Source organism: Miniopterus natalensis, chromosome 13, assembly GCF_054644295.1.
Source record: "Miniopterus natalensis isolate mMinNat1 chromosome 13, mMinNat1.hap1, whole genome shotgun sequence".
In the NCBI taxonomy this organism is placed as follows: Eukaryota; Metazoa; Chordata; class Mammalia; order Chiroptera; family Miniopteridae; genus Miniopterus; species Miniopterus natalensis.
Genome location: NC_142093.1, coordinates 31,173,596 through 31,245,684, shown reverse-complemented (window position 1 = coordinate 31,245,684; position 72,089 = coordinate 31,173,596).

Here is a 72,089-nt window from a genome sequence, read left to right as displayed (position 1 = left end):
ATTCTGTTATGAATTTGTTTTCAGGATATCAGTGGGGTATGGAGAGAAGAATTTATCGGCCAGTCTTATAGATGAGAAGTGGGGCAGAGAGAAAGTGGCTCTCCCAAGTTCACCACACTAGTCAACCCAGCCTTTTAATTAGAATGACACCGAGGCCACCTAACTATTCTCCTCCAGATCACAATTCTTATGCTGGGAACACTGTAAATTGTCCCCATATTTGATATATGTGATACATGAAGTTGGGAAGAAAAGCATTTTGTTTTAGAACCAGTGCCAATCTCATATTATTATGTGCTTGACTGTGCTTGGGGATACATATTTACATTTTTGTGAAAGATGTCCTAACATAGCAGTCTCATATTTGTTTTAGTTTTGTGTGATGACATCATGTGATATAGGAGGAGTCTCTGAATCCTCAACTGGGTGTAAGAAACATGAAAATGTAAGAGCTATTTCTGGAAAACATTGGCTTAAACTGAATTTGACAGTTTTTCACTTGGCATAGGGACTTTCAGAGCAAAGATTCCAGATTGCAGTGCAAATTATATTTATTTACTTCTATTAAGACTAATTGGGGGGAGAAGGTGCTCATTGGTAGGGGAGGGAAGCATTGTAGAGCGGTGAGAATTGTGTTCTGAATGTGACTCGGCTCCTCACTTTCCCAGTTCCCTCCGCTGCGTGGAGGCAGATCTAAAACTCAGATTGTCTCTTTCTGGTTTAAAGTAACTTTTACACACACAAGCACAGACACACACACAGACAGCTTTGCTTCTATTTTTGTAGGTGTAACTGAAGACTATACAAGGAGGCTTAAAAATTCCCCAACCTTCTCTCCGCTCTCCAGCTGCCCACCCCAAACCTGGAAACACCACTGAGGCAAACGGCATAGGCAAAGACTCTGTAAAAGAGGAGTTCTCCTTTTGCATGCAATAGGCTTTTCTTTTGTGACAACACTTTTTCTGATTTACTACTACAGATGTCATATTATTAAGTCCAAGGGAAGAAAAAAATACAAAAGCTGGAAAAGATCCCAGTCATTATATGCAAAACAGAGGGAAAGGAAGTCACAGGAGGGAAAAGCCACAGTCAGTTGGGGAAGAAAGAGAGCTAGAAGAGAGAGATCCAGAAAGGCGTGTCGCGGGAGTGACAATCCTGCATCTTCCGCCACTTTCGCTGCCTCTGCCGTCGACACGCCGTATTTCTTCATGGGCTCAGCCACTGGCACTTTAGACCCTCCCAGGAGTCCCATGGTCCTTCCAAGGAGTGTACAAGTGGCACAGAGAGTGTGGCAACTTCAAAACATTAAAGGGAAAAAGGAGTCTCCTTCCCCACCATCATCATTTTTAAAAACGGCAATTGATGTCGCCTGAAGCGGAGGCTGGGAAACCCAATTATACCACATTTCATTCAAGTGTCAGCAATTGGAATAATAGTGCCCGGCAGTGAGGGCCCCTACGTGAAACGACGCTGCCGTGTTATTTTGTTTTGGCCCGATGTTTTCATAAATTCAGGCTTGGAGCAGAGCCCAGCGCCATTTGCTTTCAAGGTCTTTACTTCCCGTGTCCTTTTTCTGAGATCTTGCTGCTCAATTCTTTTCTTTCGCTCTGCGGATAGGCCAGCCGGGCTTGCCCTCTCCTCCTCGGCATGGCTGGCCTGTGGCTGTGGTGGTTGCTCAGTTTACTGAAAGACATCTGCATCGTTGGAACATTTTCCACACCCCTTGGGCCAAATGCTTTATGTATTTGGCCCTGAGCCACCTTTAGGACTCTGTGATGAGGAGCCACTAAAAACTATGCAGTGGCTACCAGCTCACACATTACAGGCTGTTTTGTGCATTATTGCTATTGCTAGTACTGGTCACCACTCCCTGAGAGTAATGTGCACTCCAGTGAATCTTAATGAGAATGGCTCTCTCTGCCTTGCAGAATAGTTTTCCACCAAGGGCTTCCCCACCTTCCTTTATGGTCACTAACAGTCAAGCAGACTGTGTGAGTGCCTATTCTGGCATTATGGTCAGGCAAGGGGACACTATTGGATGCAGTGTCCTCCCAACCTGGTGTGTAAAGCAGCACTCAACTGCCGTTCACTTACTTAGCTCTCTTCAGAAGATGCCAGCTGCATCCCTGATGACTCAGATGAGAAAAATGTGGTGTGGTACCTGCATGAAAGGGTATGCTGAAGGAAGAACTGAGTTTGATTGATAGTAACTGACCATTCCACATACACTAGTGGCATACCTCCTATTAGTCCTGTCGGATAAGCTTTGTCCTCTGCTCCCTCCATCTGAAGGACTTTTGAGGATGTTCACTCTGTCGCTCTCTCTCTTGCTCTAGATCTTAATTCTTACCCACCAAACCTGGCAGGATGTTAAACGCCAGTGCAGAACTCATCTAGACTTCATCTTTGAACGATGATGATCTAGATGGGCCTTGGAATATTGGTTTATTTGTCTGGGTTGAGAAACAATGCTGAGTCCCATCTCTTTTCTGGAGCTTACTTTCCATCTCATTATTTCTGGTTTGGCTACTTCTTTTGGACACAGACACTTGGCTACTTAATTCAATTTCACTGTAGCAACCGACTGTTTGTTCAGTCAGCCTACAATCACCTCCAAAGAACAAAGAACAGAACCTCGCAGCAACCAGAACTGGTCTTGAAGTGTGAGCAATAAATTTTGATGAGGTTGGTTGTTTCCATAGCATAACCTTGCCTATCCTGACAGTAAGGTAAGCAAGCAGATAATTTTCAATGGACTAAGTATAGAAGAGGAAGCAATTAATTCTCTATAAGTTGAGAGAGACTGATTAGAGGAGATTTCTCAGGGCAATAGTGGATCTGAGGTAGAAGGTGGAGGGTATGAATAGGGATTTGCCAGGTAAGAGGTAGGCATAAGAATTCCAGGCCAAAGTGATGACATGTAGAGAATTACGTTGCGCTTAGAGAAGTTTAAACTATTTTTATAGACACAGAATGAAATTCAGATGGGGAAGTAGAGGGAGATGAGATCTAAAAGATGGTGAGAGTACATACATCCTAGTTTGCCTGGGACAGTGTACTCCTGTTGTCTTGATGTATTATTAATAGTTGCTTCTTTCACTCTCAAACATAGTCCAGTTTTCATGATAAATTATATGCTCACACTACTAATATGTCATGATTATAAGACTACATTTATTTCATAGGTGATGGGGAGTCATTGGGAAGGAGACAGGATAGACTTAGATTATAGGAATCATCCTTTCACAGCCAAGTTTTGCAGGAACTGCTGAGTGCCTCTCAAAGTTATTTTACCCTCCTTTAGAAATAAGAATCCTGTTGCTCAGGAGGCCCAACATTACCTAGTTGAAACTCAAGTTACCCAGCTCAGTATGGCCATGTGACTAAGTTTTGGCCAAAGAGGTGTAAGTGAGATTATTACATGGAACTTCTGAAAAGTATCTTTAAGGAGTGAGGGTGTACATTTAATTGGATCACAAGTGTAAGCTCATAACATTCATAATGCAAAGCCTTAACCTAGAGAAAATCTAGGTCCTTGATGACTTAATGGAACCACCACAGGAGCCCTGCATTGCTTCCATTCAGACCTTCTTACCTGGGAGATAAATAAATTTCTATTTTGTTCAGGCAATGTTATTTTGAATCTTTCTATAATATGCTGTGTAATGAATTATTAACCTATATAGGTCAATCGTTCACTGAGAGTCAGTTACTGTCAGTTCATCAAGGAGGTATAAGAAACCACCATTTTCGCCCAGATGCAACCTCATCCTCCAATTCAACTTAACCAAGGAGTCCCATATTTAGGGAGTTATTAGACCCTCATGAAAACTGACCACTCTCCATTTGTCTCCTTGAGTCTCTTGTCTATTGACTAGAACCTAGAGGACAGGGCACTCCCTTTAAGTCAGAAAACTCTCCTTAGAAACTTATCTCTTGGGTTTGGTTTTGTGTGTTTTAATAATTCAACTCAAAAAGATATATTGTATTTTAAAGTGCTTTCTCTTGGCTGTGGAGTGAGAATGTTTCCTAATGAGAGGGGGGTGAGTATAGAACACAGAGAAAGGAAAGAAGGACCAGGAAAGGGGCAGGCATTTACTTTTGAAGGGACAATAGCATTCTAAACTAAATGGCTATCACCAATACACTGTTTTCCTATGGATAGTTTCACTACTATCTATGCTACTAGACTTACTGGGTAAAAAGCACACATACACACACACACACACACACACACACACACACACACACGAGTGTTCCCATCATGCAAGACTCCTGATAGGAGGATATAGAATACACGCACACACAATTTAATATATACATATTAAAGCAACTGAAAGAAGAGCTTAATGCAGTCTAGCAGTAAATGTAAAGAAACAAAAGTGGATCTATCCAGATTATATATTAAATAAAAGGCAATGAATAAGCACTGAGTGAAGTTTTATATGTGCACATTACACCAAACCAGTCAAAGATTCTGACCCTTGGCACTGCAGAAGTGATGCAGCCGTCTTCCTTGTTCTGATGCTTTCAATAAAATCATTCCCAAGAGGACTAGGGAAAAATTCTCTCTCTCAATAAAAAGTGAAACCGTCGGTATTATGAAAAAGCATACTAATAATTGGATAGTGTTCTGAAGTCCCTTTCATAAAGCTTTCCTTTTCGCTTCCCTCCTCAGGTTTTAATATTGCCCAGCAAGTCCATGAGATCACAGGAGTTTTGCTGGAGATAGAAAGTTGTAGCATCGATTGGCGCCCTTGTGAGGTGCAGGTCAACAACGGGCATATGAACAGAGATAACTTGATGAATCATGCACTCTGAGTTTCTAAACACAGCCCACACCTAAGGAATATGCTGCTTAACAATCCCTAATGTGAATAAAGAAATAAAGCTGGTACCCGGGACCTCATGACAGAGGGAGAAATGGGTTTCAAGTAACAGGATCCTTTGGTTAACGTCACATTGAGCACTACAAATTGTGGGCCATGTGCCTAAAGATTGAGAGAAAGAGTGTTGTGATGATAAAACAGGAGGTCCTGGAAGTTGAAGTCTTGTCAATGGCAATGAAACTACATGAGAATGTGGGATGGCCTAGAATGTTAGAGGCAAAAGAAGTCTGTAACAGCATCCAGGATGAATGAAAGTTTGCAGTCACAACAATTAGTACCAGTTGACAAGGTCTTTTAGAAACAGTGTGAGCAGAGGGAGTCCACATATGGTGCCTCTTTTACACCTTTCCAAAGTGGGGAGGAGAGTGGGAGGAGGAGGGGGGATGTTGACAGTAAACATTCAAGACAAGGGAGGTAAAGAATTTTTAAAAGGAAATGAGTGAAAGACAACTCTTCAGTTTCAGGATAAGCCAAAGGGAGTGAGTACTATTGGTCTTGCCAGCTCTCCAGCCTCACTGTTCACTGTGGCCCCTTTGGAGGCAGCTGTGCCCTGCTCACCACCACCCCATGAGCCATAGCAGAGGTGTCACTGCTCATAGCTTGATCAAATCATCTTCAACATGTTCTCTGATTGCTTCACTGAGGACTTTCTTAATCTTCCACCTTCTCCTCCTCTGTACCTGGTGGGGTTAAGTCTGCCATCCCTTATGCTGGACCAAGAAATTCGTTCAAGGCAGTACTGAAACGGAACAGTGATGTTCAGCCCAATTTCCAATAGGTAAATCAAGTTGAAACCCATATCCACAGTAAGGCTGAAAGAGGAGAGGGGCAAATATGATGTGTGTATGGGGATGAGGGCGATTCTACAGTAGTGAGATGGTAGAAACTGTAGACTGCCGACCAAGCAGCTACGGAAGAGTATCTGGCTGATTTTAGCATCCACAAGCTCCCTTAGCTTCTCCCTGGGCAGTATGGGCCTTCTCCTACACTCCAAAGAGTGGGGCCCATCTCAATGTGCTCCAGTTTTTCATATTTTGATGATGAAGATGTATTCGCTACATCTTGATCAGTAATACCATTTAGATAGGTCAAAGAATGACAGTTGTCCTAGAGGAGTTTGGCGGGAGAGAGGGGGAGGAAGAGAGGGGAGGATGGGGGGGGAAGTTGTCTGTGGGAAGAGCTGAGACACATGCCATTTCCTCTTCTCTTCTGGACCACTCTCCTTCTCTGGGAATTGTGAACCTGCATCTTCCCACATAGGGAAGTGTTGGCAACTAGTTTAAGTGCTGGGTGCAGTACCCTTTAATTTTCAAGGCCAATGGTAGATAATAGTGTGTTCACATTTAGGACACCACGTCACTTCATTCCTTCTACTCCTGGTGTCCTGTGGCCCATTTATTCTTCCTTTTAGGTATCCAGGGTGTTTGTCAAAGCAGATAAGCTCTGACTTCTGAAATGATAGTGCTTGGAGGTAATAGGTCCTTGAGGGAAGGCTCTAATACATTTTCCATGGGCACTAGAGAGCTGAATCTAATAGCCACTGAGTAGAGGAGAGACGCACCAGCTTCACTTGGTCTCCACCTTTTGAAAGGTGCACTTACTCTTGCCGAGAAAAGACCTGAACAGGCTCCAACTCTTAAACTTCATTCCTCGGTCATTACTCTTCCTTATTGGATCTCGTATAATCCAACCAAGAAAACCAAAGAAGGAAACCATCTTTTTCTTAACCTGATCAGAAGACTGATTCATCCACTTGGGTGAAGACAACTAAAGTGAATGATGGGGGGAGAGCACAAGGCACACGACAATATTGGCCTGTTACCTGAAAAGAGAAGTGGATGTTCCCAGTGAGGAGGAGGTGGAGAGGAGTGTTTTCTCCGAACACAGTATCTTCGCTTCTGGTCATCCCCACCAGAGAGAATTGAATTAGGGAGAGTGCTTTGTCAAGTAAAGACAACCTTAAAGACAAATAGAGCAGGCATGGAAGTTTTTAGGTGATTATTCCCACATGGGCTATGAGTGGGTTGCTTAGAACCTGGAGAAAAAGTCTTTCCTGTGTTTTTTAAGGTGACTGGAGCTACCCCTTCCTCGACTCAGCAGAGGGCTATGTGAACTCAGTCTTCTCCTCTGTAAGGCAAGGCATTGAGGCTAGGGCGGAATTTCTAAAGTTATATACCTCAGAGCAACATCCCTACCAGGTGCTTGGTGAAATGTGGGCTCAAGGATTACAGGACCAGTGGGAAATCAGAGACCTCCCTCTACTGTATAACAAAGCCAAACAATTTAGGTAAGCCACTGAAACTTTTAGCTTTGGCTTCTTTTTCTGAAAACAAAGTTGGGAGATGAAAATTGAACATTCATTTCTCTAAGGTCCCTTCATCTTTAGACTTAAATGATTCTAAGATGTCATTATTGTCTTCATATAAACAAGTTTTGTTTATATCCCCGGGTGAGAATAAAATGCTCTTTTTCCAAGACAGATTGGGACCCTCAGTGTATATCTTTTGCTGTTTAAATTTTTCTCAGCAAGAAAACCTGAGCCCAGGCATATAGGAAATATATAGGCAGGAGCTGGGTCATTTCAGGGATAGTAAAATATCTACTTTGTTTCTAATTACAAAATGGAAAATAGCAAGTCTACTAACTCTGAGAAATATTTATTTAGTTCTTACTGTGCTAAAGGCTCTGAGTCAGTTCTGATAATGCAATTTTACATTTTCAAAGCACTTCAAATGATTTTAAACAATGCCAACATGAGTTGTATCATAGGATCCCCCAGAGAATTTTTGTAAGAGCAGCCAGTATTATGATTCTGATTTTACCCGTGAGGAAACTGAAACCTGGGTGCACAAGGTGACTGTCCCCAGGCCTTAGTCCTGGTGAGTGACTCTGTCAGGGCTGGACTCCAGGCTACCTGGCTCACGTCCTCTGCTTTCACCCTGCTGTCTTTGCTCAAATAACCATTAGATACCTTTCTGGGATTGGAGAGTTTACAGAATGATGGTTTATTTTCAAGCTTATTTGGGGGCAACCGGTATTTTCTATTTCTTTTGTTGTTGTTTTTTATTTTATTTCTTTTAATTGATTTATTTTGTTTTTCTAAATAGATCCACTTGAACAGAGAATTCAACTTATTCAAAATGGCTTAACCCTAGTTCCCTTAATATCTAAGGATCAGAGGCACTCAGAAGGAGGAGATTTGGAAAATGGAAGGCAGAGAATCCATAGGTGAGGGGAAGGCTGGGGCAGGAACTCACCGCTTTAGCACTGACACTGGAACTGAACTTATTAATTTGATAAATATCACAGCCACCCAGAGAATCAGAGAAAGGGTTGGCTCGCCCTGGGGTGACAGAAACCCAGAGACAGGGCCTCCCTAAAGACAAGGGAAGTTGATAACAAAGCCAATGCTAACATCTGAGACTTCTGCCTGGCACCTTTGCTGCTTAACACAGACCCCACCTTCATTTCTGGAAATATTTTGCTTTCTCTTTAAAAACACACCAGGCCCTTAAAAAAGGAAAACAAACCTCTTCCCTGTAGGCAGGTGTGCGTGCAGCAGCACACGCACACGCACACTCACAGTCATTCAACAAGGATGAGGGCATGATCCCAAAGGCTTTCCAACCTCCTGTCCAAGGAGAGCTCCCACTAACCTAATCACTCTGGCAACAGCACCCCTGAGCATTTCCCGCTCTGCACAAAGCAGAAGAGAGCCTGGGAAGCCAGCCCTGTTGGACAGACAGTGTCTCAGGCTAGAAGCAGCTAGTAGATGCTCTCCCACTTACGGGGCCTTAACAAGCAAGTTGGGGAAATCATCTATGCGAAGGTTCAAATGTGACTTGGCCACTGCTTTGAAGTAGCTAAATCAATAGAGTCTGTTCTCCATCAATTTTTTTTTCAAATAATAATAATAAAATTTGAAAATTATGATAATTATGTGTTCTGTACCCAGGATAGGGACAGACTACAGTGAGGCACATTTTCTAATGTAATTAAGGCTTTCAGCTCTTCCCTCCCCACTGCAATTGTTATTTCAAAAGTGAATTAATAAATCATGTCCAGCCTGCTCAGAATAAAAATTTGTCTTGTTGCAACCTGCAGACTCTGATTCAGAGCAGGAAGAGAAAGGCCAGGTGAAACTTCTATTAGATTGGCGTGTGCTGAGTCCCAACCTTGGATAAACTCTTGGGGAGGTTTCAACAGAGACATCTGGAACCATTTCTAAGCTTTATTGCAAACGATATGCAAATATTCTTTCCCCTACGTTCACTTATGGTTCCCTATGCTAAACTCGAAGCAATTAATGCTGACTTCTAGATGCCCAGGGGACTCAGATCTCCTGTGGTTTGTACAGAGCACTTTAGCTATCATGATGAATTAGTGTGAGGCCTGGTAATGCACCTTTGAGTATGTGAGGCCTTTTAAGGCTCTCGGAGGTCAAGCCTGTGGCTGTATAAAGTATTTTCCCTTGGCAGACCAGAGACTCTGAGAGCATTAAGGTTGTATTTCTATTCATCACAGGTTCCAGATTCCAAATGTCCAAAATCCCCATTCTGCTTCTCTAGACAGCGGATGTTTCAGGCCTGTGTTGACTCAAGGTAAATATTTACCATGAAGGCCCGGCAGGAGCACTTAGCCTGCTTGGAGAAAGAGTGACCTGTCATTTCAGAGAAGGAATATCGTTTCTCTTTTTGTCCAAGCACAGAGTGGGTATAAAACCCAGGACAGGGCACCACTGATTGGCAGTCTCCTCCCTGGAGTTGGGTGGGTTCTAGCCAGGGGAATTATGCTGATGTCCCTTAAAAAAAAATGGCTGGGAGACTGGACACATGGCCCAGAGGCCTGGCTGGTCAATGTCACTTACGCAAGTAGGTGATAGAGTGAGGGAATACTGGAGGGGGAGCCACATGGCATAGTCTCTAAGGATAACACCAAACTAGCTTTTTGGCCTTGTGCAAATTTTTATTTCTTTTGGATATCAATTCCCATTGTTAATATGAGAGAATTCTAGGACCATTTTGTCGTTCTCTCCTAAGAATAAAACTTGGTGGCTCTATTTTCCTCAATGGAATATTTTGCTAATTTGTGATTTGCATTTGGTACAGAGAAATGCATCCATGATTGAGATGAAAAGACGCACCATGCTCTGTCCCACTTTATCTCCTCATTTCTTTCAGTATCTCTCTCACTAACATCCTGTACTTTCCATGCTGGGTGACCTTTGGCATTTTCTTAACCAACTGACTCTCCCTATCCATAAAATAAGATGATAGTAGAGCTTACCTTGTAGAGTGGTTGTGAGGATTAAGTGAACTGATGCATATGAAGCTCATGACAAGCATTCAGAAAGTGTTAGATATTGATAGTATCTATAGATTTAGCCTTCCCTGGGACCTGCCCTACACATTCTTGACTCTGCATTTTTTCTCATTATGAGAGTTTCTTGTGGCTGCTGTACCCTAAACTGAGTGGCTCAAACAATGGAAATGTGCTGTCTCACAGTTCTGGAGCCTGGAAGTCTGAGATCAAATTTCCCCTTTTATAAGGACACCAGTCACATTGGATTAAGGGCATGCTCTAATCCAGTATGATCTCATCTAAACTAATTATATTTATATCAACCTATTTCCAAATAAGGTCTCATTCTGAGGTACTGATGGTTAGGACTTTAAGATACATAAGAATTTTGGTAGGACACAATTCAACCTACAGCAGTAACAGTCACATGCCCTGTCTGTAACCAAATACTTTGAACTAGAGGAAGAGGCTGTCTATAGTTGCATCTTCCCAAGCTTTTAGAACATTTCATTGCATAGAGTAGAAACTTAACTATTTTCCATTAGGATAACAATAGTTGGTGAAACCATCTGGGTAGTGTGAGGTATATGAAGCTACTATCTTTGCAACTTTTCTATAAATCTAAAATATTATAAAATAAAAATGTCATTAAGAATAGAGATGCAGAATGTTATCCCATAAAATTGCATTACTGTGTATCTGTGTAAGTATATATCATCTGTCATTTGTATGTATGCGTGTAGTGATATGTAGAATGAAGTTCACATACTAAAAATAATTATTTAAGGGTTGAAAAAAATAACAAATAGTTGAAGAAAACATCCAGAACAAGTCACTACAAATTTCATATAAGCCTAATGAGAATACATTTTGATCCTTCCTAACTATTCTATATACATAATAATCTTTGAAAACTTTCTGACCGATATTATTGTGAGGACGTCCAATCACACCTCATTTATAAACATCTTGTTCCTCCAAAGAACCACTTAGATTCAACCTGTAGATTCAGTACTACTAAGTTCTTGGTTGAACTCTCACTATAGGAAAGAAGCTTCAAGAAGCATTAATTCCACATTCTGGGACTCAGCATCAAGCCTCTCTTGTGTTAAGTATGCCTCTGACTTTGTTCTCATAATTAGGCATTGTATTCTAAAGCTGGTCATCTGAGATCACCAACTGTGGTGTCTCCTCAATCTACAGGTCTTGGGAATGGCATTATACTGGATTCTACCCAACTCTTAGAACAACCCAAGTACATGGAATTCTTATTCTACCAGAGCCTCCTTTCAGAAGACTCCTTCGTACTTTGTAATTCTCTTAAAAAAATTGCTGTTTTTATTTCCAGGCTCATGTACCTGTGCAATTTAACCATGTCATTCTCAAGCTTGTACTAAGAAATGGCCTAAGGAAATTCCAGAACCCCTAACTGCAAAACAAAAATCTGATGAGATGATACACCTTTTAATGAATACCTATCTTTTGTTGATCCAAAATATGTTATGTTCACTTTATAATTATAAAAAAGTGATTGGTCCTTTAAAATTAGTACATGTTGACTGAAAAAATAAGTGTGGGTTGAAAAGCAAAGTGCCTTAGAGCAATGTGATGACTCTTAACATTGACCAGATCTCTGAGCTTGAGGAGAACAGAGAAGCTGAGTCACAGGGATTTTATTGAGGTGAAACAGGAGAAGATGCTGCAATGTGCAACATGCCAATATTACCCTGCTTGGTCATAATATAGGTGTGGGATACAAGGAAGCTGGGAAGCTGCCATCCTCTTGTTTGTGTTTAATTTAAATTGGAATCAAGTGCTAAAGAGACTCGGGGAGAAAAACCCTGCTTCCTCATATACATGTTCACAGGAGGTATTGGTTGGGGAACACTGTTTACTGCAAAAACCTTGACACCAAATCAGCCTGATGTTTAGCTGTAAAGTATTGATCCTTGGAGCATCAAAAGCTGCTATAAAGAAGCCATGTGAGAGCAGGCTGGACGTCCTTAATAGGGGTAACTAACAAGAATCATAAAGCAGGAGTAACATTCACCAGTAGGTTGTCAGCCACCTAAAGCGACCTAATGAAGCATTTTACTTTAAGGCCTGACTTCAAATTAATAGTTTGTTTCCTAAACACTTTGTCTAATATAGATATATATTTAGATATAGAGATAAAGAGATAGAGATAAAAAGATAGATATATAGATATTTATATATTGGACAAAGTAGATAAACTCTATAAGTACATAGATACATAGAAAGATACATCATTATTGATGCTTAGAAAAAAATACTGGCTCTTTTATATTCTTAAAAACAACATGGACTGAAAATTTATGCAAGGGGTATCTTCTCTCTCATAGGGCAACATCATTAAATGGTAGCTATCTCAACCCCAGGGAGAGTTGGGGGCAGAGCTGAAAATCCTGTGGGGTTGGGGCCCTCCAATCAGACATGCTGGGGAATGCATGATAATCCAGTCCCATGGGAGACCACCGTTCTACACAGGGTGGAGTAACCAAGCCACATCACCTACAAGCTGACATAACGGAGACTTTCTTGTCTAGTCAAAAGAGATGGAGGCGTAAGAAAACCTCAGGGCAGGCCAAGGAGACCTTAGGGAAAAGTTAGATGAGAACAGGTGAGAGACAGTGAATAAGCACTGGCTTTAATTTATAACAAAACCGGGATGGAAGGAAAATGGAAAATATCAGTAGGACCCTTCAATTATGTTTATGACTTTCTTCCTTTGTTTTTTGAAGTTGATTGATTGAAAACTCCTCTGAGCCATTTAACAAAGCATTAGTTACATTAAGCTTGGGAAAAATACCAAAGAGAATAGCACTTTGATTCCACTAATAACCTCTTACCTTATTAAAGCAGAAATTTAATAAGGATCTAATTACCTCTTTGCCAGACTTCTGACTTACTCGCGTTTTGCTTTCTGCCCTGTGTAAAGTGTGTCCTGATACTGACGCAAGATGTTTCTATCTGTATGAATCTAGGCAGAGTTTTAGTTGCATGATCAGGAAATCAAAAACATCAGACAAAAATCTCATTTTCCGCCCTGCTGGGAGTGGCTTAGCAGTTGAGCGTCGACCTAGGATCCAGGCGATCGGGGTTCGATTCCCGGTCAGGGCACCTGCCCTGGTTGCCGGCTCCATCCCAGTCGGGGGCGTGCAGGAGGCAGCCAATCAATGACTCTCTCATCATTGATGTTTCCATCTCTCTCTCTCCTACTCATTTCCTCTCTCTGAAATTAATAAAGATATTATTTTTTAAAAAAATCTCATTTTCCTGCAAGGTAAAAAAGGTGTAAATTTATTTCTATCTCATACAGCATTCAAGGCTGGTATGGGGTTGTTGGTATGAGGTCATCTAGAGCCAAAATGGCACTCTGCTCCCCAGGGTCCTTCTCAGTTGTCACTTTATCATCTCTGGGGTGCTCCTCTTATTCCCAGTCCAAGATGACTTAGTCCCACAGCACATCTCAATCAGCAGGAAGGCAGAAAAGGGGAAGTTACACATCTCTTTTCTTTAAGGCATGTCTTATAGCTTGTATACCTCACTTTCCCTAATGTACGACTGGTCAACATTTAGTCACATGGCCACATATCTTTTTAAAGGTGACTGGGAAATGCAGTTTTTATTCCATGCAACCATATGGCCGGCTGAGAATCTGGAGTCTCCTCTTTATCTTTGGTGTCCTCTAGTTTGATTATGATGTACCTCTGCATGTTTTTCTTCATATTTATCCTGTTTGGGATTTTCTAAGCTTCTTGGTTCTAAAGATTTACCTTTTGTCAAACTTTGGAACTTTTCACCTATTATTTCTTCAAATTTGTTTTTTTTTTTTAAGCTAATTCATTCCCTCCTGGGACTCTGACTACATGTATATTTGACCTTTTGTAATTATACTACCTGCCTCTGAGACTGCTTAATTTTTAAACCTTTCATTTTCTCTGTTCTTCAGATGAAAGAATTTCTGTTGACCTGTCTACAAGTTCAGTTCCCCTTAGTGGTCTTCATTTTTCTATTAAGCCCACCCAGATATATTTTTATTTCATATATTATAGTTTTTCAGTTCTACAATTTCTATTGAGTTTCTTTTTAAGTTTTTATATCTCTGATGAGCTATCTTATCTTTATATTAATTACTAGTATATTGTCCTCTAATCTATATCTTTGTGCATAATTATAATTGTCTGTTCCAGCATCAAAGAGTTGGTTCCCATAGATTGTTTTTTAATTTAGAGTGAGTAACATCTTCCTGGTTCTTTTTATGTCAAATAATTTTGAAGTATATTCTGAACACGGTAAATATTTTGTTATGGAGATATTGACTCTTTCATATACCTCCAGAAAGGTGATTTTTTTGTTTTGTTTTAGAAGTCAATTAAGCCAGTCAAATTCAAACCAAAAATTCTGTCTCTTAGGCTAGAGGTCAAATCCCAGTTCAGTTCTTTAATATTTATCTGGACTCTGTTCTGCCCATGTACAGGTAGAGTAAAGCCAAAGGCTTGGGCAGAGTTTGTGCACAGAAATTGGAGTTCCTTCTCTTTGTCTCTTTCCTTTCTGGGATGGACAATTACTTCCCAGTTTCTGCATGTATTTCAAACTCTTTCCTCTGTTCCTTTATGTGAGAAATTTTGTAGGCTTCCTATCAGAGTTTAAAGTACCTTACTCAGTGCCACTGTGGCTTGAAATTATCCTGCCATTCTCTTTTCCATAGTATCTACTTCCTCCAGCATATACCTGCTTTGTTCAGTCTCCAGTGTCTTTGAACCATCACCTGTGCATTTTGTCCATAGTTATCATAGTTATCTGCAAGAGAGTCAGCCAGTAGAAGTTTACTCAGCCATGCCCAAAATGGACACAAATCTGAAGTCCTAACTGGCAAAGAAGTGAACATACTTATTGGGGAATAACTAGCAACTTTGACCCACAATGGCCTTCCTTACCTTTGTGTTTCTCTTATAGGACACTTTTACTTTGGTAGCCCACTCAGTTTTCCAAAGAAATGAACCAATGAGTACTCTCCGATGACATGCAAAGACCTGCTTTGTGATGCATGTGTTTCTTAAATTTGGTATAAAAGAACAAATTATTTTTAAATAAAAAATTTAAGAGTTTTGTCTTGTATATTGCAGTAGGATAAACTAGAAAGTAGTTTCTATATACACAACGACTGTTCAGATAGGATATACTAGCTGATAATCATAGCTTCAGAGCTAGAAGCCTTTCTACTTGTGACCAACCTTAAGCATAATCAGAGTTAAAAGACCAAGACTCTTGAGGTTGGTACCAATCAAATTGTACAGACAAGCTAAGAACAAATATTGACTCTTTCACTTAATGGCATATTGTTAATAGTACTACATCAAATGGTCAGCCAGAGAGTGATCCTTTAAATCCAGAACCTCAGAGAAATCTGAGAGGCAGCAATAGAGACAACACTTTATACAATAAGATGCTCTAAATACTGTGGTTTTATACTTTGATACTATACTAGGACATTTTATAATTAGAAACCTTGAGGGTCTTGGGAGCATAATTATTTCCAGCCACATGATTGGGGAGATGAGTAAGCGAATGATAGGGAGAAAATTGTGGTGGTTTTCTTGTTCATACAACTAACCATTTGTTTAAACATTTATTTATGCATTCAGTCATTCATTATTAACTCATTACTGTATCCATTCATTTCCTCAAAATATGAGATAAATATAGCATCATTCTTTCCTTAAGAAGTTTACAGAATATTAGAAAAGTAAAACTTGATGATGTTTGTGTGATTTTGCTGAAGTTTCAGTACCTCTAGCTAAAGCCTAGATGCTTGTTCTATGAAGCCTTTAGAAAGTGTGATGTAGATAGCTATCTTTTAAATTGGAAAGATGTTATTAACACAATTAAACAAAAATACACATAATAGTAGATTTTCTGTATGGCTGAATTGAATTTTACTTTGCTCGTCTGTATTTTGACAATTAACATTTTTAAGCATTACTTTTTTTTTTAATAGACGGCATCTTCATTCAAGATAAAGTCATAATTTCAGGCTTCAACACATCTCTTATATTTTAAATGCATAAATAAATAAATAGAAAGCAAATCTTAACGTTTTCATAAAGATAAGACATGTTACCCATAGGAAATAACAGGTTTTTATGTTTTTACAAGAAGCCTTATCAGAAATAGTAAAGGCCAGAAGATAGAGAATTCTTATTTTTAATGAATTGACAGAAATTAGCTGTCAACCCTAAAATGTTATGCCTAGCTATACTATCTTTCTAAAATAAGAACAAAATAAATACAATTTTAGTTACACAAAAACTAAGGTGGCTTTTTCCCATTATTAACAAAATGAGTAAACACATGCTTCTGCTAAAATAAAACACAATATAAAATAAAATAAACTATAAGAGAGGTTTAGGAAGAAAAAAAACTAAATAGTGAAGATCACAGAAATTGATTTGTTATCATATAGTCTAAGTTTTAATAAACCTTTGTTTCTAGGTTAATAAAAAAGTAAAATTTTGACCACAGACAAGAAAATTAAGAAGAGGAGGATGTTTAACGAGTAGCTAAATTATGCTAAAATTGTTTTAGTATTTAAGACAAAATTTGTATAGTCATGTAAGTATGTTCATAAATTAATCACTCATTAAACAAACTGAAACTCCATGCATATAATCCAAATCATCATAGGAAAATTTTACATGGTGAAGGTTGGAGAGAAATATGCAAAAATCTTCAACGTAAATCGAGGTTAATGTGAAGAAGAAAAGGAAGACGGTGATGAAAATCAGACACAACATACAATGACTGCCAATGGTACACACAATGCACAACAAGCACATAGACTCCTACACTGAAACACAGAGATGATCAGAACAGGTTAAACCAATGAAGTAATGTGTTATTTGGAGGAGATCTCCTAAATCAAGGCCATTAAAAGGTCAAAGATAAAGGAGAGAAAAAAGATACACTATGTCAATACTAACCAAAAGAGAGGTGGCAGAATATTAATATAAGACAAAATAAAATTTAAGTGGGAAAAGTCCTAATAGGTTTAAGAAGACTACATGTTAATAATGAGTGATCTACTAAAAAGATACAACACCCATGAAGCCTATTTACCTAACAGCATAGCTAAGAACTCTGCCGTAGAAAAAATATACCACAGTTGCAGACACACAGTATAGTGACTTTCATCCAGCCAAGATCATGGCCAGAGCTAGAAGTTCCCAGACCTGGGAACCAACTTGCAGCCACCTTCAACCTATAGCTAGTGTGGATCTTGAGGTTGGAAACAGAGGAAATATTTTCAGGCTGATTCTTGCGGGTAAAATCTATTCTCCAATATAAGATAAAGATGACTTGAGATAGTAAAAAGAAAACAAAGAAAAAGGGGGGAGGAAGGAGTAAAGGAGACATGGATCATATAAGCAGATGAAAACAAAGTTCCGTGAAGGTTCTTAAACATGTTGTTATAGCCCTGTACTAAGGTGTCCTGCCATATAGGTGAATTTATCCCTGCTGAAGAGAACAGCTGATGGTTGGGTGATGTTTGGCTGGGAAAAGCATGAAATATTTAATCAAGATATGCTTGGTACTGGATACAATTCAGAACACTCTTGGCCTTACCAGATATTTATTTCCCTTTCCTTGCCCCCCTTCCCACCTGAGCTGCACTCAGTTAAATGCGTCTTTGAAACGTAAGCTCTGGGGTGTTAGCTACAGACTGCCATCTTTGGTGAAACACATGCAGAATGTATAATTGGTCTTCCTACATTGAAGTTCAAGGCCCCTGCTAAAGCAAAACTGCCCAGAGCAATGTCAAAGTTCCTCCAAGTTGGCTTTATAAACAATCAAATCAAAGAAAAATAGACAACTCCACTGAAAATGAAATCAAAGCTGGCCTGGAATATAGGTACAGACTTGGAAGGTCAAGTTGATATTAAGCCAGCAGATGAGTGGTTTATGAAAAACAGAGGTGGTAACATTGTGTTTTGAGGACTCTCTATGCTCAGAAAAACAGCTTTTTTATAATTACCTGGAGATGTCCAGGCATGTCAATATATGCCATGGTAAACTCCAGAAATTATTCAAAAGGTACTGCAGTAACATCCCTACAGAGAAACGAGCCCACAAACATTTGGAAGGGCCTGGCAGACCACGCTAGTGAGGAGAATAACTTTAGCAAATACCTCACTTCATAGTTAAGGAAACAGAAGCTCAGAGGTTAAGTGTTCAAAAACACTTGTTCAAAAACCCTCCTAGTGGTTGGTTAGTAGTAGACTTATGACTAAAACTCCCAGACCAAGCAAGACTCTTTTCTAAATGTCTGATGGACTCTCCTAACTAACAAGAGTGGCCAATGGGGGGAAAGAAATCATTGTAATGCAGCTTCTAATTTGCCTGATCTTCAGAAAGACACTCTGGTAATGATGGGACTAGACTCATTTGAGGCACACACTGGTTCACATCCCTGCCTTGCGCACATGGTGACGAACGAAAGAATGAGTACATGCTGGGGTTAAGCACTGCATCTGAATATGATTCATTATGTCAATAAGGCAGTTGGCTAATGGTTGTAGTTTTTAAATGGAGTCTTTTGAACTTTACAAGCAGCTTCAGCGACTGATTCAAAAGACCCTTGATAGCATTTAAGAGTTAAGCCATACTTCAAAAGTTCTTAATGTTCAATCAGAAATATATCACAGGCATTGGGATGTTCTGATTCTGGGTTGGGTTCCTTGTGAGTAGGAAAATGTTTAGCAAGAAAACCCCTCAATGCTTATAGGCTTTGCATTCACTATTGAAATGCAAACCAGACATAGAGCCAAGTCAGCAAAATAATGATTACTGCAAATGGGTGTGCTAAGTTGGGTTGTTAGCAATTTATCCAAATTAAGAGTTGGGACTTTATCATAATCACTTGAGAAGTGTGCCATTCACAGCATCATTTATTTTCACATGTGATGCTCATCTTAATTTCTAAGTTTACCACCATCCCCTTCCAAAATATAAACATATGGTCTACTCATAGCTCACTTAAAAGAGTTCTCTCAAGTTAGAAGGTAAATCTAAAATAGGGTACTTTTTTTTTCTTTCAAGAAGCCCTCCAAATTTTAAATTTTTATGTAGCTCTTACAAGTATTTAGGCATTTTCTCCTTCTCAGTATTTTATTATTTTATATGCTACAAGCACACTGAAATAGGACAATTGAAGAAAGCTTAATAAAGGAACAATTAAAAGGGCAAGGATATGGGAAACCTAAAGGTTTATGTAATACTTTGGGGCTGGCAATGGTTGGGATCAATCACCACTTATACGTCTAAATGCACAAAGTGGTGATGAAACCTAGAGGTGAGAAGGGGTGGAGAGTGGATAGGGGCAGGAGTAGGAGGTGAAGGAGGTGGAATGGGAAACATGCAGCACAGAGATGCTGGTTGTGCTCCCTTTAGGTCTTAAGCACTTTAAGCCCTTTGAATTTTTCTTGGCATTAGAATGGTGTCTCAAGGAAACTACAGAATCATTTCTCCTTCAAGTCATTGAAAAGCCAGAAAAGTCAGTTCTGGCTTCTAGACTAGAGCATTAAAAATAATAATAATAATGATGATAAAAAATCAAACCGAATGCATTTGAAGATTTGATTTTTTGGATTCTTCCCTCAAAGTTATCTCAGGATTTTACTCTATTTCCCTTCAGTAACCTTCTTAAATTGGTGACTAGGAGGGTCTACTCACTAGTACTCATGAGCTCTCCTCAGAGAGGAGAAAAGGCAGTGCCAATTTAATCAGAGGGCAACTGGGTATTTTTGCCAGGCAGAATAAGAGGTAAATCTTACTTTTCTGTGGGATAACCACAGCAGTCACTGGCATCTGGTACCCCATCTTGACAGCACTGGGAGGATCCAGAAGACAGATGACTCTAAAGATCATCAGCCCCCTCAAGGACATGTGTCAAATCTTCCCATTTCTCTAGAATCAAATCAAAAATTGAGAGGCAGGTTTCAGTCTAAAAGAAGAGCCAGTTTCCTAAAAGGCAAATGAAAGAGGCTAGGCTAAACAATGATCAGGGAGCAAAAAGGGACTCAAAGTGCTGTGGAGTGGGGCATAGGAGAAAAGTAATTCTGTTGATGGTGGTGCTGAGGAGAGGGGACCAAGTTAGTTAGTGGATCCCTGAGCTAAGCTCCATGGCATGTAGTTTGTTGCTATGGCTATGTTTTGAGAAGTCTTTCTATACAATTGTGTCTTTGCTACCCCCTGACATCTAGCTTCCTGAAGTTTGATGGATTTACTTGCATCAACCTTCACAGCTACTTATATACCAGAATACTTGGAACACTGAAAAAAAAAAAGGATTTTCTTCAATACTGATGCTCTATGAGTAAGGAGCACAAAAGAGAGTCAGCTCACAAGGAAAGGAGAGGTTTGGTAGCTTAATAAATAGAGATGACATAGTTTTCAAGTTGTTTTGTTACCTTTGCAAAACAATGGAACAAAGAAAAATTAATTTTATCTGTCTTGCATCGCTTCATCTCATTGGGTAACTCTCACAGATAACACAAGTTGGCTTGTGTTCTCTCCATTTTACCAGTCAGTGCAGAGTGAAGCTCAGCTTGGAAGAAAAATGCTCAAGACTGAAAGAGAAATGATGAACTTATACTTTTCCCTTTCCTTGGCTACTAGGTTCATGCAGTCTGAAAGATATACAGATGGCAAGGAAGCATATGAAAGGATGTTCAACATCATATGTCATTAGGGAAATGCAAATTAAAACAAACTGAGATATCACTACACACCTACTAGAATGACTCAAATAAAAAACAACACCACCAAATGCTGACAAAGATGTGGAGCAACAGGAACTCTCATTCACTGATAGTGGAAATACAAAATAGTATAGCCACTTTGCAAGACAGTTTGGTGGTTTCTTACATAACTAAAAACACTTTTACCTTGGTATTTATCCTAAGGAGTTGGCAACTCATATCCATACAAAAATCTGTACATGGATGTTTATAGACGTTTTATTCATAACTACCAACAGCTGGAAGCAACCAATATGTCCTCAGAAGAAGAGTGGATAAATAAATTGTGGTACATCCATTTAATGGAATATTATTCAGCTCTACAAGAAATGAGATATAAAACCATGAAGAAACATGGAGGAACCTTAAATGCACGTTACTGTGAAAGACACCAATCTGAAAAGGCTACATAACAACATGATTCCAACTATATGACATTCTGGAAAAGGCAAAACTATGGAGACAGTAAAAAGATCAGTGGTTGCCAAGGTTAAGGGAGAGGATGGGAGGCATAGTCAGGGCGCAGAGGATCTTCAGGGCAGTGACGCTATTGTGTATAACACTACAGTGATGGATACATGTCATTACATATTTGTCAAAACTCATAAAAAGTACAACACCAAGAGCAAACCTGAATGTCAACTATGGACTCTGGGTGATAACTATGTGTCAGTGTAGGTTCATCCACTGTAACAAACATCACTGTGGTGGGAGATGTTAATAATGGCTGTGCATGTGTGAGGGCAGTGGGTATATGAGAACTCTCTGTATCTTTCTTTCAATTTTGGTATGAATCCAAAAGTGCTCTAAAAAGTTTATTAATTTTTTTGAAGTGATATTATTTCAGTAGAGCCCAGAACATTCTAGTTTACCAGAATCACTTTCTCAAACTGATACACACATTTGGCAATTCCCAGTAAGTATAGTAACTCCAAAATAAGCTGCACCCCACTTTTGAGAGGTGTCTCTAGGAATTTCAAGGAACTGTTTCAAAGTCACGTATCTGTTATTGTGTAGATGCTTCTGCTTTCCAAAAGAAGAGTGGCCCATGATTGATGGCACAAGAAGTGTTCCTTCTGAAGTGTTTTCTAAGGATTTGACCTGAATATTCAGCTTTGCAAAATGAGAGAAAGACTGGGAAATAGGAAGAAAAAAGCATTCTCTTGAGTTTTAGAAGGAGTTGTTCAGGTGAAGAAATGTTCTGTGGGCTGAGGGAAGAAAGTGCAAGCCAACTGGGCAAAAAAAAGTATTGCATCTAAGGAGAATAAAGGTAGAACACCTTTCAGGCAGAGTCAGTTTCACAAGCTGGTGATCAAGATTCAACTTACAAAGAAAACAACTAAAAGAAAAACTTTTGCAAGAATGATGCATATGGCATTATGCAGGTAAACAAGAATCAGTTAAACATTCTTCCAACCCCTTAAGTGGACCATATCTCAGCTCTACAATCTTGGCCAAATTGCTTGAATTTTTAGAAACTCAGATTTCTCAGATCTAAAGTAGGGCAAAAATATCTAGTATAAGCCACTTTCTGAGGATTGAATGAGAAAAAGTCTGTCACTCTTCAGCTGGTAGACTGACTGGTAAACAATAATTTACCAATTATTATGCTTCTATTTTTATATATCATGATACGCAGTTATAACATATGTATTATAGCTCTTAATGCTACTGATAATGTTTTTAATATTATTACCATTATAAATTGTCTAAGCAAAATCTTTTTAATCCAACAAATATATATTAAAGTCCTCCCATGCACTTATGCTTTTATACAAACTTGATAGAACAAGTCAAGACTGGGTTCTTCCATAAAGGAAATTGTGATCTAATAGGGGAAATAAGATGCACATGCAGAAAGCAGCAGGAGATATGAGAAAACATAATTAGGCCAATCATGTAATACAGTAAGTGCTAAAGAGGCTCAGAGAAGAATAAAGTCTAAAGGACTGAAGTTTCAGAACAAATTATATGGAGGAAAGACCTTAACCTAAGGTGTGGCCATTCAGGGAAGTGGTAGGTCAGCCTTTGCCCTAAACAAAGAAGTGGTCCAGAGGGAAATGTTGGCAGAGCCCATGCAAGCAGAGTGGAAGAGGGAAGGTGACATATCCAGCAGACATGGATATGATAAGGCTACAACGACAGAAGAATGTTACGAACATTTAGTGGGCATTTACTCTCAGCCACTCTATGTTAAGCACTTTAACTGCATAACTCATTTAATCTCCAATCCAATGACATAAGCATGTTTACTATTCCCATCTTATTGGTTAGAGAAACTGAGGCTTAAAGATTTTAAGGGCCATGTTCAAAGTCATAGAGCTAGTAAATGGCATAGCCAGGGCAATATGGCTTAGTGGTTTATATCACTACCCCGGGGTCAGTCTGTGTGGTTTCAGATCTTTCCTTTCCTATATGTTAGCTGCATGACATTGGTCAAGCAATTCTACTACTTTCTAACTCTCAATACAAGTCTCAATCTATTCATCTCCACAATGAGTGTACTGATAATACCTATTTTATGAAATAATGCCTGAAATGGGTAAGGTGTTCACACAAACATAGTCTAAGCCATAAATGCAAAGTAGCAGGCATAGTTGATTGTGGAGTTGCATGTGTCACAGTGCTAGATCCTGTTGCCATTAAATGTTCATATTATCTCCTAATTCCCCTTGATCTAATTCTATGACTGCCAATCAATCTTCTAAGAATGCAGCTTCTTTTCTGATAAGAAAGGATATGCTGGCCAGACCCTTGTGTCTGTCCCAGTTTCTCGATAGGTTATTTGCTTGAAAGTTATGTTAATAAGTCAGCATTTCAGTTTTATTCATCCATGCACTTACCTTTATTACCATGAATTGGCACCACTGAGTCAGAAGCTGTCAAGATCCACTTTCCAAACCTGAAGGTATAAGGTGAGATAATGGCAAGTGATTCATTCATCAAAGGAAACTTGCTTTGGGTGGTCCTGTTTGGATGGCAGCAAGGCCTTCCTTTGGGAGACCACCTTTTTTTTTACTGTGAGACTCCTTTAAACATTTAGGCTATTGCAGTATTAGAGGTGGACAAAGAAAACCATAGTCATCAAGATACTAAGAGAGTATTGAAGCCTAAGTCCTGTGTCAAAAAAACAATTTCTCTTCATACAGCAGTACCCATGTGGCTCCTTTGGACCCTCTCTCCCCTTTGGATGTCCAGGGCCAGTGCCGACCCCTGTGTCCCTTCCCCTCATCACTCACTGAACCCATTCGGAGAAGAGCTTGGGCAGCCCAGCGTTCAATAATTGGAACATGTGGTGATTCCAGCTCTCTGGCCAAATATCATATATTAAAACAGCTGTTTTTTCCTTTTAAAATTTCCTTGTGTGCTGCCTCTCTCCTCTCTTCAGTCTTTTATTTATTCATTTTTATTTGTATAATACTAGCAAAAAGTCCTGAACCCTATGCAGTAAAGAAATATGAATTTTCTACTGATGCATGTAAAATCTTAGATGCCTGGATTCCGTGCCACACTGTGCTCTGTGGGGATCAGGAAACAAAGGGGTGAAGGACAGTGGCTACCTGCAGTCTTAATAAGATGCAGATCAGCAGAAGAGCATCAGACCATCAAATCCAGGGTCTGCTGCAAACGCACACCTTTCGTCAGGCTGGGAATGGGCCGAGATGGATTCAGAGCTTTATTGAAAGATCATACAGGATGACTGCAAAATCCCATTACTTGTTGATTAAGTATTGATTGCCTCAGTATTAACAAGCCAGCTAATATGAAGTGACCTCTGAGGCCAGTGGTTTAGGGGAGGGGAAGACAATTTACTAAAACAGGCAGGCAGATGAATCAGAGGGCTAGATTTGCTCTTGGCTTTTAGCTTCGGTTAAAATGTCACACTCGATAGTGCAGATCAATGCCCACTTTATTTCCTCACAGCCGTCTTATTACCATCACGAGGCTGCCTCCTTTGATGCTTTCTAATGACCCTCTGAACTCCCTGCTCAGCTCACCCTCTGCTTTCAACTAAAAGGAAAGCCCTCTCTGCCCCTTGCTGCTGATGGAGAGGCCATGGATATGAGGCTGGGCCAGGAGGACCAGCCAAGACTTGTCTAGGGTCAGCGGTGCTACACTCACTGCTCTTTTCCCCTTGTCCTTTGCTTTCCTTTGAGTGGCTCCAACATCAAAGCTCATCTCCTCTTTCCACAGTTCCAAATAATGTCCAGGTAGTGAAACAAGAGGCTCTGCTCAAAACTCCCACCCAAGGCCACCATCTGGGGTCAGGGACTATATGACTTCATTCTCTGGGAAGAGAACTCTTGCCTACTATTTGAAACCTATCCCTCCCATCCAGAAATTGATGTTTTTGATCACAGCAAAAACAAGTAAGTAAAACTCAAAAAAATCAAAATTCTCCCTCACTTCAATCAAGTAAACCGTGACTTAAGAAGGCATGCACCAAGTCAAAAGAACATCAGGCAACCCTCTGCTATGAAAATCATAGTTTACTTTTCAATCTATAAAGAGGATCCTTTGTGAACATGCTCTGCTGTTTTAGGGAGGTGTTTGGCTTCTACACTGCAAAATACTCTGATGACTACTTAGTCCAGCTTTCTCTGAGTATAAATATTTTATGTGCTGGCCAGCATAGGGATTTGTCAATGCCATCTTATTGGCCAGAGGTCTGACTCCAACTTTCTGCATCAGAAAGAAAATAGAGAAGTGAGTTGACTGAAAAACTTTCTCCTTGGCAAACATACTCAGTTGGTCTCTGAAATGAAAAGGTTTCCAACACTAGATGGCTAGAGGGAGGAATGAGAGTACAGAGAGGAAACTTCAAACTTTCTAAGGCTGGTATTCAAAGCCAATGTCGACCTGAAGATGAAAACCATAATAATTTCTCTGGGGCTTTAAGAAACTGCCTCAGTAAGTTTTGTTGCTGCAAAATTCATAATTTAAAGGCTCTTCCCATCTATTCCAGTCTAAATTGGGTGAATAAAGATCATGTATTTCTTTATTTAACTATATCAGTCTTTTTTTCTCAGGGTCTTATCAGGGTTCCATATAAAATCTTATACTTCAGAATCACTCAGTCTACCACAAACAAGACCATTTCCTTGTCTTCTTATCCAGTCTATTATTTTCTATTCTTATAAGAAAATCTTTCCTTCCCTCACTTTTCCTTTTTCTCAACTACAATCACTAAATATTTATTTAATGCAAACCATGTGTATATTTGCAGCATGAATTTGGCATTCAAGATTTATTGAATGAATAAACTCATTGTTTGGAATTCATTTTCATTAAATTTATGAACTTACTGCCTGTTTCTGTAATGTATGTAGACCAATTTTCTTTACTCCACAAAAATTTAGAAATCGGAATCAGAAACCTGGCTTGCATTTTTTCCTCAATCTCTTGACCCCCAGCGAATTTGTTTGAAAACCTCTACTATAATGAGCTCTATAGTGAGAGATGTTTTTGGAAGAAAACATAAAAATCTCAGAAAATAATACTTCCCTGCATGGAAAAATATTTTATCTAATATTTCTACATGACTACTCTTGCCTCAGAGGATTCTTATCTGAAGTATATGAAAATACTAATTCAAAGATATATGTACCACTATGTTTATTGTAGCATTATTTCTAGTAGTCAGGACATGTAAATAACCTACATATCCATTGATGGGTGAATGGATAAAGGAGGTGAGTCATATATATATACACAATGGAATACTACTCAGCCCTAAAAAAGATGAAATATTGCCATTTGCAACGCCATGGATGGACCTTGAGGGTACTATACTAAGTGAAATGAGTCAAATGCAAAAGGTCAAAAACCATGTGATTTTACTCATATGTAGAATATAAAATAAATAACAAATGAACTAACAAAACAAAACAAAAACAAATTCTCAGATAGAGATGATAGAATTTGGGTTACTAGAGGCAAAGGGGTGGGGAGGAGAAGGTGAATTGTGGTCAAATATAGAGTAACTGAAGGAAACTAGACTTTAGTGGTGAGCATGCAATAGAGTATAGAGATATTGAATTACAATGTTGTACACCTGAAATTTATATAATGTTATAAATCACCTTAATATATTGTAAAATGATCTTAACCTAAGATACAGTATAGGGGGAAAAAATAACTGATCTTATGAAAATTTAACATAAAATTATGAAAATAGATACATAGTAGGAGATGAAGGGGAGTGAGAGTTAAATAGAAAACATTCTTAAGTTTCTGAGTCTTCTATCATATTCTGCCTATTCTACCCAGCTGTACCTTCCTGCAACCTATTCAAGTTATTGGAGGTAGAATGCTGGACTGGACAAACTTTAGAATCTGATTTAGAATGGCAGTACTTATGAATTAGTCATTTCTTAGGAAGTCGAATAGCTAGGACACTCCAGAAGATGCACAAGACTTATCACAATAAGATTTGTGTTTCAACCCTTTATATGGTTTTTTATTGTGATGGATTGAACCACAAGGAATCCTTTGCCCTTATCAATTTGACCTAGATTAACCCCGGCTGTGTGGCTTTTTCAGCTAAGCTTACATATACACAGATTTTCAAAGTTTAAATGGGGAGGTGATATATGGGGGGAGAGGGGAAGTCTTAGTGACAAGATAATCTAGTCTTCAGCAAGTGATAGTATAAAACATAGGAAAACACCTTGGAATTCTGCTCAGACAAGCTAGCAAATGGGTTTCATCCCCTGCGAACATCAGTGGATTGGTGGTGGCTTCCTGGATCATGATGTTGAAAAAAATTCTGAGCTGGTCTCAGAGCAATGAACAGTGTGGTTGTATTACCTATCTATTGTTGTATATTAAATTACCTCAAAATCTAACAGATTAAAACAAAAAACATTTATCTTACAGTTTCTGTGAGTTAGGAATTTTGGAAGCACCTTACTTGGGTGGTTCCAGCTAAGGAAGACCATGAGGTTGGAGGAAAGATGTTGGCCAAGGCTGTAATCATCTGAAGGCTTGACTGGGGATGAAGGATCCACATATACGCTGGCTCACTCATCATAACTATTAGCAACTCACCAGAGCTTTGGGCCAGAAGCTTTATTTCCTGTCCATGTGGTTCTCTCCTTAAAACATGCCAGTTGGCTTTCCCAGTGCTTATGGTCAAAGATATAGATATAGGAATAGGTATAAACATTTTCTATCATCTATCATCTATCTATCATCTCTATCTATCATCTATCTATTTATCTATATCTATCATCTATCGTCTATCTATCATCTATCTATCTATCTATTATCATCATCTATCATCTATCATCTATCATCATGTATTGAGAGAAACAATAACAACTTTTACAACCTGTTCTCAGAAGTGATTCACCATCACTTCCACCAAATGCTATAGTTCACACAAACCAACCATGATGAGAGCCATCTAGAAAGCTGAGCTGCCTACTATCACCCTCAACTAGCTATGTTTGCAGTGGGTGAGGAAGTGCAGAGTGATGGCATATGTTGTTTGCTGACTGCCCTAGAGGTTAGCGTGGTTACTTGATGCAAAGTTTCTATAACTTCATGCAAAAGTTTAATCTTTATTTTTCTATTAACCATCAATTTGGAAAATAATTTAAATTGGAAAAAAAATGTGATCTGTCTCTTAACAGTTAGTTCAGAGGCACTTTTTCACTTCTTTAACAAATATTTACTGAAGGATGTTGACTCAGCACAAACCACTCTACTGGGCACTGTGAAAATGTACATGAACAATGCATGGCACCTGCACCGAGGACCTCCATCTACAGGAAACCAAAAGACTAGAATTATAGGAACACAGAAATATAATATATCTAAAGGTAAAGATGGTTATGACTCTAAAAGTTATTAACCATGAAATTCTATTCTGAGTGACTATCCAGACTCAACTAGCATCTTGATTCCTGGCCTCTTCTTCAAATGAGCATTAAACTAGTTAACTAGATTTACTCTGAAACCAAACGTGACATAACAACCTTTCATGACTCCCAATTACTGATAAAGCAAAAGTCAAACGAGCATTTTTTTTTCAGGGTTCCTGGATGAGTTTTAAGTATTTCAAGACTCCCCAAATAGTAACAGTATTCATGCATAAAAATGCCTTTATTTTCTAATTCTTAAAAAGTTTAGGGACCAGTGCTTTGAATTACATTTTTTTTAAATGTTTTTCGATGAAAGTCTTTCTGATCTACCCAAACTTCCTCAGCAATCTCATTTTCTACACTCCCAAAGCTCCTTCCCATCACCAACCACATATTTGTGAAACAGTAAAACACTGAGTCCCTGCCCCCACCCCTGCCCCAATTCTCTGTTTCACATGTTTTCGTGATTCTGCACACACTGTTCTCATGCCTGGGGTATGGTCTTTTCTTCCCAAAGATCTTCTCTTCTATAAATATCCCTTGGTTTTCCCTGATATACTTTGTTCAGTTTAAAGAATATATATTAAATGTGTTACTTTCTAGGTACTGTGCTAGTCGCCAGTGATAGAAGACTGAATAAAAAATGATCTCAGCTCCAGGTCGGACATAGGGAAGAAGATATGTAACAAATGATTATGATACCGTGTGATAATATGGATAATGTAGAACACACAGGAAGGTTACTGTTAGTACTAAGGGGTAGTGCTTCTTTCTGGAAGGCTGGGGCATAAGTAAGGATGTTCAAATACAAGATATAGCACAGGACAATGCATAGTAGTTTAAAAATTAAGGTGGGATGCCATTTGAACCAGAGGGGAAAGAAGAGAAATGTGAAAATGTATGGTGTCCTGCACCTGCTCTCATAGCCTTTACCACATTTTACTTTTATGTGATGATCTCTTCCCATTTGACAGTAATATCCATAAAATCAGGCCATAGTTGGTACTCAATATGCTTTTAAACAAATGATTTCATAAAATTGTCTACAGACTTTCCCAATACATGATTGGAAAAGGAAATAATCACTTTTATATTTTGTATGTTCCTCAGTACCAATCAGGTCTGTAACACAAGAAGACACACCTAAAATGAGATTCCAACAGGTCAGCTGTGTCTCCTTGAACAGGTGTATCAGGTCTGACAATGGTCTGTAGTGGGACATATATTAGCAATAGTGGTGGTGGGATGGGTGGGTTTTGGGCGTTTGGTAGTATCTTAAAATTGGAAATTGACACTCAAACTTTTATTAATTTAAAAAACACACTTTTCACTGATATCAGCACTCATGGACTGGACGATGCAGTGGGTGAACAAGAGAATGCATCTTGGGAAGGTAGAACAGGCTCCATGGGTGCAGTAGAGGAACTAAGGAGATGGTTATAGAAGAAAAAAAAAGGTGAACAGTGTTCTGAATTAATGATCTCGTTTAAAGGGTCAGTACTTCATGACAATGAAACTCAGGATATGGTTATGTTGGGATAAAGCTGACAGGGAATGTAAGGGGAGAATAGTTGGGGTGATTTTACCTTTTAAAATACAGAGTGGCTTTAAAGAATTAAACTAAAAACAGACAATATGAAAAGAACAAGTTTTTGCATGGCATTCCCAAGAAGAAATAATACACTTGTTATGCATTACAGTCTGTGCTCAAAATGCTATTTCAGCATTCTGGGTATTAAAAAAAGAACCTTATGTGGTCTTGTGGTGAACGACTGTGAAGGATTATTTAAAGTAAACTGTAGGGAAATATAAAACAAACCCAGCTAATTTATCACAACAGTGAAGATGCATAAATAAGATGTTTATGAATAACAAGGAAAGCTTACCTATTATTTCAAAAAATTCATTTTTAGTAGAAAATGTGCCACATTTTATTTAAAGGAGACTGACCCTTATTTTTTTCCCCACAGCTCTGTAGCCTCTGGTACAGGCTCACTTATTTCTATGAATATAACCTGATGACTATTTGGGAAATGTTTAATTATATGATGAGCCTCTGGGAATCTTGGCTTGAGGGATATATATCTTCCCACTCAAGACTAATACTGCTTTAAGCCTGGGAGCTCAAGAACTCAGCAAATGTGGCTGCCAAACAATTGCCAATCAAAGAGAAAAGAAATAATGAGGTTGAAGATATGCTCTTGTACCTTGTGATTCTTTCATTAACAGCATCCAGCATTTTGTGGAAGAAAACCTCATTGTATCTCTCTAACCAAGTGATTCAATGAGAAAACATCCTACACAATTTTTCTTAGAATGCTCCAGTGATAGGCTTGGATTTTTATCAGAGTCCTTGAGTTTTGCATTGTAGCTCTGAAATTGGCACGTCAGTTCACGTAGCACTGACTGCCAGGTGTCCAATGACTGTTTTCCCCTTTCCTTCTGGTCACACAATTAGACTGCATTTCTCAGCCTCCCTTGCAGTTAGGTTGTGGCCATCATCACAAAATGATCTCTCGTCATAGTCCTGGCCCATAGACACTCTCTAAGTGATCCTCACCCAGCCTGTTCCCTATGTGCCAGATGAATCCAGAGGTCTCCAAGGACCTAGAAGGTAGTGGAGCCACAATGTGGAAGGAACCTGGTTCCTGAAAGACTATGAAAGCCTTCTTTCACATTAACATGAACAAGAAGTCGCCTTCTAAAGTCACTTAAATTTGAGGTTGTTATATTGGTTAGCTTACTCTCTCTAATATGTTCAAATACAAAATATTTCCTGTGTCTTTTTACATGTTTTTATTTCTTAACCAAATTTTAGTTAGCCCATATTATTGTACCTAATAAACAAGAGTAAATAAGCTGAGAGAAATAAATGTCATTATTGAGAAAAATAAGAAAGGATGAGTAGCTGAATCAAAAAACAACCTTCTAAAGACCATGTTAATATAACCAAATTATAGATTCCTCCATCATGGTTGGAAAAGGAGAGCTGAAGAAAGCAACATATAAGCAATTCACGTTGATTAAAAAAAATACACCTTCTGATTTGATCAAGTCACCTTGTGTCAAGCAAGAGATAACCAAAACTTTTTTCACCCCCTTTTGGAAACTCTCACCATCATGGAAACAAGTTCATGCTTGTTGGAGCAGGTTCATTTATCCCAGCTGCACTAACCAGGTAGGTTTGGGGTACTTGGAAACATTGAATCTTTTATAAATTTGAGATGCCAACACAGCCCAACTCTCTTCTCAGTGAATTACACAGTGATGCAGAATAAGACGTGGCAGTCAAAAAGATGTTTGTTGAACACTCTCATTATTCACCTTCTACTGGAAAGGTCACATAAAATGAAAGTCCCACACCTTATCCCCCACACATCCATTAAAAACTCATCAGGTTAGGAGAGGGAGCCTTCACCAGTTAAAGAGGCTGCACATGAAAATTTATAGAAAGGACAGATTTCAATACATCATCTTCAAGAAGTGATACTCTCAGAGGTTTGCACCACTGCTCTTTTACAAAATCTCTGATTTGCTTTTGATATGCATTTTCACCCTTTCAAATGCAACCAGATCTCAGTACATATCACATTTTTAATGAGAAGAAACAAGCAGGTGTTGATGTGTTATATATAACTGCAACAATTCCAACTACATTTGTCTAATGGGTATGAATATCACTTTTCAACAATGCACTAAGGAAAATGAAAAATAAAATAGAAACATATCCCTGTATTTGGCATCTAGGAAGGACATATTTAAGTGATAGCTTTCATCTATTTTAGGAGACGGCTGAAAATTAGCAACATTTAGAGATTGCTGAGAAGACACTAATGGGAATCAACTCACATTATTAATAATTTGCATATTACTTAATAACCCATGTTTTCTCCTTGAAAGCATCTATGAGTATAAAATATTTATTCCCTGATATACACCACTGGTTGGCATTTCTGTTACTGATGTCCATGCTTTTCGAAGTGATGAGTCTTTAACATAGGTGCTTTAAATGTTGTTTTTTCCAAAACATCTATAATTAGAACATATGCACTTCTAAACCATGGAAGGGTTGATATAACAATATAGTTATATGTTTGCTTACAGTTATCCAGTATTCTAACTTATACCATATTGGCTACAACAAATTAAATCAACACCATCATCATCAACAACAAAACATTGGTTGAGTGTGTAACCTCTATAAAAAATGTCTGGAAATAGAGTCAGAGGAGCTGTGTAATGTAGACGATGTGTTCATAGAAATGACAGATTTAAAAATACGAGACATTACCATGAGAATAATAGCTGCTCAAACAGGCAGCCTTTGCAGTAATCAGCACTGTAGGCTTGCTAACCACAGGCCATTGGCAGCCGGTCTGGGCAGACCAGATAAATCCCTTACTCATCCAAAGGTGGGGCCACACCAGGAAATCCACATGTCAGGCAATGGAAGGTGGTCAAGGAAGGTAAGTCACTGGCTTCATGGAAGTCTGAGAGCTTGGAAATGGGGCCTGGCCACGGAGGTTTTCTGACATATGCCTTTTCTCAGTTTGAAGGAATTTCCTTCTGTCCCTACTTTGCTGACTGTATTATGAATCGAAGTTGAATTTTGGCCACACCTTTTCTGCATTTATTATGATTGCCATACACACACACACTCATAGATGACTTATACTAAATGAGTTACCTCGTTTATTCTGATAGAAGGTGATTTTGCACTGACTGGTGAACGTTCGCCTGACCCTGCACTTGGGGATGAAACTTGCTGGGTCATCATGTATACATATTTCATATAATTTTTGGATTTGATTTGCCCATGCTTTATTCAGTTTTGCATCTATGCTCTTGAGAGATATTGATCTATAACTTTTTTCCGATAATATCTTTGTCTTGTTTTGGTGTCACCATATATAGCAACGACTTCATAAGTTGTGTTGGAAAATGTTGTCTCTTCCTCTAATATCTGAAAGAGTTTGTGTAAAATTGGCATCACCTCTTCTTTAAATGATTGACAGAATTCACCAGCGAAGCTACCTGGGCCTGGAATTTTTGTTCTGGGAACGTTTTAAAATTACCAATTCACTTTGTTGAACACATCTATTGCTATTTATAATTTCTATTTATTCTAGTGTCAGTTCTGGTCATTTCTGTCTTTCAAACAACTTATCTAGTTCATCTGAGTTTTCAACTTTATTAGTTTAATGTTTTTTATAATATTTTCTTAATATGCACTTAATAAATTTAGGGCACATCACCTCCTTCTTCCCTGATGCTGACTTTTTTCTCCAGTTTGGCTGGTGCAAGCATAAATGCCTTCCAGCCCCACGTGAGCCCGTGATTTGCCCTAGTGTTTCTCCCTTGCCGAGCTTCATGCGCTCCCCTGCGCAGTTTCCTACCAGAGACGCTGAAGGCCCTTAACTGATTCCCAGAGCCTTGGCTCTGTATTGCTAGTCATCCTGCTCTGCCCCACAGACTCCAGGCCCTCCCTCTTCCCTCCGCTGCAGGGCTATCTCCTGGTATCAGTGACTGGCCTGTTCCCCTCTTTGACTTCCCTCTTTTCCCGTGGCCTAGGGTGATTGTAGAGCTTACCTCGCTGGCCTGCCTTGCCTCAGGGACCACAGTTCTGCATGGACTATTGTCCAACAACTAAAAACACTTCTATAACTTTTTGTCCCGTTTTCCAGTTTTTCATAGGCAAAGTAAGCCTGATACCAGGTAATTTGCCATGACCAGAAACATTGGTGTATTTTTATAGATGGAGAACACTGAGGCTCAGGTATTTATCTTTTCCAGTGTTTACAACTAATAAATATGAATAAAGTTTTTCCACTTTATCACCCTCCCTCCCAACTTACTCAGCAAGTATTTATGGAACACATAGAATTTTGATAGATTTAAGAGAATGCCTGAAACCTAGCTAATTGGAATAAAATGATATATTCATGGGAAACGACGTAAGACAGTGAATTGTGCACTCTGTGCTAGCAAAGTTTAAAGAAGATGGTGGACAATATGCTTGACAAAGTTGCTTTAACAGGGGGGAAAAAAAACAATTCCATGTAATAGAAGTACAAGGACAGCAAAGAGATAAAATATAATACCTAGAAAATACTATCCAATTCAATGGTTGACACTGGTAAGAACTTTCTGATTTTAATACATTTTTATGTCAGCCGTCATGGTCTCATTGTGGCCAAAGTCACTTTTATCTTTTCATATTCTCTGTGACCCTCTGAAAAAGTCTATATGAGAATTATTTAGTGTGTCCATTATAAGACAGAGATCCTAAAATTTCATTTATTTTAATCAGAGTAAAGCTTATAATAGTCAAAAACCAAGCATATTTTAGCTTCAATGGACAACTTGAAATGTTTTAAACCAACAGAAAACAATTAAGAACATCTAAAAATTTCAATGTAATTCAGTTTATTTAATATTTGGTTTACATAAGGGTTTATTTCATAATTTAAGGTATCTACATATGAAAGACCCAGACAGTGAAAAAATACACAAAATGTTTGCTTATGAGATTTATTATTGTTATGTATCAAAATGTAAAGTTCATGGCTACAAGCAAGTGATGTGCCCAATACATAGCAGAACTCCATGGCTTTGAGGCTTTTAAATAAATATTAGTATCTCATCATGGGTGGTTGCTGTGAAATACACAGAAATGGGAGCTTCTTGGCTGTTTCCCAGGTCTGTTGCACATTTCCTGAATTTGCAGATGTAGTGGGTTTTATACGTAGACCACTCCCTGCCCCCCAGCTCGCTAGCTGTTTCTAGGTGTTGGTAGCCATTTGATTGTAACTAAAAAGAGAAAGTAGTTTGTTGACCTTCAGGCACACAGACACACAGAATTACTGATGTGTTCCTAGAACACACCAGTCTATTACAACGTTCACAGGATGAGAAAGAATTCCAAAGTGGATGCAAAGAGAGAAAAAGAAAATTGCACATAAAAAATGGTTCCAGGAGCAGATGTGTTGAGCATGCATTTGCCTTGAAGCCTAAATGTTTGAGAAAGGATCTCTCACTGAATTATAATTTCTAAATTAAAGGTAGAGAAAAGCACTGTTGAGGATCGTTTCCACCCTGACCCATGTGATAAGTGTGATGGCTTATAGCTCGTCACTATCGCTTCTTCCCCGAAAGTGCTAATTAAGCATCCTGATATGTAGAGAGAAAAACAGTCACTATCGTCCGATGGTCTGAGGTGGATGGTTGACAGCGCACACAGAAATCAGACAAGCCTTTTCAAATGTCTATGACTAGAGTAGAATAAAAATGGTCTGCATATGCATCAGTCAGGATTCTCCTGATTGCACCCTCACTCAAACTTCACTCAGCATTAAAGGCATCTTTGGCTTAGGTAGCTGGAAGTTTCTGGGCCTCAGGAACCATCATGAGCACAGTCTGGGTGCTTCTCTCACCTCTGTCTGTCAGGACTAGGGGACTTGAATGGCCTAAAATAGGGTTCCTCAAACTTGGTACTATTCACCTTTTGGACTAGATTATTCTTTCCTGTGGGGACCTGTTCTGTGTATCTTAAGCTGTTTAGCAGCTTCTGTCCAGTGGGTACCAGTGATGCCTCCTGCTCAAGTTCCTACAACCACAAATGTCCCTAGACATTGTTATGGTCCCTTGGAAAAGTTGATCCCAATTGAGAACCACTGGTCTAGAGATTAATAACATGAAGGGCAGAGATTTATATTCTGTCTCTATTACTTTCTAGATATGTAACAGTGAGCAAGTTACTTTACCTCTCTGTGCTTAAATTTCCTTATCTCTCTAATACTAATTATAGCATTGTCTCCAAGGTAAGGATATTGGGGGAATTAAGTGAAGTACTACAAATAAAATTCTTAGGACAGTACTTACACAGAATCGGCATTCAACTAATGTCAACTCTTCATATAAACACAAGGTTCCCTTCAAATGGTAAATAAATGGCTCCTGGCAGCAACAGTTTAAATAAATAATGACTTCAGAAGAAAAACCAATTTTTTCTCCCAGTGCATCAACTGGTCCAGCTTGGGTGATATGACTATGTCTTGGACCAAGCACAGCAGCCAAGATGAAGTACTGGGAATGGTCAGGCTTGGGTCAAACTCAAATCCTATAGCTAATGGGGAGCGGCTGAACTCAAAAAAGTGAGATGGGAAAGAATGATGGGCAGGCAAAATCAACAGCCACCATAGCCCACCTCAGAGTATAAAAAAATATGCAAATAGATTTCTTACCATGGCAACTGCTTTGTGAGTGGGTCATAAAAACCTATCTCCAGTCATGTTTTGGTGAATATTCCGGTCAGTAAATTATAAGAGCAGACAATGTCAAGATGTGCCAAGGAAATGACCATTTGAAAATGTATCAGATGCAGATCTGCTATCTCAAAATTAAAGGCAGAGAAAGTCTGGTTGCAGCAGAAGGAATGGGAATTGCTCTTCTTTGTCAGTTTGGCAATGAGAAAAACAAAGCTGGGACAGTAACTACCATTCATTGAGTTCTTCCCAGATGCTAGATGCTTTACTTGTGTTATCTCAAGTAATACAACATCTCTACATGGCCATTGATACTATTCCCATTTTTTAAATGAAGAGATAAAAGACTTTCTAGAAAGGATGCATAAATTTGGCTAAGATTCACAACCAGTAAGAGATGGGGCCAGAAGTCAAGCCCAAGCCTGCCTGACTTCACAGCTCCTACCCTTCACCACAAACTACTATCCCAGAGTCTGGCCAGGATGTATAAGGAAGCTAAGCTGCCAGTATTTGGGGATGAACACTTACTGAAGAAGACAGGGCAGTAGTTAAAGCTTTTCTGTTTGGCAAATGAGTCCAGCAACCACTGCTGTGTGAACTCTTCAAATTTTATGCCCTAGAGAATGGAAGTGCAGACAGGATGGGCCTTCCCTGCCAGAAAGATGCTTCTCGTGTCTTATAGTTTTCTTGACTATTTGCACTTTCAAATCCTGCCTTTTGTTGAACACCCAGATCAAATGCTGCTGCTTCTATTCAGGGCTGGACTGAGACAAGTGGTCACCATGGGCAGCTGATAACTTGGTATTCTTTCAAAAACCGGACTTCAAATAATAAAATCTGTACATTTTCTCCTTCGCATACATAACATGACTGCATTGGGATGTCACATTCCAACTTGATGGGAATGGCTTTCCTCCTCCCCACCTTATCACATATTCATGGTTGGATAGCACTAGTTACCCATACTTGTTAAATTTCCCCATCCAGGTAAATTTCTCCATCCAGGTAAATTGTACAGAAACACCCATTGTTTTATTATGGAGTTTTAGCTTCCAAGGACTGTGATATCTGGTGGCATTAGCAAGCTGCTCTTGGAAGTGGAAGCAAGCCTGGGTTGTAGGTCCCAACCTGCAAAAACTCTCTTCTAAGTTAGTAGTGCCAGTAAGGTGGGCTTGTTACTTTCCCATACTATGGCACTGTTTACTTTGGTGGTAGCTAGGCCAATTTACAGTGTGAAATTATGCATACACTTTCATGCAGGGTTCATTGGCACCGTGTTTCTGATTTATACTATTCTTTGTAGATTGATCTGCCCCCATGACTGCCCAGTCCCACCTTTTATCTGGTTCTGCCTCCAGAGTATGCCCTCCCAACCACACAGGCTGAGGCGATCTATCCTGTCTCTGTTTCTTGGCCACTGATTGTGGTAGGCCTGACTCTCTCTTTGTCATGGGAAGTCACTAGCTTCTCACACCTTAGTGTCTGTGGCTTGATTGCCAGCCTCATGCCTTCCCCCTTTTGTCTTTTAATTCTCGTGGTGCCTAGCTAACTATAAATATTTGTCAGTTTCATTTTGACATAATTAGTTGTGGGCATTTTATGTATAAGAACCAGAATTTGAGTTTATGCCTATGGAGTATTTTGCAGATATATTTTTACAGCACAATTAAAGAGAAACTGAGAATGCCCATATCAGCAGAGCTGAAATTTAGCCACAAGGCACAAATTAGTACAAGAAGGGGGATATTTGCAATGGCTTTCTCTTTCTCGTTTTTTGTTACTTTTTGAGGGGAATAAAATCCACATATTTATTAAAATCAGGTTAAGCTGCTGCAGCTGCTGGTGTCGCTTGCTTACTTTGCCAATGTCTTCTTGCCCCTGGCTGCTGGCCGTGTGCAAATCCAGGCTATGCACTCAGTCACTGGACTGCCCCTTCCTTGCTTTTGGCCAGCTCTTTTCATTGGCATGCAGAAAGCAGCTAGCTCAAATCCCCAAAGTCTAGCCAAAAGTAGGGTGGCTGTGGTCATCATAAATTGATTGACAGAGCTGATTTCCTGTACCTTTTCATTTTCATTATGCAAAAGTCACAGTCTTAACTGTAGGCCCCAGCCCACTCTGAATGTAGGCTAACACTATCATAGGACTTTCCTAAAAATTAAAATCACCCAAGATATGCTGAAACACCTCTTGTCCTGTGGTTATGGATGGTATCTGTGGCTGGTGTAACTCATGACCCGTCCTCTCTTGGTTTATCAAGATCTTGTAGCTTTCCCTGGTGACCTACCTTTACTTGGATCTGCCACACTTTCCAAACACTGCATGACTGGTGCTCCATCCCCAGCCTCTGCTGAAGGCCAGTTTGTCTATTGATATTGACATAAGGCCTGCTGTCACCATCCTACTGCATCTCAACTGCCTTCTAATTCCCTTCTGAAGAGGACAAGGGGACTTGAGTCTCTTCAATGCCCCACAGGATATAAGAGTGGCCCATGAAAGAGAAATTGAAGGACTTCTCTCTGCCTAACCATGTTGAGAAGTCATACTTATTTTCATAAAGAAGTTGGTAAGGTGGGGTCAGGACAGAAGGGTGCAGGTGGAATAGGGGGAGAGCAGCCAAGGAAGGGATGGTCTATTCTAGGGTCTCGACCGGAAACTGGATAGAATTCCCTTTTTTCTTACTGCAATCCCTATACCCCTCTAACACACCTGCCATCTCCAAACTGCAGCCCAAAGGGATCATCAGGATCCATGGCATCTGCCAGCTTTCCTTTTCCCCACATTTCTTCCAATTCTTTTCACCATTCTCCAGGGGTAGAATAGGTGGGCTCCCTGACCCCAGCAAGCCCTGCCCCTTCCTCTTCCCTCTGGGTTCCCTGGACCTAAACCACTGTGGTCTACTTCTCTAAATGCAGCATTCAGTTTTATGTCTCGCCAAAAAATGTCAAGAAGTCTCTATTTCCTGCCTTGGGGCACTATACACAGGGGCCAGTCTGGGTAGAAAAAAGGCTGTAAGGGAAACAAAATCTAAAGGGAGAATTAAATTGAATGGGTGTATCTACAAAAATACTACTAGGGAATGATTTCCAGATCACCTACCTGGTGGCATAAGGCTGGTCATAGCCTCTTTGCCTTGGTGCAGGCTGGCTCAGGAACAGGTTAGGATGGAGCCTGTCCACAGAATGCATCCCTGCTCTTCTTGGGTGGGGTTGGAGGAGGCCACAGATAGCAAATGATTTGAAACAGCAGTGAAAACAATTCTGCAAAGTCTCTTAACTTGGGAGTTCTTAACTTTGTTTTCTACAGCCTTTGTCTGTTTTCCTAAAATTCAAGAACATATACGCAATATGCCCCAAACCACATATGGCCTGTGGCACATGGCTAGATCCAAAAATATCAGTATTTCCAAGGTGAAAGAAGCAAAATGTAGCGGCTCAATGTTTTACATAAAACACAGAAGAGAGAACAAAGGAGTTGCTGTTTCCTTGTTTTGTAGAGCAATGCCCACCATAAAGAGTTCAGGCTGCACAGAGAGAAACGGAGATCCTGATTACACAGGTGACCCTTGAACAACCTGGGGGCTAAGGGTGTCAGCCCCCCTGAAGTTTGCATGTAATATTTAACCCCCCCAAAACTTTACTACTAATAGTCTACTGTTGACCAGAAGCCTTACTGATAACATAGTCAACACATATTTTGCACATTATATTTTAAAGGGAGAATTAAAATGAATATGTTATATGTATTATATATTGTATTCCACAAAGAAGTGGAAAGCAATACCTGCTCTCATATAATACATATGTGTATCATACACTGTATGTTATATGTATTATATACTGTGTTCTTACAATAAAGTAAGCTAGAGAAAAAAAATGTTAAGAAAATCATAAGGAAGAGGCAATACATTTTCAGTACTGTATGTATTTATTGAAAAAAATCTGTGTGTATGTGGATGCATGCAGCACAAATCCATGTCGTTCAAGGGCCAACTGTACATGTGCCAGGAACCTGTGCCCAGGCAGAGGTTGCTGAGAACATGGGGTAGTGGAAAGACTGTGGCTGGTCTAGGCACAGTGAAAATTGCTCTTATGCTTGTGTGCGTTGCCCTGGCTGTGCAGAAGAGAGACATCCTCCCATTTCCCTGTGGGACAAATGTCAACAAACACTATATGACAGATGAGGTTGGGATTTATCCTTTGCCTGTTTTGAGAAAACAGCTCCAGCCTATGTCACCTTCATATGTGTGAATGTCGGTGCCCTGGGAACACTGTTGGCCTCTCGAGAGCAGGGACCGCCTTCCGCTCCTGTGCAGAAGCGCCGGGCGGGAGAAAGGTGCCCTTCCATAAGTTTCGGGTGAAGGAACTGCCCCTGCGATAGCCATTCGCTTCCATTTCACTGTAACAAGTGAAGAGATGTGTAGCAAAGGTGGGGAATTTGGCAACTCAGTGGGTCTCCACAGAAACTCCGTCCTAAGTTATGAATGGCCCTTCCCCTCACACGTTCTCCCCACCTTTTCTCTGGTGTCATCTCTGTGTCATCTTCCCCCTCCCTCCCAGCAAACCACTTCCCTGTGCTTTCAGTCACCTGCTTGTGTAGGTTTCTCACTAGAGGCCTTTAAAGTCTGGCGATGCTTCATACTCAGGCTTAGAGAGCAGTTTGAGGAAATCAAATGGTCCTCGTATATCCATATGCACAGCTCTTCACAATACATGAGTGAGGAAATAGAAAAAGACTAGTTGGGAAAGAGGGTGAGAAAATTAGAAGACAGTCAAGGCAAGAATTCAAGGTTGAGAAATACAGACATTACTAAAAATTGAAGGAAAATAAAGCATTCTACCCTTAACATGATGAGCAGAATGTGGGGGAGTATTACAGTTTATGAATTACGAAGAAATTCAGTACAACACCAGGGAGGCAGGGTGGGGAGAGACAAACAGAAGCAAACACTGTAAATGAATTTCTTTTAAAGGGAAGAAAGAAAATTAGCATGACATGATCAGAGAGAATACAGAGTTGAAGACAGTGGGACTGGCCCTGAGTTACTGAGAGATCAAAATAATTTAGGAGAAAAGAAGCAGGTCCCTTCTGCTGTCCAATTTCCTGAATTTGTAACATTTCTCTTTCTGTGTATCAGACCTACTGACACACCAACTGTGAGTGATGAGTCCCAGGAGGGTCAGCCTTAGGAGCTGTTGTGGTCACAGCCTAGAAGGTGAACTTAGGGCACCCTGATCAAAATGTACTTTTTGGCACCCCCAGTCAGACCAGCCTCTGATATTTAGTACTGAGATCAAGAGTACTTTCATCTTAGATCTAAATATTAAAATATACCAAACTAATAAACAATTTAAAATAATATGTTCTCTTGGTTAATACATGTTTATAATAACCTGGAAATTCAGGTTCCAAATTAAAATTTTTAGAGTCGTTGGGACTCTCTGCCAGAACTTGGAGGTGCAGAGTAAGCTGGTCTTCAGTCCCCAAATAGTGGCACATGACACAACACCCACACTTCCCATGTGGGCTTCATGCCACCGCATTTATGTGGACATTGCCATCCGCATACCCTGACTTTCTCACAGGTCATCCCTGCACACAGCCTTGGCGGGCAGTGTAGTGTCTCTACAGGCAAATGAAACTGGTGGAAGTCTGCACTGGCCTTGGAAACAGGCTCAGGATATATGGAACATCGTCGAGAAGTGAGGGCACAGTCTCTGCTTGGGCTCACTCTCAAAACCCTGCAAACACTCCACCCAGTGGGAAGTGATAATGTTTAGTTAAATAATTAAATTAAAAAGTAGGTCATCAATTCTCATACTTCACAAATCTCTACTCTTCTCAGGCTCCTTGTTTCAATAATGGCTCTATCACATCAGCCCATGACCACCAGAAACCTGGGGTCCTTCTAAATCTCTCTCACTCCAGGACCCCCATATTGTGCTACATCCGTTCCATTTCCCAAATGGCTCTTCACTGGTTGCTGAGTGCAATACCACCAGCTGACACAGTCTATGGTATGTGGAGTAATTGAGAGTCATGGAAGATCAGAGGAGAAGCTGATCCTGCTGTGGTGACGGGGAGGGAGGGAACTAATGCCCATGTTAGGCCCCGTGTTAGAAACTTTTTACACATTATTGTTGGAAGTGGTTGGCTCTTGAAGGAAAGATTCATTCACTTGGATAGAGAGAAGTGAACCTGTATGATCTTGTCTTATGTAGGAACCTACAAGAGGAAAAATGGAGTCAGGCTTTTTCATTCCTTTAGTTTATATTTAGGGTAGTTCATCCCTAACATTAACCAGAGCCACATTCTTCAGTGGAAATACACCAGTATACTTCTTCGAAGGCACAAAGAAGCTACTTTGCATTTCTGCCTTTGGACTGGTGATCTCTCTTATCACCCTTCCAAGCCCTCAACTGGCTGGCCTGTTGGATTGGCTTTGAGACTCACCTTCCAGGGACCTTTAAGAATCCCTTATGCAGCAGTGCCCATAGCTCAGGAAAAGCAGCTCTGCAGGAGCCTGGGGAGCAGGCTTCTAGCTTGGCTGGACAGAGGTGTGAGAACCCAAGTGTGATGTCAATCTACCATGTGGGCAATTTTAAGTCAGCCCCGATGTGTACTCAGCTGTCCAGCTCTAAATAGAAGTCTTGTGAGCAACATGGAACCTCAGCTGTTTTATAACCATCCTCCCAAACTTCAAAGCATTTGGCCCGGATGAGCCAATGAAATCTAATATGTGTATTTTTATTTTTATTTTATGCTCTGCGTGTCCACGCAATTGGAATAAACTGTAAATTAGGTGTTACAGCATTGTGGTTTGGTTAGATGTGATGGTTTAGAAATGTAGCTTTAGTTTGTTATAAGATAATAGCTGCTTTGCTTTGCTGTGACAGTAGCAATAAAGTAAAGTTACTACAATGTAAAATGTGGTAACCAACCCAAACTACTGAAACAAAGCCACAAATCAGAGAACTTTACATGTAGAAGCTGAGACGGGTTCCTATCTCTGAACATGTAGCACCGGAGCCTTGACAGAGTCGTCAGTACCATATGGATTCAGACATTTGCTATGGGTCACATCATGTCCCCAGGAACTATATGGGGTGGAATTCTGTTGGGATATAGAGAAATTCCATGCCATTTACATCACATAGAGGGGAGACTCCACTGAGCCCAAGCTGGTATCCAGATGTGCCTGAGCAAATATGAAGAACTAGTATATTGGTAAGGGTCTCAAGGAACAAATTTCCTGAGAAAATTGGCTGGGAATGTGCTTTTTTGTACAAATACATGAAGGAAAGCCTGGTTGGAGAGAAAAACATCGTATTTATGTTAGATATTGGTTCTTATTTGACCCTGTGGATGTATGCCTGCATCTTGGGGAGGGTGCTTAGGCAAAGGTTGAAGATTATTTTTTTAAGAAACTGTAAGCAAAGGGACCAATGAAATGTGCCATGGAGTAAAGACATTATCAGTCGGGAGCAAGGGTGGGAGGCTCCCAAGTGTGGGACAGTAGGGGGCATGACACCACCCTGATTCCTGACAAATTGGTAACTTTGGAAGCAGCAGGAGGGAGGCAGAGCCCTTCTTAGGTCTTGGCTGCAGCTACAGCAGCAAAGCACCACCATCAGGGGCTTCACATGGAGCCAACATCAATAAGAGAAGTAAGAGACGATCTGTGAGCTCATGTGAAAGAGCCCAGGAATGCCAGTAAATATTGGCGGAGGCCGGGGGAGAGATACACAAGCATGATCTTGCGGAGTACTTAGCTCTCAAATGTTAGGCAGATGCTGGTAAACACCAGCAAAACATGGGTCAGTGCTATAAATGTGACCCTGCTTTTATCTGGAAGTCAGCAAGGCTAAGACAGCATGAGTTACAAATTGGAAAAGCTTTGGTCTGAGATTATTAGCTAATATTTATTGAGTATTTACTATGTGCTAGAAATTGTCTTATGCCCTTTTCATGTATTATTTAATTCTCCATAACCTTATAAAATAACTCCCATTGCTTGCTCCGCTTCTCGGATGAAAGATTTGTAGCGCATTAGTCCTACCCAAGATCATAAATACTAAGTGGCCAGAGCTGGGAACTGAACTCATGCAGCCTGACTCCCCAGCTGTGCTTGTGACCGTTGGATGATTCCCCACCTCATCACGCTGTTCTGCGAGCCCCCTTTCGTGTAGCATTCTGGGTGATGCCTCTACCACGCCATTTCCCTGGGTTCTGAGATATCCACTAACACATCGGTACCATTAAACTCCTAGAGCTATATAACACCATACAAAAGATCCTAATGGTCACCTCTCGAAACACATGTGCATCACAAGAAAATAATTTCCTGAGCCTACAGTAGAATCAAATTTATTTTAATTTGGTAGAAAAGGATACATGTTCTAGGAAACGCTAGCACCCAGGGAACAAAATGTTATATTTTGTGTACAGTGACCCATTGTAAAGCCCCCAGTTCTCACAGGACTGCGCTTGTCTTCAGGCCAAATGGGCCCTCCCAAATGGCCTTGGCAATAACTTCCAAATGTTTGGACACTTTATATATGAAAGGTATATGCAACTGGATATATATATGTATAAAATTCAGGGGACTGGAGGAGAGGGCTCAACTTTGTTTATAGGCTTTCTGATTTTTTTTTTTTTTGGTTGGTTTAAAAGCTGACAGACTGTATTACAGCTAACATTCCCATATTGATTATACCATTTCTAAGCCTGGCCTCCCTGTGACAAGAGCAGCATAATTAGTTGTTTCCTTGTTAAAATATTTGTAAATCATTCGTACTTTTATGGGGTGCATAACCTGGCTGTTACCCTTCAAATACTCTTCTTGTAACTTGTTAAAACAAAGAAATATCTCCTAGAGGAGTATGTCACTGCTGTCCTTCAATGAGGCTCTAAGGTAAGGACCTCTCTTGCTTGTGAAACACAAAAAGGCATCAATGTCAATGTTACTTAAAATAGGCCTTCAAGAAGCAGTATCCAAACAGACTCAAGAACATCCACTGCTGCTCAGGTGCTCTGCATACACCATTAGAAAGCAGCTGGACTGAGGGCAATGTCTGATTTGGGATTTTGGGGGAGTTTGTTTATGTTTATTTACTTTAAGCAACTGGTAGTCACAATTATCAATCTCAATCATTAAAAAGCACTGATTTGAGGTTCACAGTGAAAAGAGTATTAATACCACTTCTAATTACATCATTGTATGGTTATCTTAAAATATGCATTTCAAGGTGCAACTTTAAAATGGGACTTTCATTGTGCCCATTGAAGGTTGCTACGTCGAAAATAGGCAGTGTAAGAGGCCATCCAAATATTCCAAAGGAGCCACAATTACTTAAAAGGTTCTTGAAAATCCTCTTTGGATGTGGACCTTTGCAGAATCATAGCACAGCCCTTTGAAGAGCTTTGAGGACCATAAATACTTTTCCTTCCCTTTAAAAATTAGAGTGAATTTGATTCTGATTAAAAGCCTAAAGTCACTTGAATATAAATCTAATAAATAACTGTATTTAAAAAAACCCATGTATGTTGACATAACACACATAAAATAGCAAGATATAAATATAAAGAGAGGAAAAAAACTGTGTCTAATGATTCGTAAATGAGCCAACGTTCCGTGGAAGCAAGCACAGTGTCCCTGGAATAGGTATATACCCTAAGCATAAGCCCAGTATTCACAGGAGGCAGAAACCCATTCAGACCAGTTTAAGTAAAAATTATAAGAATGCACAATAAATCACAAAACCTCAGGGCAGGAAGTCAACTTGGGCCCCACGGGAGACCACAATCATTAAGTTAGAAAGTCTTAAGAAAGGAAGAGACTTGTTTACTCTTCCTGAAACTACTGGATCCCATCCCACCAGTGCATTCTTGGTGCCTCTTCACCTCTGCAGGTGGGCTGGCTACTTCCAGGACCTCAACTCAAAGGACAAGTGTGGCTGAGCTGAGACTAGCACATCTAAATTAGCAAAAAGGAGACACTGATGGATTCATGCAGACATGTTGGGCGATGGAGGGTGTGTAGTAGAGAGCAGAGACGGCAGGTGTTTGTGCATCGCCAGAGGGGAAACCAAAGATGATTGTCTGTGAATACCAGACACAGCTTGTGTTTGAACCAGATCTAGTGTTTAAATGTCTTTGAAGGAGCCCGGCCAGGCGTGGCTCAGCTGTTGAGGGTCGACCTGAGATCCAGGCGATCGGGGTTTGATTTCCCTGTCAGGGCACATGCCCAGGCTGCAGGCTCGATCAATGACTTTCTCATCATTGATGTTTCTATCTCTCTCCCTCTCCTTTCCTCTCTCTGAAATCAATAAAGATATATTTAAAAAAAAAAAAAATGTCTTTGAAGGAAAGACACATTTGGACCCCGTTTCAAATGGTTTGCATCCCGATGATGGCAACAGAGAACCCAGTTTATTAATTTGTCTAATAGGTAAAAAAAAAAAAAAAAAAAAAAAGACTTTGCCGGCTATTCAGTTTCTAATTCACATTTTTTAAATGTAAAGGCCAAATTGTAGACATCTCAATACAGAAGATATGAATGATCATAAAAGTTTGTTTATGCCATCCAGTACCTTCAATCCTTTTTGCATCTCAGGAAAATCAATGTGTAAAAATCTGGATCAATTATTATTATAGCCACTCAAAATGGTTTTCCTGAGTGTGAATAATAAAAACCTTACATTTACATACATTTATAGTATTCCAAAATGTTTTTAAAATTTTTATTTCATGCAGCAACCCTGTAAGACAGAGCAGTATTAGATTGAACCATATAAAATTGTCATTTTTATGGTCAAAAGTGGCCAAATATTGGCAATTTTGTATATTTCAACCTACTATTAGTGTAATCACTTAACACATGAGTCAACGGATTTATAGAGGTGTTAAGCAACCACCTTGAGCTTTCCTGGTTCTGGGTGCTAGAGATGGGACTAGAATCCATGTCCTCTTACCCCAAGCTCAGTGTCATTTCCACAGCAATATTATGTATAGGGAAAGAGCCTACCCATGGTAATATAAACCAAACTTAAGCATGTTGTCTATGTTTATTTTGTGATAAATTCACTATTGATGATGATAATGAGAAAAACTTCAAGAAATCTGCTTTAAATGTTCTTCATTAATTTTTTTGCAACCGTATGCATTTTTTCCAAATTAGCAAAGTACAAAGAATCAACTCATTTATGCTGTAAAAAGATTACATATTTAGTATTTCAAATTAATTGGCTATGAGTAAATTATTTTGTACCTCTTCTATTTAAGGTTCAGGGAGCTAAAGAAAAGAAAATAAGAATTATGTCTGATTCATTTTTTAAAAATGAATTATTATGTCATGAAAAATTATTTCTATATTACATGTCTTATTTTTCTTTTGTAAAGAAGTGAGCCAAAGTCTGTCCATTTTGAAAAAGATGAAAGTATATCTTTTTTTCTAATATAGGTTTCCTAAATAATGTTTGAATTGGAATTCAAATCAATAACCCAATCCCTGTTCTGATTATGCTAATGTTTCTTTAAAATACAGATGTGTTGCAAATGAGTGAATCATATATGACTTGTTAGCTTTTTTTTTTAATGCTTCAGGGGATTCGGCATATTATTATATATGCAATGTTTTCCCAAGATTTAGCAAATGACTATCAAACATGGAAATACAGTTTAACAACTTAAACTAAAAGAAATGTACATCATTAATTTAAATTCAATTAGCTGGCTGCATCCCAGCAAACGGCACCAGTTAAGTGCCTGGAGTGTGTGCTGTGGGAATTCTGCTGGTCCAGCGAGCCCCTGATTTCTGTGAGCAGCTCGCAGTTGTTTCGTTGCCCTAGAAGCTAGATCCTTTCTCCCCATGCTGCACTCTCGGCTTCTCGGGGCGCAGGGAAGATGGCACCGATTTGTTTATCCATGAATGCTTTTGTGAGAGGAGAGAGCCTCTGCGCTTCAAAATTTCCCCCTGGGCAGAAACCTGGGGCGGGGGAAGGAGGGGTACATCTGTGTCATTTTACTGTTTTTATCTTTCAAGATCTTTGAGAAGATTCTTCTAAGCTTAAAATCTAACAACAACAACAAAAAACCAAAACATTTTTCCACACTATTACTCATTATTGTTTCCAGACACAAATAGGTTATCGAAAAAAATCAGGATGGAAAGAAAGCTCCAAAAATGCCATCTAGTTGCATGTGTATTTCATCTGATACCTGGTGGATTCTGTCAGCAAAGGAGGCTCTATGGGAGAAAATCAGAAAAAAATCTCTCCATATATATATGTTCTTCTACACTGAGATCTCCCACCCACACATACCTACATACTAATTTTACGTTATTAGTCTACGACCATACAAGGTTATCCATGTTAAGTGAAAACAATACATCTATAATAATCCTTTGTTAACACATATTCGTGGTATGAGACTTTTCATTAATTATCATTTTTATGTGTATGGCCCTATTTTATCTTTCCATAAGTCACTGCTTACCCTTTTTTTATAGATAAGAAATGAAATATAAAAAGTCAAATAAGCCCAGCCGGGCGTGGCTTAGAGGTTGAGCGTCGACCTAGGATCCAGGCAATCGGGGTTCAATTCCCGGTCAGGTCACATACCCGGGTGCGGGTTCGATCAATGACTCTCTCATCATTGATGTTTCTATCTCTCTCTCTCCCTCTCCTTTCCTCTCTCTGAAATCAATAAAGATATATTTTTTTTTAAAAAGTCAAATAAAATACCTGTGTTAGCTAATAGTAATAGCCCAAAGCTACCAGAACCCCAAAGATGAACTGGCTTAAAACATTAAGTGCTTTTAAGTAGACATATATCTATAGATCAGTTGGGTAGTTGTGGTTTCTGTTGGGTTTACTCTTATCAGCTGTGGGCTGGGTAGTCACCTCTCTGATCATGACTGGAATCTCTCCCAGGTTTAGGGGTCAGTGGGGATGGCTGGTCTAGAATGGCCTCACTGCTTTTTCCAATAGTTGGCTGATTCTTGACTGGGACAAGAGGGGTGACTGATTGGTCCATTATCTCAGTATCCGGCGTATTTGTTCAAGCTTATTTACATGGTGATGGCAGGGCTCCAAAGGAGTAAGTGAAAAGGTTCAAAGCCTCCTGAGGTTTAGCTTCAGATCTGGCAAACTGTCACCTCCCCCAAATTCCATTAGCAGAAGCAACTCACAACCTTACATCAGATTCAAGGGCAGAGGAAAGAAACTTCACCTTTTAATGGGTGGAGCCATAGAGTGACATTGCAAATGATGTGGAGACAGGGAGGTGTGAACATTTGTGGCCATTTTTAAATTTATTCTATCACAGTAGCTAATAGAGTGTTTCCAAAGTATGCTGGACAAAACACTGGCCCCACTGGTGGTTTGCAAAACAACACACTTGCACATATAAAAGGGAGAATTTCCAAATACAGTTAGAAAATTGCATTTATGGGATCTTTCTTTGCAATGAGCTAGCAGGAAGAGTGGCTCTAACTTTCTCAGCAGGACCAGGTACAACTCCCCATGGATCCAGAAGCTCCTTTTCCTCTCAGCAGCAGCAGTTGCACTGAGACTCAGTTTCCCAAAGACCCTCAGGTCTCCAGATACCAGACAACTGGAATTTCCAGCCATCACCCAAATGGCTGGTGTCCAAGTTCAGACTGCTGGATGTCTGAGCCCAGCTCTCCTCATTGAAGACCGTTCTCATGCTTACATCACACAAAGGGAGAGCAGGAGGGTGGCAGCGTCCTTTATGGGAATGCAGCCCCGCAGCGTCTCCAGCTGTGCTCTGCCCCCGCATACCTCTCTCACATCTCCACAGGACTCTGAGAGAACCGGGCCAGTGCACCTGCTGAGATCCTGCACCAAATGACATTTGCTGGTGTTCACACACAGGCCATTACATGAGAGGGTCAAACAAAAATGATTGGGGTTCTTTGATTCTTTACTGTAGATCCTAGTGCCTTTGGTGATTGACTCCCCAAAAGACAGAATATAGTTTCTCCAGCTTTTTAGATTAAGGAATCTTTTTTTTCAAGGAGTGTCTTGCAGATCTGATATGATAGAGAATGCACCTTAGGGAATGCTGTCTCATTTAAAGGCTATAGTTCAGTAAAATTCATTGAAAATGCAAATTCATCAAAAGGCTCATTGTTTACTTTCTCACATATGCTTCTTCTACTTTCAGTCCCTTCTGAGGAGTTTCTGACAGCCAAAATAAGCAACTAAACAACTAGAAAAAAAATGAAGTTGAAAACAGAGAAGGCCAAGAAAGAAAACAGTTAAAGCTGTCAGGTAAAACAGCCCAGTGCCTGTTACATTTCAGGCACCCCTCAGAAAATGCGTTGAAATAGAAGCTGAACACAGAGTTTAATTTGAATGAGCAAATGAAGAAAAGTAATAATTTATTAGTCATTCAACGAATCTTTAGTTACGCCTCTGCTATGTGTCAGTTACATAGGTTTCTGGGGACACGCAATGACTAACATAGAGTCCCTGTCCGTAAGAGGCTTACAGCCCAGGGCAGGGGTTATCAAGGTGGGGCTCACCACCTGCTTGGGCAAATAGGATTGTCAGAACTCAGCGGCTCTCGTTGGTTGACGTGTTGTCTCTGGCTGCTTTCATGCTCGGTGGCAGGACTGTGTGCAGAGACTGTATGGCTGACACAGCCTAAAATATTTACTATCTGGTCCTTTACAGAAAATATTTGCCGACTGCTCGTAGACTCCAGAGATTTCACACATCTTTAACTGCTTCAGCTCTGTCCTCTTTCTCTTAGAGAATGTGTTTTTCTTACGGTTGCAATGACTTCTAGAGAAATGGCTCTGTAATCTCTATACCCAGTAATAGACACCGGAGGTATATCTAGAATTTCTCAATTCATCCTTTGAAGGCAATTACCTGCTGTCCCTATTGTCCATGTTAGTTCTCAGTCTAGGTCAGGGCTGACATATAGGTTACAGGGAAACACGAACTTGACCATTCAGATTTGAGGTGCATATGGGAGAGTTTAGTATTGCTGTAATAATAGCTTGCTTCCCTTTGGAAGTCCTCAAAGTGCTTTATTATAAGTAAATCTTTTACTCTAATATGCAGAAAAATTTTTTAAATCACTGATATTATTGCTGTCTAGTCATGAAAGAAGACACAGGGAGTTAAGTGATCCACAAAAGGCTTGATTCCGACAGCGGAAATTACCCCTAAGGTTTAGCAACAGGGCTCTCCTTCATTCTATCCCACACGAGAGCTGGACTGCCATTAAACTGGACTTCCACGAATTTCCTTCTCCAGGCTTTAATTCCAAAGTAGCGACCCCCTGTCTCCAATGTGCATGAAATGATGGTGCAAAAGTTGATATTATTGCCCCCACCACCCAAGAATTCCCTGAGAGGTTATCTCTGCCTATCTGCCTCCCCAAGCCTCTGTCATGGTTCCTTCCTTGCTCCCACTGCTGAGGTTGCTTCTGTCCCCATGGAAAGGTGACAGTGGTCAGTGCAATAAGCTCTGGATGAGTGGAAAATCATCAAGTCTGCCCTTTTACTTCAGCAGCACTTGCTAAAGGAAAAAGACTTCCCCATCCTAGTTCTAAAAAGCACACTTCCAGGAACTGTAGAGATGTTGGAAGTCTAAGAGATTTTCATAAAAGAAAGAGCAGTAGGACAATTTTTCTCCCAGGACTGCTGGAGCTCAGCTGCTATATAGCTCTGCAACTCCGCTCACTCACTCTGTCCTCCATGTATTGTATTTCAATAAAAACTTAATAAACAGAATATTAAAGATTTGAAGAATTATACAAAGTATTCAATTTCTAACCCTGCCATTTATTTTATTTTTATGAGATATCAGGACCAGTTTAATAAGTATAATAAACATAAACTCTGGCATTTATAACACTATTCACCAGATTAATACCAAATAATATTTTCTATATGTGCCATTTTAATAGGAATAAATGGATAAACAGATATGCCTCAGACTTACTCTACCAAGATTGCAGGAGCTCAATTTTTGAAAGCAAATTAACAGCCAAAATCAATATTTTCTCCATTAATTTTATATTCCTTGGAAGAATTTTACTAGTAGAAGATAGCAAAAGATATGCTGGTTTTGGATTAGCCAATGCTGCATTTGATGCATATTAAAAAGAAAGAGTTCCCACTTTTTAGTCTTAACTGATAGCCCTGGGCTTCTTTTATAGGTCTCTCTATAAAACCCCTTGCATGTGCACATGAGCACAGGTGGCAGTTAATATTATCAGGTTTATCTGGGGCAGGGGTCAGTATGATGTATTTTATTATCAATATTTCTAATTTATTATCTCCCACTGACCTCTTTCTTCCTACTTCTTGGTTAAGGTGTTCCAAGATGCTGATGTCTTCAAAGAAGACTCAAGGACATCAAAAAGAATATTAAGAGAAATGGGCCCTTCTCAGACCTCAAAGGAAGAGTAAAGAGCTGAGTATTTAAGAATCTGAACCACTTTAAGATAAAGGCAACATGTTACGCTGCAGTTCAGTATCTTGTAGGGTGAAATCTAAGTATAAAAAAAGTAAACAAAAAATATTACCAAAAGTACAGGAGTACAAAGATTCATATGCATGGATATTTATTGTGGAATCATTTGTAATGGCTGAAATTTGAATCAACCTAAGTGTCTAGCAAGCGAACAGTTAAACAGAATTTGATCACATGTAGTGCAACAACTATGGTCTCTAATGTGTCCCATACATTTTAAAAGAAAACATATAGATTTGTTCTTCAGTGAAAATCAAGTTGCATGGCACACACTTAGTATGATGCTATACACACACACAAACATGTATATATACATATATATACATATACATATACACACACATGAACAACTTCACACACCAAGCCATACTCTGTTTGGTACTGCTATTTATGTATTTATATAAATAGTAGCAAATGGTTTGGTATTAGTCTCATTAAACTGATAACAGCTTCTATTCCTCTAAGAAGAGGCAAAAGAAACTTAGACACCTTACAAGGAGAATATCTGTGTAATATTTCCTCTGAAATACTGATATGTGGGTAAATGTCCAATAAGAGTGTGGTGATGAGAAAAATTAATATTGATTTACACCTATTATGTGGTAGGTATTCTGTAAATTAAGATTTCCTATTGTGTAGGCAGAATTCGATGATCCCCAAGACCCCCAACCCTTGGTGCACACAACAAACACTAATCTAGGTACTGCTGAGAAGAGATTTTTTTCAGATGTAATTAAAGCCCCATATCAATTAATCTTAGAATAAGGAAAGACTATCTGGGTGGCTCTGAAGTACAGAAAGCTTCTCTGACTGATCACAGAAGAGGAAATCAGAGACCCTAAACACGTGAAGAAAGCAATGCTCTGTTGCTGACTTGAAGGTGGAAAGGGCCACATGGCAAGGAATGCAGATGGCCTCTAGGAGGTAAGGGCAGCCAGCAAGGAAAATGGGACCTCAGTCCTACAAGCTCAAGGAAATTAAAAAGTAAGGTTGCAAGAGGACCCAGAGCCCTAGATGAGAACAGACATCTTGATTTCAACTTGATGAGACCCTAAGCAGAGAATCCAATCATGCCAAGCCCACACTTTGACCAACAGATAGTAAATGTGTGTTGTTTTAAACAGCTATGTTTGTGTTCCTTTGTTATGAGGTTATGTAAAACAAATACAGCTATATCATGCTGTAGTAACAACCCTTATATCTCAGTAAGTTAACAGAATGCATAGTTACCTCTTTCTACAGATCTATGTGTCATGGGAATGACCAGAGATAGGGTGGGATACGCTCCCCAGAATTTTTCAGCAATGCATCTTACAGAACATATAATACCTTAGATTCTCAGGGGAGCAAGGCACTTGTAGAGGTACACACACCCCTGCTCTTGTGTGCTTTGGCTCAGAATGGTACACACAACTCAATGGCCAGAACTAGTCATATGGCGCCACCTAACTGCAAGGCAGTAAAGAAATGTGAAGAAGCAGATAGAATATTTGGTGAGCCCTTCTGCGTCTGCCATGGGAACATGATATCATTCATACTGCGACCTTGTGAGAAATGCAGTATCAACAGCTTTGAATGGATGGGCTCACTGAAGCTCAGACAGGTCATGCAACTTGCTCAAGGTCACACAGGTGACAGATTCTGGCTATGAACCTTGTTCTTTGTAACTATAAAGCATATGTTCTTTTCATTGTATCATACATGAAGGGTCTTCTAAAGAGACCCCTAAAGAAGCTTGTTCTGGAAAATAAAATATGCGACTGAACTAGACATTGAAGGTCATCTTTAAACTTGAATCTTTGATTCAACTTCTAATCTAGTGTCTTATGAATAAACATAAGCTATAAGAAAATATTAGACTTATAGGGATAACAATAACAGCTTATATTTTACTATATGCAAATACTGTTCTAAGTACAGTGGTATCTAGGTTTTTTAACATCTCCATTGAGGATCATTTTAAACGTCTCTGTTGATGAACATTTTGGTTTACGAGCGCCGTAAACCCAGAAGTGAACGCTTCGGTTTGGGACACGCCTTGCAAGTGGAACATGCCACACGGCTTCCACTGAGGGCAAGATCCTGAGGCCTCGGTTTTCAAACGTTTCAGAACTTGAACGATCTTCTGGAATGGATGACATTCGAAAAATGAGGTACCACTGTATAGTCTGTTTGTTTGCATCTCCTACTGGCATAAACATGTAACAGATGCTGAGAGAGCTCATAAAAGTGTCTATGAGTTAGATGCGAGTACCTCTATGATAAATATGACAAATCTGATATATAGAGAGATCAAACAAAGACAAACAGCTGGAAAAAGACAACGTGAGGATTCAAACTGAGGAATCTGGGTTTAGAACCCAAGTTTCTAACCCAGTGCTACAATCTACCTGCCAAGTCTATCTCCTTCTACAGTTTCCATCCACATCTTCTGTTCATTAAGAATTTATCTATTCTGCTCCTGCCTTCAAATCTATACCTATTTTCAGAGCACAGTTTACACTTCTCTTTCTTTAACAACCTGTTATTCTCAATGGGAGTGAGTTCTAGTTTCTCCAAGCCACTGCAAACAATTGTGTTTTAATTAAGGTGTAGATGGTATTCTGTCTTGTAGAGTATCAATATTCAATAAGCATTCATGGTCAGTTAAAGCTTCACTCCCATCCCAACTAGCCATCCACATCCTGTTCCCTGGCTTTTATTATCTTACATGGCAAAAAAAAAAAGTCTTTGCAGATATGATTAAATTAAGGGGAGATGAGATGAGGAGATTACCCTGGATTTTGTATCCTAAATCCAGTAACATGTATCCTTGTAAGAGAGAGGCAGAGAGAGATTTCACACACACACACACACACACACACACACACACACACACACACAGAGAGAGAGAGAGAGAGAACAGGAGAAGGCTATGTGACCTAGGAGGCAGAAATGGAGTGATGCAGCCATAAGCCAAGGAATGCTGGCAACCACAAGCAGCTGGAAAAGGCAAATAACAAATTTTCCCCTTGAGCCTCCACAGAATTAAGGCCTGGAGAGGGAGTGCAAAGTGGAGGGGAACAATGGGGGAAAAGGGGACATTTGTAATACTTTCAACAATAAAGATAAATTAAAACATAAAAAAGAATTATGAGGATAAATTTATGTTGCTTTAAATCATAGTTTGCACTAATTTGTTATGTTAGCCACAGGAAACTAATACAGAATTATTCAGTTCAATTCAATATTTCTAAAATAATTTGTTTAAATCAATTAAATATATATATTTTTTACTTTTAAACTGGATCTGTGTGAATAGAATCCTCAGTAATGAAACTGTACAATAAAGATGTAACTCTATATTGTTCATTTGGCCTAATTATAGAAAAACTTTGTGATTTAATCATAGGACATTACAAAAGGAAAAATCTCTGAGTGCATGTAATGTCAGTTCAACTTTTTGTTTGCAGATAAAGACACATGATGTGATATGATATTCTCTATTACTAAACATAGGAGGTTCTCAAAACAGAATTTTCATCTTTTATTTCACTGCTTCTAATATATGGGTACATGAGCTTGCTTCAAGGTTAAATGACATTTCATTTCTCACCAAAAACATTTCTATTATTTATTTCTTCTGGTAGAAAAAGAAAATGAACAATTTTAGAAACCTAAAAGATACCCACTCAAAAGTATTATATGAAAAGGGCTAGCACTTTCCGAGAAAAGATATGTATGCTCTTTACTCTCACATACTAAAATTTACTACTGAGGACTTCTAGTATTTTTAAAATACTTAATAACAGAAATATCTTCAATAATTTTCTAAATTAAATGCAAAGTTTCTATAACTTAAAAAAGGAGAAAGTCATTCCATGAGACTTTGATCAATACAAAATTAATATTGCAGGTACAATGAAACACTGGAGTGGGCCCATAATAAAAAACTTCAATATACCCTGTAAGTGATGCCAAAATAAGCAGGAAGTTACTTTTTATTTGAGCAGTCAGATTTTTCTTCTGTCTGCAAACAGAGCAAAATTCAGGACATTTCTCTACTGGAGAATCTCTAATGAGTGGGTAGTAAAATACCCACCTTTCTGACTGCCACTGGATATAAAAAAATTACTCACTTCTGACTCAGTAATTACCTACCAAAAATTTAGAGCAAGTGGTCGTCACGTCACCCAAATTAGTACCTGACAAATAATGCTTTTGGCAAGGTTGGCAGCTGCGAAACAGGAAATGAGTTGCAAAACATTATTAAAACTTGAAAATAACAGCCTTAAAGGTGTGTGATCTACCATTCAAATACTCAAAACCTACCACAGAGAGAAAAGCTTGCCTCGGTAGAAGGCAGAGAGCCAGTGGAGGAGATGAAGCAAAGAAAATATCACTCAATCTTTGCTCACCCGAAGGGCCACAGCCAGTTTCCTGGTGGGTCATTATCATCATCACCACTGTCTTTTCAAAGGTTATACGTTTCTCAACAGCATTGGAAAGAGGTAGAAGTTCCAGATGTGCGTTTACAACTGACTGCAAGGGCCACAGCTGTGCTCTGAAAAGCTCTTGCTGGTGATTGGGTTACTTCCTAAGCTGGATATACACAGTCCTTCCCAACTCAACAAGGGTGGCGGGAGGTTCACCTTAGAATCGGACCATGCACCTTGTGTAACTCAAGTCTTCATGTTTGAGCCAACCTGGCACAAATCAAAGAGCTCAGCTTGTCTTTGCCTTCATGCTGAGTGCCATCTGGAAATAGATGCAGATCTCAGGGGAATTGAGTGGTTTCTTGATATTTTGACTTAAAATTGGTCTAACTGTGTGGCTGAAATTTCATTTTTTTTGTTTGAACATTGTTTTTGGTAGGATCATTGCAGTATTCACTCACCACCCAATCCATAGTCCTATAATTCAACTTGAGCATTACAAATGTAGGCTTTAAAGTTGCCATGACTTCTGAGTTATATTGTTGTTTATTTTTTGTTGATCCATATATAGTGTTTGTAATAAAAAATTACTAATAACATTATTCAGTAAGTACTGTTCTTGCCATTCAGAAGACTTCAGTTATAGGGTCTATTATAAAATTTTAAAAATAGCAAGCCTTGAACCAAATCAAAAGTGGCCAGACTATGGCCCATGGGCTAAATCCAGCCTAATCCATTTGTGCACATATTGTCTGTGGCTGCTTTCCTTGCTACAATGGCTGCAGAGTTGAGTAGCTGCAGAAAATATTTGCTATCTCACCCTTTGCAGAAAAAAATGCCAACCAAAAAAATTGCACTGGATAATGGTATAGATATTATGTGGATTGAAGTCTTTACTACAGGAACATTCTCTGGTTTCTGTATCATTATTGTCTGAGACTCTCTTGACTGTATTCAAGACATTCCATGATCGGTTCCCCTGTCCTATTACCCTAACACTTATTATCCAGTCCTACCCAGGACCACATTCCCCAAACACACCGTGCACGTTCACACTTGAATATTGATTGCTAGGCACCAGGGATACACATTCTATTAAGATTTGGTTCCTGCCTGTAAAGCACTTGCTAGCTAGCAGCAGCTCATTACCTAGAAAGCATAGTGCCTGCAACAGAGTATGTGTCACCTACATATGTACCTTACAGGTAGTTGAAATGAATTGAGCTGAATTAAAATGCATAGGAGAGAGTTGTAGCAGTAGGGTACATTATGCTCCCATCCTGGCATCACCTGCGAATCAACCCCAAAGTCCTTTGTTTGTGTTAAAAACATATAGATTCAATTCTCCAATACATTCTTGGAAAGTGTACTTAATAGCATTTTCTAAATTTAAATCACACAGCAAAATTAATCTACATTAATAGAAACCTTTTACTAAGTTCTTCTTTCTATACAGGTCTTGAAATTTTTTCTTTCTTTCAGTGAGAGAGATTGAGAGAGAAAAATAGGACTGATATCCTGAACATTAGGGACCGCTTTGTTTTGGTTATGAATAATTATTTGTGCCATGTCATAGATTCCATTATGATATTTCTTGACATACTAACATTATTGGCACTGCATTTTGCATTTTCCTCCTGAGGTGATACTTGGGGGTCCACTTATGAAATCATGTTTAAATGAAGACTAATTAATTATAAAAGGACCTCTTGGCAAAGATTGCTCAAATTAAATAATAATCACCAAATATCCTCTTCACTTTATGCTATGTATACTTAACCTCTAAGTTTTACCAAGCTCTTAACAAGTCAGTCCTGGCTGGTAAGTACTCAGTAGCCTCTTCTTTTAATGGTATAAACCTGTCAGGTTTTTCGCAGCTTCTTAAAAAAAAAAAAAGGAGGAGGGGGAAGAAGAATAAAAGAGAATTTCACTCTTGATTTCTCTCTAGGTAAGTATCATCTAAGTACTGAAGGCATTTTTAGTTCAGCAAATCACCTGAAATACTCCAACACTAACCGTATGAAGAAAATCAGTGGTGTTGCTTTCAGGTGTCACACAGATCCCGTTACTGTAAGTTTGGGTTCAGTCTGGAATTCTAGAGCTTTCTGACACCGAGACTTGAATGCTCTTACCCACAGTGGCAATTATGTCATGGTAAAAAAATATAAATAAATGTGTCTCTGAAGCATTAGACAAGGAGGAATGGTGATGCTATGAAGATACACTTGTTATTCTGGGTCTCTTCTAGAAGCTAAGTACTTGGTCATGAGACAAGTGTCATAATCATTTCACAAGTCATCCTGAGTCTGTCTGACCTGGGTGCAAAGTAGTTTGCTTGCTATGAGTTCACATGTGTGTGGTACTTGTCTAAGTGGGAGGGGCATATAAAATTTTGGAAGTTATAGCAAGATAATTTCCTAAACTCTTAGAAAAAAACTATTAGAACTATTAAATTATACTTAATTTGAAGCTTAAATAAAAGTCTGCGAGCAAAGGATGGGTGTTTCAGAGGCCGGGGTCAGCAACAAATATCCAGCTGTACCCTGGTGCTATGGACTTAACTGTGTCCCTCAAAAATGTGCTTGTTAGAGTTCTAACCCCTAATGTGATGGACTTCGTTGATGAGCCTTAGGGACATGATTAGATTTACATGAGGTCATGTGGACAGAGTCCTCCTGATGGAACCAGTGTCCTTAGAAGAAGAGACATCAGCCCTGGCCCTTATGGCTCAGTTGGTCGGGCATCATCCTGGGCTCTGAAAGGTCTCCAGTTCAATTCCTGCTCAGGGCACATGCCTGGATTGTGGGCTCAGTTCCCAATAGGGGACACAGCTGATTGATCTTTCTCTCTCACAGTGATGTTCCTCTCTCTCTTTCTTCCTTCCTCTCTCCCTAAAAATCAACAAAAACACATTTTTTTAAAAAGAAGAGAGACCAGAATACTCTTCCCCCCCACCCCTGCCACATCAAGAAGGCAGCCATCTACAAGCCAGGCAGCGGGCTCTCACCAGAATGTACCATGCTGGCAGCTTGAGAAATACATTTCTCAGCCCCACACCATGGTGTTTGTTATGGCAGCTCAAGCTCACTAGACACCTGGTACACAGAAGATTTCCATATTTTTTTTTAGCAAAGGGTGTATCGGAAGGAGTGGCCTAAGTCTAAAGCCTTGATTAATACATAAACAGACTCTGAGTGGCTCTTTTTCTACTTATCGCCAAGATACAATCTGGCGTAACAGTTTTGTTTGATAGACAGCATTGGCCCGTGCTTGTCAACTAGCCAATGTGAAATAACATTATTACTGTATAATGTCGGGTTAGGCTGCATAATATTTCCATTGTATGACACGCCTGATGAAGAGATTTCAGAGTTCTCAAATGTTTACATAATTAGCATTACATATTTGTAAAATCAAGGTACCACCAGCACCATTATTACCATATTCCCTTCCCTCCAGTGTGCTCATACGTGTGTGTTCACTTCCGAGAGTGATCAGAGCAAATGCCTCGGTCTCCAAAGGCTCTTTGGGTTCCCGCTATCCCCACAGAAGGCATCTGACCCCCCCCACTCATCTTGCGGCCTTGTCCAAAGTAAAGCAATCGGGGCCAGCTGGAGGAGTGCGAGGAGAGGCCCAGGGGGACCCGCTGAAAAGACCTGGCTCCCAGGGTAGCTCATCGCCCCACTGCCGGTTTGAAAGGATTGTGTAGCCATAGGCTCTTTCCAGGTGGAAAGATGGTTCGGCCACATCCCCTTGGTAAGTAAGAGCTGCTCCTCCTCCCTCTGAACGTCACATTGAAGTAGGCTGTGTTTTCGGATCAATTCCGTTTGAATACGTCTGCCTGTCTGTCACCGGAGTCATATGTCGCTGGTGGCAGCTCAGAGAGTCTAACCTTCTCTAACATCGTCGCACACAATTCATTTCAAACCGTGGCCTGATGGTTACCGAACACCTGCGAGGTGAAGAGAAGATGGGCTGTGTTTTCCCTCAGAACAGCCTGCAACGGAATGTATGAAAGCAGACTCCCTGGGCACAATCGTGTTCTCCGCAGCTCACAGGCTGTACCTCGCTTGGAAAGTCCCCCCAGAATCGCCTTCATCTTTCACCAGAGCCGGGCCGGCCCTCGGCCTGCAGACTTGCGAGGGGACAGGTTTTCCCTGGTGAGTAGTTAGAGGGACAAAACGCCGCGGCCCTTTGCCTTTGTGTGGTCCGCGGCGCAACCCTAGGGGTTCACAACAAGCAGGCGGAGGCAAACCCCGCGCAACGCACCCCGGTCTTTCGGTTCTGGAGGGAGAAGGGCCCGGGGATCCTGGGCTTTGGAGTCAGAAATCATAACTCTTGCTATGAATCACCTTCTTATTGGAAGGTAAGCTACTAGAGTTTTCCGATCCTCAGTTCTTCCGCAAAATGGGACGAGTATCGCCCACTTAAGGTGCTCTGATGAGCAAATGAAACCGGAAGGGGCCCCTCCAGCCCCTTGTCCCTCGTTCGTTGAACACACTTTGGAAAATACCGCTGGTAGAGCGTGTGCATTGGTTCCACGCATGGCCGTGTGCGGAAGCGACAAGGCTCTGACCTAAACTCGCCCCAGGCTTTGGCCTCCCCCAGCAATAAATACACACCTCTCTGTTCGCAGCGTCATAAACGGGACATGTATTTCTCTTAACAATGCATGCTCTGGGCTGTCTCTGGGATCAGCTACTTCATATCCTTTTCAAATGGCCACATGTTTACATTTTTCCAAATAGCTGTCCCCTGCACGAAAAGGGCCTGCCTGACTACGGCCTGGTCAGAGGGGTTCCCTTCAACTTATCACATCTAGAAATGCCACAGACAGAAGTGCTTCTGGGCTATTTGCTAAGAAAACTACCATAAACTGCTTATCGGAAAATATTACATTTTCCCTGAAAGGTGAGCTGTTTTGTCAGTTGCTTGGGCTGTGTGAAATTCCTTTTTTGTCACGATAGGTCACTGCACAGAAGCAAACAGTCGCCTGCCATCTCCCCAGCGGATGCCAGGGCCCTGGCACAATCCTGAAAAGCTAGCCTTTGCTTTCAGGACAAATATGCTATGGTTGGAATGCAAGCCCCATATAAATGTAAGTGGTAGTAGTGTGGTTATAAATTGTGCAATTTTTCAAGATGTATCAGTAAACTTACCTTGTGAAGCCAGACCTTATACAAAGCTTGGTGTTCTCTAATTTCTTATACTGATTAAATAATTAGGTAGAAAATATTCTATTCCCATTCTTTTTTTGAAACACCTCAACTTAAGGTTCAAGATCCAAAATTTCAGCCCCTAAGAGAGTACCACAAGAAGCTGAAAACTCGAGTTTCAGGTCCTGTTGTAGTTATTTGTGGCATTGGGCACATCATTCCAAATCCTGAAACTCAGTTTCCACATCTGTAAAAGTCACTAGAAGATTCAGTTATCTCTTGGGGTAATTATGGAACTCATGGAAGGACCCTAAAGTAAAAATTCTTGTTCACTGCACAGCCCTGGACAAAAGTAAGACACGGAAATTACTATGATTACAATCGAACGCATTATCAAGTTCCACACAATTATGGTGTGAGAGCCTGATCGCTGCCACTCTCAGCTTTGGGTTTCACACTCAGTGTCTTGGGCCCAGCCAATCAGTGTACTGTTTTTACGTTGGGTGGGTAATGACATAGAATTGAATTCTGCCTGGATTATGGTTTGTATTATACAAATTTGCATTTTGACAAGAGAACTGGGAGAATTTACTATGCTTCATGAAGTTTTACAATTGAGTCTGTTAAGTATAGTGATATTGATCATAGTAACATCAATAATTAATGATAATAATAGCAATAATAATAATTGAACATTCAAAGAGGTTAAGTGGCTTTCTCTAGGACATGACAGTTAGTAAAAGATCAAGGTTAACTTACACCATAATCCAAAGAGAGAAGAGAATCTGAGTCATATATATATATTTCTTTATATATATTTATATATGTATTTCCTTTTTCTTCTTTCCCTTCTGCATCTTTGTGCTGTTTCTTTCCCTCTCTCTATCTCTACCTCTACCTCTCCTTCTCTCTCCCTCACTCTAGGAGAAAGATTGGTCCAGGAATAAGAACAGGAGATTTTAGGCATCTGAACCCTATTTGAACAGCAGCTTTACCACCTCCTAGCTCTAAGCTTGGGCATTGACTTAACTGCTCAGATCTCAGTGTCCTCATATCTGAAATAAACCTATACCCTTCTCCCCTATCTAAGGCCACAAAGCAGACCACAGAAGATAACATAAACAAGGTACTTAGCAGGATGCTTGGCATTGAGATGGAAATTCCTTCTCTAATCTATACACAATATCTGAACAACTGGCACTAAAGTAGCTAAAGCAGATCACTCAGATTTTATCACCTTCTAAATATAAATGTACTTGTGAAACTGATATATTTTTACTGAATTGAATGACTGTTTTCACATGATGAAGACAGAGGCAGCATTTTTCCAGGGTACGTGTCATTTGGCTACCAGTTCATGGATGCACCCTGCATGGCCTCCACAGTTCTTTCCCAAGGTTGGCCAGTAGGCATGTTCAAGGCCCCTCTCAGAGCGCCCAGTGGTCAGTATATTCCAGCTTGTCCCTTCTCCATTTCTCTCTCGCCCTAATCATACTGACACCTGCTTTGCGGCCAGCCAGAATGCTGAATTCTTATAGAAAGGAGCCTAGCATGGCACTGGGGATGGATTTGGTTCGCTTTATTTGCAGTAACTGGTTTTAGCCATTTTTGCATCTAACCTCATGCCCTTTTCTGAGTTCATTACCAATCACCTCTAATCAGCTTCAGTATCCAGTATTAGGCAGGAATTAAAGTCAACAGTGCTGAAAGCACTACTACAAAAATAATCCCTATGCAAGGGACAGGGAACAGCCCCTGAGACCCTCAGCGTCCCTCCCCATGGACATTCTCTGAATTCTCTCCACTGTTACTTGCTTTTTTAAAAATCTGGAGAATATTTCCCAAGTAGGAAGGATCACAAGCCAGGTGCCTACAAAGCACACCTGTGATTCAAAGGTATTTCTGTTCTGAGAACATATTCATCAGGACCGTATCGACTGCGTGGGAGAGCAAAGTGATGGAAGAACTTGCTAGGATCGTTTACTTATTCATTTATTTCTTTGGCAAAATGGTAGATGGATCACTGAACCCACTGTGAGGAAGCAAGATAAAGAAAGAATTGTGGGTTTGTTGCTTGTTTGTTTTTTGCAATTACCCGTGACTCAAGTAATCAGAAGGCCCAGATATAACCCTCTGAGCTGTGCTGCTTTTGGTTCACTCTGAATAAATAAATAGAATCTAAAACACTTGGATCTTACATATTCCAAAATTGTCTGCCTCTTGGATTTGCCATTATTCTTATTATTCTGAAATGCACACATATTTCTGTTTCAAGCAATGGTAATAATACACATTTTTGAATTGAAGGAAAGCTCTATAATCTTCTCCATCTTTTGTGGTGCATTCATCTGCAAATGTACTTTAAAAACTGTAAAACACTACGTAACATAAGGTATTTACCGTGTGTGGTTCGTACATTTTTATTTTACACATAACCACAATAATAATAAGAGGATTCTCTCTTGCATGCTAGCCATAGCAAAACTATTTCACCAAACTCACAGCTCAGCCAGGTTCTCTGCCGCCTTGTGAATCTGCAGACTGGACCTGGTGAACCCTTTCCAATCTGACAAACATCACAACCCATCCACCCGAGTTACCATATGTGGCTCCGGCTAGGAGTATCAGCACACAATCATACATTTTTACAATGGGTCTATAAAACAACCATTGTAATAAATGTCTGCTTAATTAATACATTAGGACATAAAGCGATTTATTATGCTCTTATTTGCTATCATTCTCCCTGCTCGAATTTAATAATGCAAAAAGGTTTCTCACATGCCAATCCCTGGAAATAATAAAAATACATTCATCATGGATATTGAATGCAGACACGCCTGGCAGTACTGCTGGCAAAGAGGAGGCAGTCAGATGCGGAGAGAGAAACTGGAGGCTGTCTGCACCAGCTTGGCCAGATCAGGCCTCCGCGACAGAGGAAGGAGCCGAGTGCCGCGCTAGGGAAGGCGCCCGGGATGACTATCATTACAATATGCGACAAACGGGGAGGGAGAAAGGGAGTTGGGGTGAAAAGCTTTCAAGTCAGTTAAATTCATGAGGGCTATGGAGGCTCAAATTGAAATTATCTCACTCTGTGCTGATAAATAAAGTAGCTCTGGTACCTAAATCATGACACTAACTATACGTTTCGATTTTTTTAAGTAGTGATTAGGTGGATACTCTGGGGAACCTACCAGCCTTCACAGAGATAACAGACTCAACTTAATATCAACTTAAAAAGACTTGAATTCTAACCAATCTCATGTAATGAATTGAAATTCTATAGCTTTCAGAGGGGGGGGGAAGATAAAAAAGCAACACGGCTCCATTCTCTAACTTGCTGTCAGGAAATATAATTTGTGCTCTCGGTGATTCACCTAGCTCATATGCAGCATGCAAATTTATTTCCCTAATAATCAGACCTGGAGATTGCCCAAGAGGATTAATAGCATCATTCCTTATGACCGCCAGGATATTATGCACCTCTGACATGGAAAAATTGTGTTAGTTCTACAGAGAAAACGCAAGGATATTTGTCCTGCTAGACAATATAATAGGCTGGTGCATCATCAGATTACAATGTCATTTCAAAAACCTTGAATACAAATAATGTACAGTGGGGGAAATGTTGGAACAACCTCCCTTAATTCAGTAGCCTTGAATTCACATGTATTTTTGTGTGTGCTATGCAATGTATGCATATTTTTTTTTATTAGAGCTTTCCAATGTTGCCTGCAAAAAGGCAATGGTGTTATATATTCCATGCAATCTTGTCATTGTTTCTTGGAAAACGGATGAAAAAGACATGAGGAAAGAGTATTTTCTATGGTTCGGGTTTATTTTTATCGGACCCATACACAGCTGAAGACAGAGAAATAAAACTTTCATAGGTAGACACTGATGGTATGGGGGCGTGAGGGGGGCTCCTTGGTATGTGTACAGATATAGGTATCTAAGATTTTAGTTTGCACTCCCATCTATATTCAAACATGGAGTCATTTGCATCTTGAATCACTTAATACCTGATACTCAAGGTAAAATAATAGATTTCACTATTGTTGTTCGGGACTATATTTTATTTTATTTCTTTATCTTTCACAATGAATTGGTCAGAATTTTGCCAGAGCAGTAATGTCTCCAGCTGTACTTTCGACCAAAGAACGCTGCCTTGAGACAAGACCAAATTTCATTATTATGCGCATGGGAGCAATAAGATTAGCTCCTACCGTTGCCCCTAAGGTGGAGCAGCAGGATGAACCAATGAGATGATGCTAATGTGCATGTTAATAGTATTCTGCTAGAAGAAGTTGGGATAATTAAACATGTACCGTCTCTTTAAGACAGAGCTGCACACATTTTCTTCGGATGGGTGTTTACAAGAATTCCAATTTCAGGTCAGAGCCATTTCTGAGACTGCTTAAGAAAGAGATGGGAATAACTTATCTTATTCATGTATTCAAGGAACCTTATAAAATGTGCAAAACATAACAGTTTTAAGGGGCACAACATGCATCTTATCTTGACAGAGCTGCTTTATTATGTGTACTGTTGTATACTGACCTAATATATGGAGCATTTTTAGCTAATATACCTTGCAGGAAACCAGCCTTTAATGTGATGGATTTTATGGTATCTCATTAGGGTGTGTTTATATAACCTGATACTAAACACATTTTCAGATTCATGTTCCTTATTAAAATTGTGAGCCACATTGATTTTTAGTTGGAACAGCAACAGAGTCATTTTTACTATTAAGAAGGGTAGCTCTGAAGTTATTCCCAGGGCACAACTGCTCTCCAAACAAACTTGGGGACTTCCCCTTTTATAGCTTCCCTTAGCACGGCCTTCACGGGACAGCCCACTGTCCAGTGACTGCTTAGGGACTCTGGTCGGCTCTTCTCCATAATGCAGAATTTTTAATTTCATAGAACGCGTGTTGTTGTTGTTTTTCCTGGAAGTAAAAAAACTCCCATTTATTCTCCTGTTGTTTTCTCATCAGTATCTTTGATTTTATGAGTTAGCCCCAAATAACATTGATAGATTGACCCTGGAGAGATACATATCTTCACATCTGAGCTTCTGGGGTTTTCTTAACTAACACTCTCAGCCACGGCAGTGTTTGTGTGAAAGTGGCAAATTAAAAAAAAACAAAAAACAAAAAACCTTAACATTGCAAGTGTGTTAAGCAAAATAATGACTTTCACATGGCGAAGTCTCCGATTTGTAAACTGATCCTGTAAGGTAACTCAGAAGTCAGCCGTAAATAGTATCCCAGGGTATTTCAGTGGAGTCAGGGGAAATAATGACCGAGAGGTACTGTAAATAGCTTAAATTATTGGAAGGTCTTTCTAAGAAATGTAATGTGAGAAGGGAGAGAATTTTTTTTTCCTCTCTGTTGTGAAGTGAGTACCCTTTGGAGGTGATCCAAACTCTGAATGCAGATATTTAGAGAAAAGAACTATCTTTCTAGTAAAGCAAAAACTTTTACTTTTCCTACTTGTTAGGGCAAAGCTAGTTAACATGATCCACGCAAGATAGAGAAAAGAACATCCGGGCTGAAGCATGAACGTGTTTATTTCACTTGTGCATTTCAAGCCTTTAACAGGGAAAGGAGAGAATAGACTTTCAACAGCAACATATAGGGAAGCCCATGGAATCAGTATGGTTACTCATGAGAGATTGAATGCTGTTAAGTGTGTGATTTCATTTTAAGCATATTTATAACTCTAACTATAATCCTAGAGTTGTAGTTCACAAGCCTTGAGTAACTGCTGTCTATATTTGGCCTAAGAAATTTTAAGCCAGAACTTGTTCTCAGGGAAGAAGACGGTTTCCCTTAATTCTGCCCCTGGCATACTATTCATTATTAAACATTAAAGCTGTGTCAATTACTTTCATATTTGACTATTATTCCAGTTCTTCTACCAGCTTACCAGGTCTTCTTTAAAGACACATGTATGCAGTGACGACAAACCCATGTAAATAATAGAGTTATTTGTGCTTTTTATTTTTGAGTTAACCATAACTATTGGTTATTTTAATTCACCCCACTCACTCCCCATCACCATCACTCCCAAATAAAATAACAGATGGACTGTCTCTTTTATTCAATGTGAGATTCAACTTTCAAAGTTAGTCGTTGGCTAACTATAAGAGCCAGGTTCATGTATTTGTTTTAAATGGGATGGACCGAGCTATCCTGAGAACAACTCTGTTGTTAGTATTAACAGCTTCACAGTTATTCGGCTTGAGGTGCAATTATTTTACCATGATTACATGCAAAGCTTTTAACAAAACAGTCGTTCCCTCTATTTAAGCAGAGAGTTTTATAATTTATTACATCTCTTTGGTCATCAACACACTCTACAAACAGTTGGCCACCGGTGACCAATTACATTAAGGTTAAGCAACATAACTTTAAATTAGAAATAAGCTAATGTATCTTCATCAAGGGCCTGCTGTGTTTTCACTGCTGTTTATGAGATGATACTAAATGTGGATATAGAGCACGCTCGCTGGGACCAATTCCTTTCGGCCTGAAAATGGGGAAGTCTCGAGTGTACCCGGGTCCAGAGCTAATTAATGGGATAACATCTGCTTTAAGCATTCAGCTGGAGTAATTTCTATCAACTTCCCAGCGAAGGTGCAGGGGAAACTGTCAGAGAACTAAGTATCTATCATGAGCCGTATTAATCTGGGACGGGACTGAAAGGCACTTCTCATCTTGGTTTGATATTTATTCGGGTGCTGCTATTACCAACAGTCTCCTCCCACTCTTCCTTTCTCTTACTGAGAGAGTAAGTGGGGGGCGAGGGGCATAAGCAAATCACCTATTACATACGCATAGGCCAGGGAGCTGTTCCTGTTTTCAAAAATTCAATGTGGAAGAGATTAAAGACAGGAATAAAACAGCCATGTTCCTTCTGAAACAATGTTTTAACCACAAAGACATTTATGTTGTTTTATTGTATTACTTAAAAACGCAGCAGGATTTGCTAAGGAGAAATATCAGTACTGTAAAGCAAGCTTCAGAAGGGATAAGCCCACTTATTTCATGTTATTTCATGTTATCAGCTCTTGTACAACATGATTCCAGCTTTAGGAGAGACTAAATAAAGGCACCTGTCCTGTATGGTCATTTGCATAACTCCAACCTCAACAGAAAAAAAGAATCCCTGTCTGACACTTTACAATAAGGGATGTGTGTGTATAGCAACAGCTGCCACTCCTTCAGCAGGGGAGTCCCACAAACCCTAATTCTTTCTTGATGTACTTATTTTTGTTTGCTCTCAGGGAAGTGAAAGTAAGAGTTTATTTTAATTAAATGTTCAGGAGGACATATTTCCACCAGTATGCTCTTTTGGAGCAAACCCCTAAATTAGTATGCTTTCTATACAGTCAGATTATCAAGTAAACAGCACCAAGCTTTATGATCCCCATGGTCAGTAGAAAGAGAGAGAAAAAAATACATTGTTTTTAGTGGCTGAGCTGAATTATGCTGATGTCATTTTTTAATAATCAGGGACTCAATAAATGGCATACATAAAATATGGTCCTGAGGAAGGAATTAGAATAATGACCATTCACCTTTACCTAAAAGCTGATGGAGTCAAAAGCCAAATATCAGCTCACAATGAGTATGGGAAAATTCATGGTCTAAAAACCCACAGCCTCCTAAAAAGGGTGTCACTCAGGGTTATTTATAGAAATGAAAATGAGAGGAGAATCGGGACATTTTTTTTTAAACCTTAACACTGACATCATAGGGAGAAAAACGTCCCCCTTTTTTTCAGATGTTTAATAATCCTAGGAAATTTTTAATATTGCTGAATTGAACTTGTGGCTGTCCCCAATTCATATGTTTATGCAATAATCCTATAGTAAACTAATAAGTTGCACTGGTTAATTGCCAAGCTATTTTGCATACAGTTAAGTTGTGCGTATAAAAGTACGCATGATGAAACATGTAGTATTTATAACCGAAAGCAACTAACATGCTTGTACCTAATGCATGCATACACACTGCAGCCCAGGACAAATTGCTTGTGTTAGTTACTACCACAGGCTGGCAGGCCAGAAAATACATTTGGTGCCTAATATGCATAAGCACAGAAATATGGTCAGGCTCATTACTGTAATAAAGCTGTGATTTGCCAGCAGGATCAGTAGAAACACACTTGAAGCAGTCTGTCCCTTCCACTAGCTCATGTGCCATAAAGCAATAAGGTTGTAACAAGGGTGAATCCTCAATTCAGTTGGGCTACCTTGTCTGGGTTATTTGAACCCTTATTTGCCTTAAGGGGCCCATTTGCTTGTCCTAATGTGTACACAGTGATAATGTAGCCATTTACACAATAAAGAAGGTCTGCAAAACAGTAGTCTGCTTTGCAATAATGTGGGGTAGCCAGAGTCTAGAGAACTGGCAACTGTTGGTCCAATTACATAATTCCGGAGAGGCGTCTTCAAATCAGAGAGGTGGCTTTTGAATGCACTTCAGAGTAAGTAGAGTCCTAGACAAGTGAAAAAGCCAAATGGATTTCTTTTTAGTGCTTTGATGAAATTAGAATCAGGTTGATGAAAGAAAATGCCTTGGGTCCTCTGCTTGAAGTTTCCATATTATACAAAAGACTCTTGAAAAATTAATAGAATTTACAGTCAGTAGAAGGCAGGTTAAAATGGAAATTCCCTAATTGTAGAGAAGGCACTAAGGGGTCCTTTCCCATGGGAGGGGGCATTCAGTAATCACACAGGGAAAGTCTCAGTGAAAAGATGAAGGTAAGGTGGGCCATGGTACCCCCAAAGCCCTCCAGCATCTTGGAGCCCCATTGTGGTTGCCACAGTTAGCACATGGGCTTGTGAAGG